Source organism: Arachis hypogaea, chromosome 10 (genome assembly GCF_003086295.3).
Source record: "Arachis hypogaea cultivar Tifrunner chromosome 10, arahy.Tifrunner.gnm2.J5K5, whole genome shotgun sequence".
NCBI classification, from domain to species: Eukaryota; Viridiplantae; Streptophyta; class Magnoliopsida; order Fabales; family Fabaceae; genus Arachis; species Arachis hypogaea.
In genome coordinates, this window is record NC_092045.1 from 107,767,943 (window position 1) to 107,840,031 (window position 72,089).

The 72,089-nt window shown below is 32.5% G+C and overlaps 2 protein-coding genes across 3 annotated transcripts; one reads left to right on the top strand and one right to left on the bottom strand.

Moving 5' to 3' along the window:
• Positions 1 to 21,867: 21,867 nt before the first annotated feature.
• Positions 21,868 to 23,191, bottom strand: LOC112717912 (uncharacterized). Its single transcript, XM_072204299.1, has 2 exons — positions 21,923 to 23,191; positions 21,868 to 21,873 (listed from the first exon to the last, which is right to left on the bottom strand). The coding sequence occupies exons 1-2, from the start codon at positions 23,189 to 23,191 to the stop codon at positions 21,868 to 21,870; spliced, it is 1,275 nt and encodes a 424-aa protein (XP_072060400.1).
• Positions 23,192 to 36,935: 13,744 nt separating this feature from the next.
• On the top strand, positions 36,936 to 44,141 carry LOC112716373 (plant cysteine oxidase 2). 2 transcript variants are annotated; one of them, XM_025768278.3, is made up of 5 exons: positions 36,936 to 37,584; positions 39,149 to 39,267; positions 39,373 to 39,535; positions 42,531 to 42,749; positions 43,634 to 44,141. In XM_025768278.3, the coding sequence occupies exons 1-5, from the start codon at positions 37,356 to 37,358 to the stop codon at positions 43,759 to 43,761; spliced, it is 858 nt and encodes a 285-aa protein (XP_025624063.1). In that variant the 5' UTR covers positions 36,936 to 37,355; the 3' UTR covers positions 43,762 to 44,141. The 2 variants fall into 2 exon arrangements, with proteins under 2 accessions (XP_025624063.1, XP_025624064.1); XM_025768279.3 differs by having other exon boundaries at positions 36,959 to 37,584; positions 43,637 to 44,141.
• Positions 44,142 to 72,089: the final 27,948 nt, after the last annotated feature.

Sequence of the window (72,089 nt, forward strand, 5' to 3'; positions counted from 1 at the left end):
AATTGTATGGGGTAGGGGAGAAAACCTTTTCCAGCCTCATCAGAGACTTGCGAAAGGAGCATAAGGTTAGTTTTTTAATTCTTACTGAAACTCATATAATAAGTGGTTCCCGTGGCAAGTTGGTGTGGGAGAAATTTGAGCTAGATGGCTATTTTATTGAAAAGGCTAGATGACAGTCAGGGGCATTTGGTGTCTCTGGGATACTAGTATCTGGAGAGTGGATGTGATTAGCTATAATTACCAGATGGTTAACATGAAAGTAAATTATGAGAATTCCGAACCGTGGCTACTCTTTGCTATTTATGGTAACCCCCAAAGGGTTAATCGCAGAAACCTTTGGAATAATATTTGTGATCTCAATCATGAAATTAAAATTATCTTCTTTGGTGTCTGATTTGGGATTTTAACGCTACTCTTTATGATCATGAACGAAGAGGTGGCTGTAATAAAAATAGATATGCTTGTGAGGATTTTCAATCCTGCGTCTCTGAGACTGGGCTACTTGATTTGGGTTTCTTTGGTTGGCCTTTTATTTGGAGAAGGGGAGGTTTGTATGAACAGTTAGACCATGGACTTTGTAACCTGGAGTGAAAAATTTGATTTTCAAACGCTTATGTTAAACATCTGCCTAGCTTTAAATCTGATAACCCCATATGTCTTCACTTTTCTCTCCCTAATAATGTTAATGATGGCTGTAGACCATTCAGATTTATGGCCGCTTGGCTATCTCACCCCAATTTTTCTAACATGGTTAGTAGTAATTGAAATCTGGAGGGCTCTTGGTCTGATTGCATCTTAAGCTTTCAAAAAGCAGTTAAGTCCTGGAATTTCAATGTTTTTGGTAATATTCTAAAAAGGAAAAGCAAAATTATTAGGCAATTAAATGGGATTACAACTAGCATGAACTCTTAGAATAATTGTTTTCTTCAAGACTTACAAGCTTCTCTTTTGAGGAAATATGAAGAAATTCTTATTCAAGAACAAGTGATGTAGTTCCAGAAATCTAGATGAAAGTGGATTGAATTTGGAGATCGCAATACTAAGTACTTCCATGGGACTACATTAGCTAGAAGAAGGAAAACTAAGGTGTTCAGTCTTTAAGACATGGATGGTAACTGGGTAAGCGACAAAACTGCTCTGGAGGACATCGCCTCTATGTTCTATTTTAACCTTTATTCGGCTGATACCCTAACTACTGATTTTATCTTGAAGAACTCGTTCCCGACCCTTCCTTAAGAGGACCTGGATGCCATGGGTAGTATGTTTTCTCTCTCTGAAATTAAAGAGTTGGTTTTCAATATGGGGAGTCTTAAAAAACCAAGTATTGATGGTATTCAAACAGTCTTCTACCAAAATCAATAGGATACAATTGGTATGAACCTAGTCAAGCTTATTGAGGAAATCTTTATTACTCCTGAGAAAGTAGGGAAAATTAACGAAACTCTTATAACGCTTATTCCAAAAGTGGAACCAGTTATCAATCTAAAGTAAATGCATCTGATCAGTTTATGCAATATTTTCTATAAGGTGATCACCAAAACTCTGGCCAATAGGTTAAGAAGAATTATGGATAAGGTTGTCAGTCCTACACAATGTAGCTTTGTACCGGAGAAACAGAGATCGGATAATATCATCATTACTCAAGAGATCATTCACTCTATGAGAAACAAAAAGGGTCCCAAAGATTGGATGGCTATCAAAATTAATCTAGAGAAAGCTTACGACAGGTTGAAGTGGAGCTTTGTTTAGGAAACCGTCTTGGATGTTGAACTTCCTCCCAATATCATTGAGCTTATTTGTACATTCATTTCCACTACTAGAATGAGAGTTCTATGGAATGTGGATGCCTTAAATGAGTTCTGCGCTTCTAGAGGTATCCGCCAAGGTGATCCGATATCTATCTACATCTTTGTTCTCTGCATGGAAAGACTGTCTCATCTTATTAACACTGCGGTTAGTATGGGGTTTTGGAAGGCTATCCAGCTAAATCGAGAGGCTCCCGAGCTTTTCCATCTTTGTTTTGCAAATGACCTGATATTTTTTGCAGAAGCAAATATGGAGCAGGCAGACATTATTAAGAAAATTTTAGAAGAGTTTGCACGAGCTCCAATTAGAAAATCAGCAGTGAAAAAACTAGAATTTTTTTCTCTAAGAATGTGGGGCACTAAGTGAGACATGATATTAGCAGTTGCTTAAACTTCTCTAGAACTGATTACCTGGGTAAATACTTGGGTGTTCCAATCATTCACTCTAGAATGACAAAGGACATGTACAAGGAAATCAAAGCTAAGATCAAGAGAAGAATTAACAACTGAAAAGCCTCCTCCCTCTCCCTAGCAGGGAGAACTTCTTTGGTAAGATCTGTCCTCTCTGCTATGCCTTTTTATACTATGCAAATTGCTCTATTACCTACCACTACTTGTGACTTTATTGATCATAATTGCAGAAGCTTTATTTGGGGAGAAGCAGAGCAATCCAAAAAAGTTCATCTCTTAAACTGGCGGATAGTTACTAAACCAAAGCCGGCGGTGGTCTTGGCGTTAGAACTGCCAAAGATCTAAAGTGAGCCTTCATGATGAAAGTAGGCTGGGGTCTGATCGAGAAAAGAGACTCCCTCTAGTCGAAAGTCATAAGGACAAAATACAGATGCAGCAATGATACTATTCCTCTCATCAGGAGGAGGAAAAATGAATCCAATTTGTGGAAGGGTATATGCTCTTCTTGGAAGGATGTCCAAGCCAATTTAATTTGGCGTATAGGCGATGAATCTCAAATAAGATTTTGGAAACACAACTAGGTACCAAATATGGGAAGCCTAAATAAGCTCCACCCTCAGGTAAGTGAAGTCTCTGATTCAGGAATTTTACTTACAGATTTTCTCACCGTTTCAAGGGACTAGGACATGGACAAACTGAAGAGCTTGCTTCCGGGTAGGGCGGTTCAAAAGATAGTGGCCCTGTTTCTGCCTTCGGCTTGGAAGGAAGGTGACCAAATTGCGTGGGCTAACTCCTCTGATGGAATTTTTTCCTTGAAATATGTTTATAACTCGTTACAAGAGAACCTGAGAGTCTATAATCATATCTTCAAGCGCATCTAGAGATGGAAATGCCCGAAAAGAATCCGCTATTTTCTATGGTTAGTGGCCCATGATGCTATTCTCACTAATGATGAAAGGTACAGAAGACATTTATCCCATGATGTTGCCTACCCTCGGTGCCCTCATAGTAATGAAACAGCTTTGCATGTGCTTAGGGACTGCCGTTTTGCTACAGATACTTAGCGTTTACTTCAGCTCCAAATTTCCATAAGAGATTTTTTTAACTTTAACCAAATGGAATGGCTTAGTTGGAACCTGTTGACTCCTGGTGATTGGCCTGTTCGGTTTGGAGTGACTTTATCATCTTTGTGATATTCTAGAAACAAACATGTGTTCGAAGGAAAGAGTTTTTATCCTAATGGGGTGGTTGTGTCTATTATCAGCAGGTGCTATGATTTTGCTCTAGTGATAAAGACCAGCATTACTCCAAAGAAGACCAACACCAATTGGAAGCTAGTTTGGTGGTGCCTCGAATGATCCACTCTTAAAAATTAACGTGATTGTTCTTTCTTCAATCAAATAGGTAATGCAAGCTGTGGAGGTATTGTCTATAATCACTTGGGTAAGTTTGTCACGAATTTTTCTTGTAATTTAGGGAGATATTCGATCATGTAAGCTGAATTATGGGGGATAATTAAAGGACTACAGATTGTTATTGCTAATGAGTTCTATCATGTGATTATTGAGTTGGATTTTGCTATGGTCATTAATTTCGTTAAGCATGGGTGCCTTACTCAGTATCGTGTACAACTTTTTTTGAAGACATTGTCATTTTCGTGAAAAAAAATTTTAAGTGCGTTGAAATTATATACTTTAAAAAATAAATTTGGTGGCTAATATTTTAGCTAAGACAAAATCTTTTTTATGGGTTCTATAATTTTTATGCTCTCCTCCAAATACTATTTATGCACTCTGCTCTGACACTATGGATATTCTTATGTTGAGAAGTTACAAGTAATACTTTTTTAGTGTTTTGTTTTAGCTTGTATTCTTTTTTTCTGGTGCTGTTGGGGTATATGACCCTTCTCTACCCAAAAAAAAAGTTACTTGATTTATATAAAATAGTTTGAAAACAAAAATTAAATCAGGACAATCTAATAATATTAATTGACATGCACCAAAAAAGGTAATAAATTATAGATTTATTTAATAGTAACTTCAATGGGAATGGTGGTGGATAGATAGTGAAAACTAATAAGATTCTACTAGGGAGATAATAGACTATTTATACAATGTATACAATGGGTTATTGAATTATAAAATGAACATTTTCATACTATCTAAAATAATCATTCGGGTACTAGAAATAATAAACATCTTCCCGAAAAATTAAACTGATTTTGGAGTTCACCAAACATCGAACTCTTAACCTTTTGGATCTAGTGGTTTAATACCATATCATGATATCACTCATCCCAAAGCTTTAGCTAATGAAAAAAAAATACTAATGATTATATCTCTAATACTCCATAAATCTCTATTATACACATTGTATAAATATTTTATTGGCTCCTCATACTTTCCCTAACTAATAAGCTAAGTTATTCTAGATTCTAGAAGGTTATACGGGCCTCACCTCTCACGTCATGCATAACTCAAAAACCATAACTACTGTTCATTTAACTTTTCTCAACGATTTAATATATACCAGTATATTAATAAGTGATAATATATGTCTATTAATTTAGATGAATACTATGGTGTCTATCACTTTATATCTAAATTATTATAAAAAGTAAATAAATAATATTTAATAAATTTTACATAATTTATTTTTTATTTTAAATATTTTATTTTTTATTTTAAAAAAAAGTTAAACAATTTAAGTACCATAACAAAAATTCTATAGAACTCGCTATAATTTATCTTTTATAAATTATATATGTATCATATTAATAATAAAAATATATATTTTAACAAATTGTATATAATATATATATATATATATATATATATATATATATATATATATATATATATATATATATATATATATATATATATTCCAACAATGGTACATGACCTGGCAACAATAATTATAATCCTTAACGCAGAGTCGCGAAGACCATGAGGATATGAAATAAAAATAAATAATAAATGTTAGAAGATTAATATTTTTTAGTAATATTAATTGATATTTTAAATTAATATTTTATTTTTATATTATTATAATTTCGAATTTAGAATAAAAAAATGAACTACTATTGATAAAAAAAAAAAAATAGACGCTGTAATTAACTCTATTTATAGTAGAATGGATCGTTATAAAATACGCTAACTTATAATTAACATTCACCATAAGGTTATAAAGAGCATAAAATATATGTGTCGTATGTGTGTAAAACTAAAAAATTATTATTACAAATTAGCTAGAGAGAGATCCTTAATAGAAGACGCAATGGTAATTATTGTGTGTTAGTACGTAGGTTACTCTATTCTTCTTTTTGGTTATATACCATTATTAAAACAAACAGTGAGCTTAATGATTTTTTTAGAAAACTAACCTTTTTTGTACTAACAATCAACTAATAAAATAGTAAGTGAATTGAATATAAGTTAAGAATTTGTGTTATTATTGTAAAAATAGAGAGGAAGAACAATTTAAAGGAAAAAAATTAAGGGGAAAAAATTTGGTTCCAATCCTTTTTCTAAATCTTATCAAACATGTATAAATTTACAAATCAATCAGTAGGTATCTAATAATTAAAATCAACCTTTTTTCATTTTTTTTACAAAAATTCAAAAAATATAATTGCAACAAACACATACATAAATTATCTTTCTAATATTTATATACAAATGCAAATTAAAAATCTTAAAATTCACTTTGATTTGTTTAAAATTAAATTTCAACTAATTTCAAATTACAAAAATAACATCAGAATTAAATTTAAAATTTTTTTCTAAAATTTGAAGTCCTAAATATTAAATCTTAAATCTTAAATCCTAAAATTCTAATCCTAAACTCTAAAACCTTAAAATCTTAAAATTTAGAGTAAAGTATCGTTTTTGTCCCCAACGTTAACGTTTGAGGTAAATTCTATTTCTGTCCCTAATGTTTAAATCGTCCTATTTGTATTCCTAACGTTTGTAAAAGTGATTCAATGTTATCCTGCCTTCAATTACACATCATGAACGCTTTAGTTTGAGTTTTAAAAATCTCTTCTTGAAGTTAGAATACAAATATCTAAGATAGAATCGATGATCCACCCGAAAAATAGCTCATTAAAAGTTGAAACTAATTCCTACAACATTTACATAATTCACTTTTCTAGGGACATAATTGAATCTAAACACAAATAGTATAATATTAAAATCGAACACATCCATGTGAGACCTAATTGAGAATGAATACATCCAAGTGAGAATAATTGAAAAATATAATCTAATTTGTTAGTATAATTGATAGTAGGATAACATTGAATCACTTTTATAAACGTTAGGGATACAAATAGGACGATTTAAACGTTAGAGACACAAATAAAATTTACCCCAAACGTTGAAGACAAAAACGATACTTTACTCTAAAATTTAAACTCTAAACCCTAAAACCTAATATAATCTCTTAACTAAAAAAAAAATAACAAAGGAGTATCATATTGCCAGGAATATGAGAACAATAATAATGAGCAGCAAAATGACGACACAAACAAAGTAGTTCAATTGAAAATGACAATAGCACACAAATAAAGTATCCAGTGAGAAAAAAAATGTAACAAACTGAGAAAGTACGAAGAAAGTCATAAAAGTTATAATTTTGTTTATTAAATTTAAATTAGATTTAACTAGATATAGTTTTCTTAAAAATAAGAAGATATGTGATTAAAAAATTATTAAAATCAAATTAAAAGATACAAAGGCTGAACCATTAAGACACCAAAAAAAAAGAGGTCGAATTATTAAAGGATAAATAATATTTTTGATAATAAAAAAAAAGACAACATATTTTATATTAATTAGAATATTTTTTTCCATGGTTGAGATCTCCACTAATACTATTTTTCAATACAATAATGCTCCATATCTATATAAAAAACTTATCCAAATCATCCAAATACTTTTTCTTTAACGCGCCTCCCTCCTCCAAAGTTACGTGAACTATATGTGCGCCTCCCTCTCCCTCCTATCAATGTAATAGATTTACATAAACCTCTTTTTCAACGTAAACATTCTTCTTCTTCTCTTCTTCAACATTAACAATTTGCATTGTAATTTTCGGATCTGCAATCTCTGTTGCTCGTCCTTCTTCTTCCTATTCTTCTTTTTCTTCTTCGATTTTGTAGATTTATCTTCTTCGTTTTCAGATTTCAATATTTTATCAAAACAATGAATGATTTAACTTCAAATCAGTTGAATGAGAGCGTTTTAGATTATTCTTCTGAAACGAATCAAGTGGACGAGGTTTGGATTTTTTTTATCGAATTGAATGGAATGCAATTGTTAATTGAATTGAATTGAATGTATACATGTTCTGAATTGAATTGAATTGATAATCTCTCAATTGTAAATATAGGTGTTTTAAATTTATATAATGGATAATGTTTCGTTCATTTAGTATTATACAATTATTTCACCATAATATATAACGTGTTTGGTTCATTCTGCAAAAAGCTGTTTGAATTTGATTTTATATAATGGATAATGTTCCGTTCATTTAGTACTATACAATTGTTTCACCTTAATAACGTGTTCGATTCATTATGCAGAAAGCTGTTTGAATTTGATTTTATATAATGGATAATGTTCCATTCATTTAGTACTATACAATTGTTTCACCATAATGACGTGTTCGGTTCATTATGCAGAAAGCTGTTTGAATTTGATTTTATATAATCGATAATGTTCCATTATTTAGTACTATACAATTGTTTCACCATAATGACGTGTTCGGTTCATTATGCAGAAAGCTATTTGAATTTGATTTTATATAATCGATAATGTTCCATTCATTTAGTACTATACAATTGTTTCACCATAATGACATGTTTGGTTCATTATGCAGAAAACTGTTTGAATTTGAATTTATATAATGGATATATTCCATTCATTTTGTACTATACAATTGTTTCACCATAATAACATGTTCGGTTCATTCTGCAGACCAGGTGTGTTGTGGATGAACAGTTTGTCCTAAAGGTCGGGATAATTTTCAAGACACTAGAAGAAGACGAAAAGTTCTACAAAAATTATTCCAAAAAGTTCAAGAGTTTCTGAAACTGAATACTGATAGCAACATTTTTTTAAAATTATCTCTCTGCTATATTGATATATGCACTTTTTTGGTCTACCCTGTGTATTAATTTCGATTCATTTGTTTTTTTGGGCCTCTTAATGTCTGATAAATATCCTGATTCCATTCACTGTCAACCTGGAACAAAACAGCAGCTAGACAGTTCCAACAGATATATATATTAACATCTCAGACCAACAAGACAAGGACTAATCCATCTTGAATTAGATATATACATTAACATTAAATTTTCAATAACATTTATATTAATATTCACATAGATACATTGTTTGGTTTTTTAAACAAATTAAATAAAATAGTTTTAATTACAACCAGTCAAACAACCGAGATGTGAATTTACAACAAGGGTTGGAGAGGACAGCTGATGGCTTTGGGAGTCTTATTTCTTTAGATGCCTGAATCACTTAGTCTCTGATTTTGTTCAATTTGTGCAATAGAATATTTGGACCATATTCGAGCCCGAAGCAAAAAAAAATTGGTTAATACTTCACTCAATATACCGACAAGCACAATCATGTATATTTTAATCAAGTGAATAAAAATGGCCAATCTAACTGAACCAAACACCATTCATGTGCTGAATAAAACGTGATAAACGACATTCAATCATCAAGAAAAAACTTTATTGCATGCAAAAAAACTCAACTGAACACATACTAATAAGGTGAATCAAATGACAAATACCAGTGAACCGAACACCAATCATGTGCTTAATAAAACATGATAAACATTCAATCATCAAGTAAATCATTTCTTCATGCAAAAGGACTCAACTAAATACACTAATAATCAAATGAATTAAAATAACCAACTCCACTTAACTGAATTTCATTGATGTTCTGAATAAAACTTGATAAATATTCAATCAGCAAGAAAAATATTTATGCATACAAAAGAACTCATCAACCGAACGCACTAATAATCAAATGAATCAAATGACAAACACCTGTGAACCGAACACCAGTCATGTGCTAAATATAACGTGATAAACATTCAATCATCAAGTAAATCATTTCTACATGTAAAAGAACTCAACTGAACGCACTAACAATCAAGTGAATCAAATGACAAACACCAGTGAACCGAACACCAATCATGTGATGAATAAAACATGATAAACATTCAATCATCAAGTAAATCATTTCTGCATGCAAAAGGACTCAAATAAACACACTAACAATCAAATGAATGAAAATGAGCAACTCCACTGAACAGAAAGAAAATAAGAACACATTTCCATTTCTATGCCCTAGTTACGCCAAAATGGAATCAGATTAAGTCAATCTACTAAACCAAGTAACTCAATTCAGTAAACCTAAAATGCAACTAAGAGAAATGCGAGATTGCAAGATTTTAAATGAATAGTAGTTTTTTATTATACCTTTCGCAGTCTCTATTCTTGTTTTCGTTCGTGTTTTCTTTTTCCTTTCGAAACCTTCTAGCGATTCTTCTCCAGTAACGGTTTTCGCAGAGAGAACGAGTGAAGTTTGAGAGATTCTAAGAGAGATTTGAACTTTTCCAGTAGCAATTTCAATGTTGAAGAAGGAACGTCGTTTCATATTCAAGGTACGAATGAATATGTTAACGTTTTGTACGTTTGGGCGCGTGGAGTCACGTTTCATTTAATAAGATTGGGTTTTTTTGGTATTGAACTAGCTTGGATAAATTTAGATGAAAAATTATATGAATGTGTAACATGACTGTTTTCAATAAATAGTTAAAGAGTATACATACTATAGATATAAAGTAATTAATTAACGAGTTTAAAAATCACAGTAGTAGTAAATTTTATATGAAAACAAACCTAATAAAGACACTTATTATATATGAAAAGGCCGGAGGAGAGAGTAATAATTAAGAGGAATAATTTTTAAAGACGATCTAATTAATTTGAACAAGTCGTTGTGAGATATTGCTTATCTAGGAGGTAATCTAAATTATTGATAAATTTAACGACAATCATGTCTAAACTAGACTAGATCCATATATAGATAGATTTGCAGGTTATTCAAAAGCAAGCATATTAATAACTACATAAATTAACATACACAAGGGCTAGCAAATAATTATAATTTTATCTTTTCCTCATTTATTTCTTTTGGTGTGTTCGTAAAATGACAATACCTAGACCATGGATTTGAACCAAATCTGTGTGTTCATAATATTCCCATTCGTATGTTAAGTTGGTTTTCTCTCATTTATTTAAGGGTTTTTATTTTTTAATTAATAATCTAAAGACACTTGTTAATAGTATAAAAGTAAAAAGTTTGTATTGAAAAAAAAATTGGAACTTCCAATCATAATAAATGTATACAAGTTTTAATTTTGTTTTATCTATATAAAAAATCTTTTTTTTATATATTATTAACTAATATCCTTAAAATACTTGATAATAAAACCCTTTAGTTAATAATAGTATATAATACAATGCAACAAAACTACTACTACTATGAGACAACTGTATTATTTTAGGCTTCGTTTTAGCATCATTTACTGATAACAATAATAAAAGTTAATCATGCCAACCCTAGCAACCCCTTTTCTCCAACTTTAATATAGTTAACAAGTTGGCAAAGATTATTTTTATGCACTTCAATTCATAGAGGCAGCTAGGTATATAGTAGTGGTCCAAACGAAAGAAAATATATAAAAATGGTCAATATGCTTATAGCTTGATCATATTAATTATTTACTCAAAGAAATACAAGTGGTATCTTATAGGGAACTTCAGAATCTTTGACAATTAATTTGTCTGGCGAATAATGATAATTAAAGTGACGTTTTTACTGTTTTTTAATTTAACCAAGTTACACATGGGTCAAAATTATAATCTATATAATATTTATAAATGTGAAATAATAACTTTTATTTCTGCTACAAAATTACTTATCATTATAAAAAGTTTAAATTGATAAAAAAAAGTCATACGAACACTACAACAATTTTGACAGATAGCGGCGGACCGTAAAACGGCAACCTGCGATACATATAGCGGCGATCATTGGTTGGGGCTGCAATCAGGATTACATTTAGCGGCGGTTTTTCTTGAACCGTCGCTATATTTCAATTAGGCTTGCATTTAGCGGCGTCTTTTTGAAAACCGCCGCAAAATGCGTATTACCACATATTGTAATGTTTTCTTTAGTAATAACTATCTGGGTATAATCTAGTTAAGTAAACACTACTATCTTAAGCTACATATGTTTAAATCATTGTTACTTAAACTCGTAACACTTTTTCTACATTCGTTTTACGTAAAAAAAATTCACAAGTTAAATAAGCTATATATATTAACTCATGTGAACAAATTTACCAATAAGATTTTCTTGTTTATTTTATTGGCATTTAAATTTGCATTCAAACATGGAAGTAAAAGAAGAAAATAAAATCATATTCTTAACTAATTAAAAATCAAAATTTTCTAAAAATAATAATTATAAATATTTTCTATAAAATATTAAAAATAATAATTAAAAATATTTTATACAAGTCATTAAAAATTCAAAACTTTATAATTTTATCAAAATTATAATTTTAAATTATAATTTTTTTATTTTAATGATTTGTTGAGCATTTATTAAAAAAATTTTAAATTTTTTTTTTAAATAACAATCTTAACTTGTATTCTTAGATATAAGAATTCATAATAACTAAATTCAAAATTAATTAATGTTTTATCAAAATTAAATGCTAAATAGAATAAAAATATTTTTATATGAAAACCAATCAATCATCTGCATATTATCGTGGTTAATAGATTCAATAATGCTAATTAACCAACAAAATATAATGTTTTTGGAAAATATTTCACTAATTTTAAATATTAAAAACTAAATTCTAAATCTTAATAAATATTTTTAGAAAATATTTTATTTTTAATAATTTATAAAAAATATTTATAATTATTTTTTTATTTATGATTGAATGTACTCTTTATTGAATTCATTATGGATATTATTAAATGTACTCTTTATTGTACTCTTTACATACGCTTGGATCATATATAAATAGATGTAAATTAATTCAATCTACTATGGTCAAAAATTAATTCGAAGTTGACCCATTCGAATTACTAGGGACGTCTTGGCGTGCATAATTCGAATCACCCTGATTCGAACTACCCTAAGACTACATGCAAGCATAATTCAAATTGGACAAATTCGAATTACAAGCATTACTACTAATTCGAATGAGACTGATTCAAATTACATAAGAATATGCTTTTGGGAGATCTTGGTAATGTTTTTCAATTTGGTAGAATTGTGTAATTTGGTCCTCCATTTGATTTAATTGTGCATTTTACCCAATATATAAGGTGCCTATAATAATTATGATTAGATATAAAGTATACAACAAAAAATTGTTTGGCAATCAAATGTGTTCATATGATATATATAATTATTAGCGCTATATACATCGAAGAGACATTTGACTTGGTAGTAACATGACATTGTTAAAGCTTTTTCTTCTTCTAGGTTACGTTGTGGGTCTATTGGTGGAAGCGCGGGTTTAACGATTGAGTCGGTTGGACCACCGGATGGTTCGGTCCGATTCTAATAACTATGAACGGAAATAATAAAATTTGGCGGCGGTTTAAAACCGCCGCAAAACAAATGCTGTTTTCGTTTATTTGCTATTTAGCGGCAGTTTACGATAGACGTTTAGCGACGGTTATTCCAGCGGTTAGCTAAAACCGCCGCTAACCGTTTACCCGTGGCTTATCTTCAAGCGTTTGGTTTAACTGCCGCAATATGTTTAGCAGTGGTTAAAAACCGCCGCTTTATAGCCCTCATAACCGCTGCTATCTGTCGGAATTGTTATAGTGGAATGTGATTATATATTTAACATTTTTTTCATGTAAGAATTTCTAAAATATGATAGTATTAAAGCTTATCTGATTTAATAATATTGTTGAAACATCCACAAAAAACATATCATCTATCATTCATGACATATATATATATATAGTGAGAATGAATTATTTATATGAGAATGTGAGAATGTAATTATTATCATTAGATTAAATTTTTAATTGCTAAGATTAAACTTGCTTTAAAAGCTAAAAACTAAATTACTACTCTTTTTTTTTCACTTCTCATATATATATTAGTTTAGTTCTCTTAGTGATGACTTATGAGAGAATTATGCATAGTGAGAATGAATATTTTTAAATCGACTTTGGAATATTGTAAGAATGGTGGCTCTAAAAATTTTGTAAAAATGAACATGTTCCTATTGTTAACGATTTTATCAACAGTTCTTTGTGATCGATAAATTATGAAAAAACACACAACCAAGTCATCTGCGATGCTTGGCGTTAATAATTATGATGACAATTGATCGTCTTTAGAACTACAGACGACAAGAGAATCACTCGACCATGTCTCGTTTTAGTGACACTCAAACGACGCTAGAGAACCACTCGACTACAAGTGGTCCATACTTGCAGGAGCAAATCATTTTGCTTAACAGAGTAATTCACCCAAACAAATGAAGTAGCAGAATGAGGTATGTAGATTGTAGAGTTAGAAGCCGGCTGCTATTAGGAACGAAATAAGTTGAAGTAGATGAACTAGAGGTAGTAGGTGGAGATCACCTATCTCTAGCAAGCTTTGAGACCTAGAATGCTAAGGTTACTAAGGTTAGTCATCTATACACCTTCATGCAATTCAATCCATGCAAGACAACTCTTCATTCTAACAGTGCGTAGCTTCTTCTATTAGGAAATTATTAATTTTCTAATCTATTAATGGGTAATACATATATCAATTATAATCACAAATTAAGTTATTTCACATTAAATGACTTATATAATGGTGATCTCATTTATTGTCATAAATACTGAATTGAATAAGTCATTATTACTTTTGATTTGGAATTAAATGAGAATAAAATTAGAGATACTATTTTATTTGGGTTTTAAAGTTTAATGGGCATCACACTCAAATATAAATAGTGACTTCAGGGTTTTGGTCCTCAACATATCAAGGCCGCCTTTGTAGCTCTTTTTCCATTAGAGGAGTTGCGATTTAGCCCTATCAAGAATACAAAAGGTTTTGGTTGAGGAAGATCAAAAAATAAAAAATTTTCAATTATACTCATGAATTCATGTACGCTTCCACACTTTTATCTCTCTTTCTTAATAATTTAACATGGATGGTCTTAGCTTGGAATTAAGAACCAAAATTTTTCAACATCTCCTCCACCTTACTTCATATTGACCACTGATAATGGTAGCATATATAGACCTCGAGCCGATGACCCAATCGACCCTCTTCAAAGACGATGATGCTACAGCCTCAAACACAATACTAATGATAATAATGAAGAGTTTCTTGAGGAGAACTATGTATGATGTATTTGTATTTGTTAACAACTGAACTTGATGCAAGAACAAATTGCATGAAGATTATTTCATGCATTGATGCAGAAACTATGCCTAGAGAAAAAAACAGAACAGAACTTCATTCATTGAGTTAGAGTATTATTCACATTATTGGATTGAAATACAACACTATTTATATAGAGAGGATATAAGTACTATCGGTGCAATAAGTACCAATTCAAGAAAATAGAAAAAGAAAAATAACAGAATTAAGGGAATTGAGGGTTAGTTTGATTCTATAACTAACTTTCCATTTTATACTCACTCATAATATTTTTTTTTTCCAAAGATAGATGTATTTTATTCATTGATTGAAGCAAAGTACAATGGAGTCCATGTTAGGACACATAGCAAAAGAAAGAGAAATTTTCCAAAGTTCACTAAAGCATGATTATAGCAACAAAACATGAATGAGAGAGAAAATAGATTAGAAAAAGGAAAGTGAATGCAGAACTAGGGATTGGAAGACAACTCATTCACAAGCTTCAAGCATGACTCCACTATTGCTTCTGGAGGGATCAATTCTTGTTCAAAGTTCATGATGTTCCTGGATTTTCAAATTTCCTTACACAACATTGCTAACAACACCAACTACGATGACCAACCATGTCGAACTCTGAAGTGTTCAGATCTCTCTGACCAAACCGACCAAAAGGAAAGTGAGTTGTTGTTGACAAAATTTATGGTGATGGGGCTTTTATTCCATGCCTCTTTTGCTTTCTCGCATAAGAATAGACAATGATTGATCAATTCTGCATCTTGTTGGTAACGGCGACATAATGGGGAAATGGAAGGGAGGCGCTGGTTGAGCAGATTAAGGACAGGGAGCTTCTCGTGTATGCTTCTCCATAGGAAAATTTTCAATTTTGGAGGAAGAGAGCGCCTCCAAATATGACACCAGAATTCTTTACGTTGGAGAATTTCTAGACAAAACCTTATTGGAGAGTCCTTGAAATGATATGCCACTTAGTAGCGAGAGGTTGCCTCATATTTCCTACTTCGAGCTGCATTCCAATGAAGTCTGTCTTCACTTTCTGAGATTGTGATTGATAGAATTTGCTGACTAATTTCAGGTAAGAAGAGTTGATTAATTAGATTCTGATTCTAGTTTTTATTGGATAGCATTAAATCTTTTACCCACAATATTATGTCTCTGAATTTCTTTGACAACTGAAAGAAGGATTAGGAATGGATGATTGGGAGGAAGCCAAGGGTCAGTGAGAATTTGGATGTTGTTGCCATTGCCAACCCGCCAAGTAAGCTACTTTTTTAGAACTGAACGACCTTCTGGAACACTCCGCCATCCCCAAGAAGGTAAGTTATCCGTCTCTGCTTTTATGATAGAACTGTGCTTATAGTATTTTTCTTTATAGACCCTGGCTTTAAGAGAATCTAGTTGGGTAGCTAGTTTCCAGCATTGTTTAGCAAGCAATGCCAGATTTTGGGCTCGTAGATCTTTAAATTCGTGATCGTCTTTTTTTTAGGCCTTGACATAAGATCCCAACTCACCTAAGTCATTTTTCTTTCTGAACCTTTTTTATCCCACTAAAATTGAGATAAAATACCATGAATTTCTCTGATTAGAGAGTCAAAGTGTTTAAAGCAAGATAAAGACAAAATAAGAATTGTTTTTCCCACTACTTTTATTAAAACGTGTCTGCCAGCTGGTGAAAGGAGTCTCTTTTTTATCCATGAACTCTCTTCTTTACTTTCTCTTTATTAGAACCTTGGATAATCAAGGACAAAGACAGTCTTAAGTATTTATCTTGGGCTCCTTACTTTCTCTGAATTACTCACTCATAATATTTATTAGTGAGTGATTATATGCATTATATATCATTTTATTATATATGTTTGTATTAACTTTATTTGTTATATTATATTTTGTTAGTGATAAATAAATATAATTTTATTCATGCTTATATTTTTAAAATATTGATTAAGTAGAAAAATAAATTGAATATTACTGGCAGCTAGACCATCTATAATCTTAAAATAATATATATCTTCAATAGTTAAAAACGATAGGCATTTGCAGATGAAAATAAAAAATGAGCATTTATTAATATTACTTACGCCAAGGCCATCAATACATAATTATCCTAGCCGTAATTAATATTAATTGATATTGTTGACAACCACAGAGTGTTGGTAAAATTAGTAGAAATTTACCAATAAATAATCGATAAACTTTTATTCACAGTCAAATTGTTTGTAGAATTAGTTACTGACATATGAACTGTCTTTAATATGTAGTTAATATTCTAGTTTTGTTTTAATTATTAGTATTCTAACCCGAATATATTATTTAGTAATAACAAACGTGTCAGGTAAAGTGAAAACAAAAGTGCTTTAATTTCATTGTATAGCCACACAAACAACTAACAAATGTGCCATGAAATTTTATATAATTAATCCGTATGATCAAATATCCTAATTTAAAAATCTTACTTTATATAAAAATATTCAGTGATATAAATATAATAACCCTTATACATAGAGCAAGTAAATCTCAACCCTTTTTATATATATATATATATATATATATATATATATATATATATGAGATAAATGCCGTTTAATTCGATATTCGAAAAATTTTAGCATTAATAAAATAATACCTGAATAATATTATGAACAAAATAGTCTTCAAAAATTTTAAAAACTAGTAAGTGTGTTGTTAGTCTTGTTGGAGTACATCTCTAATGAGAACAATGTTGAAGTAACCATTGTATTTTAATGATATGACATATTATTAAACTAAATATTAGGTTGGATTTTATAATTAATTTAACAATGATACAGAAAGAAAAATCCCCAAATTAGTTGCCTTAATTTTTATTAAGCTACTCTTATTATTATTTACTGTGACTAATTTTTTCATTTTTTTTACTTAAAGTTAAATTCAAAGGTCACATATAAAGTAAGAGATGTTAGTGACGAAGAAGCTCCTGCCACTAAGGATAATGAATCGATCAGAAAGCCATTATGGATCTTCGTAAAGCTTCAAGTGGCAGGGCTTGCAAGGTTCATCTTTGCGACTCCATTGACGACTATGGAGCCCTCGCGCATAGGTAGATATCTTTTCATCTAATAGTTTGATGATTCTTGTTTGAATGAGCAATGATCATTCCCCTATTTTCTTTTGTTTAGTTCTTCCTATTTATTGTTTATTTACTACGCTGATGAACATGTTGTAAGCATTCACTAATTAAAAACATTTTTTGCTACTATCAAATGCTTAGGGCGACTTCTTATTTATTCATAGGTAAATGTGGAGACTTATAACCTATTTTTTTTGTTGAAAGCTTAGTTCTAGAGTTGGGGTGCACTGGGTATAGAATTATATTGGTTGTAACCTGACTAGATTTAGCCAAGGGATTATGATTACTTAAAGAGGGATGTTGATGTTATGAGGATGTGTGAGAGTGCTTTTTGAAAAAAGACAAAATGATGCATTTGTATTTTGAACATCCAATTGATATTAACCCTAACAGTATTAAGAAAGAGATGGTCTCTGATGATAGTAGTGAGTGTGTATGGAATCAATAACCTAACTGATGAAGTGAATGAAGTAGATGCCAATAATAAGGTTGTTAGCGAGACCAATGAGCAATGGGTAAATGAAGATGTGATGGAGGCTACTGATAGATTAAATAGGTCTAATGAGAACTTCAATGAGACCACCAACAATTTGACTGAAGGAGTGATTAATGAGGTGACTGATAGGATAAATGTTGGTGTCAATGCTAGCAAACAAATGGATTAAAAAGGTTAGAAAGAAACATCTTAGACCACCAACAAATGGTATAGACCAACAAATAAGGGATGGTGAGGCCGAAGCAAATTCATCTTCTTGTCCATCACTTTGGAACGATGCATGGTGCAATTTAACAATTTAAGATTATTAGGACAACTGATTTGTGAATTTTTCACCTTGTATATATCATTGTTAAATTAATTATAAAATTCAATTCAATATTTAGCTTAATAAACTTATCATATCATCATACGGTAGTCATCTCAACATTATTATTTTATATTGGAGATGGACTCCGATAAGACTAAGATACACTTGTCAATTTTTTAAATTTTATGAGGATTATTTTATAGATAACATTATTTAGGTACTATTATGTGTAGTATCAAAATTTTTCGAATACCAAATTATTATTTACTCTCTCTATATATGCTCGTTAATTTTATATTTTTTATATTATTGACACACATCTAACATTCCTTTTTTTCTGTGTTTCTAATTTTCTATCCATGTGTAAATTAAGATTAAGCATGTCAGAAGGCGTCCATTAGACTTTGTTAGTAGAAATCTAAACTGATGATATATTCTTCTAAATTATGAGAGGTCCTATTTTAGCTTCTAAAGTTGAAGCATGTATTAAAAAATGTCTGCTTTTTTAAAATATAAATGGTTATATTATGTTTGGCAAATAAAAATTTTCATATATAATTAAACTTATTTTATTACTTATTAAATAAATTTTATTATATTTTATTAAATATAACTATTATAAAAATTTTTAAGTAATAATTGAAAAATAAAAAAAACAAACAATTTTTGTAATGGAAGAATAATACCAATCCCACACTTTCTACTATATAGTATAGGAAAATTTTTAAATATACCGTTGATCTTAATTATATATTATATATATTTTTTATAATTAAGATCAACGGTTAAAAATTACCAAAATATCGATATACTAGTACATTTAAAAATTTTCCTATAATATATACACTCATTAATTCATATTCTCAATGGTTGTACAAAATGATGATAAAATCCGACTGTACTTTTGGTGATTTTTAATAGTTGATTTTAATTATAAAAAATATATAATATATATATATATATATATATATATATATAATTAAGATCAACGATTAAAAATTGCTGAAATATTAATGTACTCATATACTAAAAAATTATTCTATGATATATATCATCTATAATAATTTTAATATTTTAATTTAATAAATTATATTAATACCTAAACAAATAAAATGCAAAGTACATATATATTGGGACACGAACTAGTAGATTGTACTAATACCAATACTAATTATATATATATACAGGAGAAGTAAGAATAAATAAAAGAAAAGTTTAGATTAAATAATATTAATTATTATATGTTTATGTATTTTATTGTTTAACATGAATTTTATATAAATGATTAATTAGTAATAATTTTTTGTATACATGATATGATAGTAGATTTTTAGTACGCACTTAATAATTCATCTATATTTTTTTATTTTTATGTGTTACTTTGGATTCTTTTTTAAAAAAATTATTATTTTTACTCTATTATTCGGTGTTTACAAGACTGAATAAATAAAGTTTAAACTTAATGTTATGAATATTTAAAAAAATATGAAATTTTATATTAATAAAAAATATACTTTGGCATAAGTTAAAAAAGTTTGTAGGCATAAAAATGCACGCATGTCCAACTGCTAGTATATACAAATCAATTATCCATTTCAGTGCACCACATATTTTCATCCTCTTCGCAACCCCTTGTTTTTTGCTTAATTATGTTTAGGGTTTAGGGTTTAGGGTAAATCACTAAATATGAGATGTAAGAATAAATCACTAAATATTATCTTTTTGCATGTCCTTTTTGTCTTATCACCATGGATATCAAAAACAAAATATAAATACATTAATTAGTTATTATTTGTTGTAGGCTATATATTATCAAATAAGATGAAAAAGAAGTAAATTGTTTGTTTTGTTAAGAGTCAATATCTTCGTGACCATGCATTTGTGCTTTTTTTAAGACATTATTACTAAATAAGAATTTAATGAATTAATTTCACTATTTGAGTTAAATTATCTGAATCAAACTTGTTTATTATTTAGAATAACAGCAACAAAATCTATCCTATTAAACAAAATTATATAAATAAAAAATATTATTATACATTTTTAATGTATCATGTTTAATGTGAGATCTTAATTATCTCATATATGATCTTTAGCTTTTTTGTCTGCCTTTTGTTTATCTTTTATCAATCCTGTTAGATAATTAATAGGGGTTTAACCAACGATAAACCAACAAGTGTTTTTGAATTGCACTCTATACTAATTAATTATTATTAATTAGTGATTATTTAAATTTTATTTTAAAAATACAAAATTAATTATTATTAATTACAGTTGTTCAAAGTTGGATGATTAAAAATGGTTTAACCGAATATTCTATAGATCTTCTTTCCATAGGCCTAAATAACGTTATTTGAGATTTTACCTTCATTTCGATCAATAATAAATAGTATTCAAACATTCTTTCTTATATCTTCGTTTTTTATTTTATATATACATATTTGGTTGCTTATCAATATAAATATTTTTATTTCTATCATACTAAATTTATATATGTTCATGTTATTTGTTATCGTTTAACATTCTGTTTCATATAACATAGGTAGTCTAAAAATAACAGGATAAAATTTACTTTTAAAATTTATTAGACTACTCCACTACTTTGACTAGCCTCTTTAAATCCTATTTTTCCATTTCTCTCGATTTTTCTATCCTATATAATACAAATAAGATACTTCAATGTCTAAAGTTGTTTATGCTTTGATTATACTAAATATTTTACTCATACAGTTCCATTATTATCGGTTAATCTTTTCGCACATTCTTTTTATTCGTTTTACTTTTTGACTTTTTGTATATACCTCGTTAAACATATTTAGCCGTATTCTTGTGTAATAATTATTAGCAAATATTTTTTTGTGATTTTTGGATTGTTACCGTACATAAAACATGATAAAATGCTTATATTGTTGGTAGGGACGGATCTAGAAATATTATCATAGAGGACCAATAACATATATAAAATAAAAAAATATATGCAAATAAATTATAATGTAAGATACATTACAAAAATATACTGATAAAGAATATATATTTAAAGTACAAAAAAATATGTGTACTTTTTAGCTAATGAAGTGGTACACGTCGATTCTTCATATCATAGAATTCATCGATAATAGAATCTGTGTCAAATTTTTCAGCAATCTTCTTTTCAATGTAAATCAAAAGACAATTAGCAAGAAATTCATCTTCCATTTTGTTTCTAAGTCTATTTTTCACAATATTCATAGCTGAAAAAAATCTCCCAGTTGTAGCAGTTGAAACAGGGAGAGTTAATACCAAGCGAATCAAACGATCAATCAAATGATATGTTAAAGACTTTCCTGTCTTCGTTAGTCCTTGACATAACTCCGAAATTGTGCACAAATTAGTTAACTCAATATGATTAGGAACATCAGGTTCATAATGTTGAGCTTGCATTCTAATGTAAAATTTCTCTTGGTCACTAAAGTCACTTGGATAAAACCGTTCTACTAATTCAAATACTTTGTTGACACTGAATAACTTATAATTATCTCTGGGATCTAAAGTTGAACTTAAAGTAAGTAATTCTACCATATTATCATTGAATCTTCTATTAAACTCTTGCAATTGTGTATCAATTACAGCCAGAAATAAATTAACACGGTAATTATGCTCCACTGAAATCTGGTCAACAATTTTGCGAGTTTGACCTCTTCTAGGAATATGCAATGCATTCATATTAGGAACTTCAACTTTATGTTTCTCACAAAATAATATAACTTCTTTTATGAAAGCCTCCCAACTTGATTCTCTCATTCTTTGAATTAAAGTCTTGGTAGTAGAAATCAGAGTTAAAGCATTCAATATGTCTTGATTTTTTCGTTGCAAAGCTTGACAAAGATCATGACTAACTTCCAAAATATTTCTCATCAAAGGCAAAACAAAGGCAAATTCAAAGGATGTGATAGCATCATAAGTAGCACTAGCATCACCACGAGTGGAGAAATTACCTTCTTCGGTGCTTTTTTCAAGAACTTCACAAGTAGCATCAAACATGCATAGCAATCTACACACAAAAGTCAAATGAGACCCCCATCTAGTATCTCCAGCTTTTTGCAAAGTACCAATTTGATTAAGTCCACTACCTATCACAATTTGATCATTGGCAATTAAGTTTGCAACATTATTTGCTTGAGCAACCCTTAACTGATCATGATGTTTAGGAGAAACAGTCACAATATTCACAACTAGTGTAAGTTTTGAAAAGAATTGATGAACATAGCAAACTTCTTTAGCTGCAGAAACAAGTGCTAATTGTAATCGATGAGTAAGACAATGAATGTAATAAGCAAAAGGGCAATCTTTCAAAAATAGAGCTTGCAATCCATTCCATTCACCACGTATATTACTAGCTCCATCATACCCTTGTCCCCTACGATTTTGAACATCAAGATTATGACGAGAAAGAACGGAAGAAATTTCTGTTTTCAATGTCAAAGAACACGTATCAGAAACATGTATAAGATCAAAAAATCTTTCTTGAACACAACCGTGCTTGTCTACAAATCTCAAAACCACAGACATTTGTTCTCGCTTTGACTCATCTCTTGTTTAATCAATAATTATACATTAGAATCACCAATTTCTTCTCGAATTGTTGCACGCACTTTTCTAGAAAATATATGCAATATATCTTTTTGAACATCGGGAGGTATATATTGAGTATTTCCAGGGGCATTTTCAAGGACAACATTATTAACATTCTGATTACAGGAAGCTAAAAGCTTAATTAACTCAATAAAATTTTTCCTATTCAAAGATCCAGGACTTTCATCATCGCCTATAATTGCACATGCTTGAAATGCAAGCCATCGAATAGCATCAATAGATGTCTTCAACCTTAAGCGGTTATTTGCAATAGTTTTATCACTATGCCTATCAAGAACTTTGTCTATATGCTTAGATTAAGCCATTAAATCATCACAAGATTTCACACATAAATTATGGAGAGAATTAGGAATAGAACCCTCGTGACATACAAATGCACAATTCACTCCGTTGTTTACTTTCTTCCAATTACTAAATCCTAACTCTGAAAATGTATTTTTTCCATCATTGCGAGCACCATAATGTTTACCAAACAAGTAGCAAGGCAAACAATAAGCAGCATCTTTTTCTGGTGAATATTCTAACCAACTTGAAAATTTCTTAAACCAAGAAGATTGAAAATATCGACAGTTATTGTTATTACCAGAAGCTGGATAGCTAATATTTGTTGGTTGGTATGCCTAGCTAATATGTATGCTCTACGAATCTTATCACGTTCATTGACATTATACTGCCAAATTGGACGTCGCTTTCCTGGATCCCTTTCTAGTAAAGAGATATCAACATCTCTTTCTAATCTTGGAACTTTGGCTTTATGTTGATGTATATTTTGAGTAAGATTAGAGAGTTTACTTACTTGAACTTCTTGTGAAACAAGATTAGAGGGTTGACTTGTTTGAACTCCAACATCATCAGTAACTTTTCTCTTAAAAATTGCATCAATTTTACTTTGCTTTCTCATCATAAAATATTCTAGTTTCTTTTTACCTGAAAAAAATTTAAATAATTATATACTCACATGAATAAACAAAGTCTAAATATTTTTTATTAATTAAACATTAATAACAATATTTTTTTACTAAGTCACTATCAATTTCACTAAAAATAAAAAATAAAAAAAGACAGAGAATAAATCTTAAAAATGAATAAGCTATTTATCTACAATCTATGTGAATACAACAAAGATAAAATTATATTATTTTATAGTCAAAAAATATGATTTGTTAATTAAATTTTTTTTACAATTATATAAAAAATAAAATAAAAAGTAGAATGAGTAGAGTAGTGAATACCTTTGCAGCTTTGCTATGATTGAAGAATGAAGACTTTGACAATTGACAGGGAAGTGAGGCTGTGAGGGCGTGCTCCAAGAGAAGACCGAATTGGCTATGGTTGATGGCTCCAAGCCTCCAAGAGACCAAGAGAAGACTGAAATGGCTATGGGCTATGGCTGATGGCTCCAAGCCTCGAAGAGAAGGCTGAACGTTTCAATGTCAAAAGGAACACAAACATAAAAGAAAGAGAATGTATACATGTAGTGTTTATTATTTAGGAATTAAAAAAAATTTAAAAACCATTATATTTTATTTGAGTTGGGCTTTTTAGTTTATACTACTATTTTTTTAAAAGCTGGGGGGCCAGGCGTCTACTTAGGGATGGCAACGGGTCCCCATGGGGGCGGGGACATGCCCCCTGCCCCCCGCCCCCGCCTCCATTATCCGTCCCCATCCCCGCCCCGTCCCCGCGACGGGTAACGGGGGCCCCGTATCCGCCGGGGATCCGGGTCTCCGTGGATATCCGCGGATTTTTATAAAAAATAATAAAAATTGAAAAAAAATTAGAAAAAAATTAAAAAAATAGTGTATTGTATATAATTTAGTATTTTACTTACATCAATATCTACTTTAATATTATGAATTACATGTATAGCACTCAAATACTTAACCAAAAATTCAAAATCAAAGTAAAATAATAAAAATTTCAAAATAATTATAACAAATGCTTAACCAAATCATAATAATTATAACAGAAAAAGCAAACAAAGATAATGAAGATGATAACAAATGCTTAATTATAATCATATAAATTATACTTAACAAAATCACAATACACACAAATGGGGTATTCTAGTCTTTTTACATAAACGGGGTTTAAACGGGTCTCCACGGGGCGGGGACCTCTATCCCCGCCCCCGCCCCGTTTAATATACGGGGCCCCGTCCCCCATCCCCGCGGGTACAAAATCGTCCCCATATCCGCCCCGTGACGGGTAAATCCCCGCGGATACCCGCCCCGCTGGGGATTTTTGCCATCCCTACGTCTACTTGCCCCTCCCCCCATGTATCCGTCCCTGATTTTTGGATATGTATTGCTGGAAAGTTAGAAACCAGAGGACTTAGCAAATAGTTGTGTAAGAATAAAAAAGACTATTCATAAAACCAGAGGCAGAGTCTTGGAGAAGGGGCAATAGCCGACTTTTTTATATAAATAAAATAAAATGATTATTTCTTTAAATACGCATAAAAAAATTTGTTACCAAAATGCGCAGGACTATTTTACTATTGGTGCCTGAAAAAATGAAATTGCATATCATATTAAACGTGGCACTTGCGAATTGGAGAGTGGAATTGGCTTTTGGGACCTGCCCACTGATGTCCGCAAAATGGAGTGCTTGGAAAATGGAGCCGGCGGCCATTTTTTGGCTGTCGCATGCGAAATGCCCCACACCTATTGCAGCGCCTGCGAATTAGACCATATCTGTGGTGGCACCTGCGAAATGCCATTCCCAGTCTAGGTGAAATGGCGATGCAAAATTTGAAGCAGCACTTTATGTATATATACGGGGTGGAGGAGACTATATCAACGCAGAAAGAAAGAAGGGATATTAAAAAATTTCTAGTGACATATCTACAATTGCTAAAACAGTAATCCAATGGCCATGTAAATTCAATGTCAATGTGTATATGATAGATTGGGCGAAAAGAAAACATGTTTGCATTTGGAAAGCCCCGCATAGTAAGAAATTTTGAGGACAATTTATGTATTTAAATAAACTCTCATTACAAAAAAAAACATTGAGTACCGATGGATTTATGAATAGTTTTCATGTGAAATTCATCAGGTTAAATAGTTATCAGCAAATTTTCGATTCTGACGGTAAATTCGTCGAGAATAATTAGAGAAAAAACGGAAAAAATAAGCGCGAAATGTATCGTGGGATTTACCAATGGAAAAATCTTCCGGTAAATCCATTTTAGTGGAACGTTGTGTTTTGGTGGCCGCAATGTATTACCGTCGGATTTATTTGTCGGTAAATCCGACGATAACAAGCCCTAAAATTGAAAGCGTGAACCCTCTTCCTCTTCATTTTGCAATCTCCTTTCTCTAGCCTATATTCTACCTTTCTCTCTAACTCTTCTCTCCTTGCTGCACCGTCAGTCCTGCCGCCACTGGCCCTTCCTGTCGCCTCCTCCTCTCCCCCTACCGAAACCATCTCATTCCTTCCTCCTCTCCCCTCCGTCAGCCGCATTTCTCTCTCTCTCTCTCTCTCTGTCTCTCTCTCTCTGTTCGTGTGCGCCACCGTCCAGTACCGCCACTGCATCTCCCTTCCCTGTGTTCTTCTTCCTCTGTTCACTCCTCAAGTTTCATGGTCACTTTTTTTCTTTATTTAAGTTAATTTAGAATTTTGTTATATATTAATTTAGGATTTAAGATTTGATTATTATATGCTAATTTAGTATTTAGGGTTAAGTTAATTGTCAATTTAGGATTTAGTTATATATTAATTTAGGATTTAATTATTTTATGCTAATTTAAGATTCAGGGTTATGCTAATTTAGGATTTAGGTTTAAGTTAATTGTTAATTTAAGATTTAATTATCTGTTAATTTAGGATTTAGAATTTGATTATTATATGCTAATTTAGGATTTAGAGTTAAGTTAATTGTTAATATAAGATTTAGTTATATGTTAATTTGGAATTTGGTTATCATATGCTATTTTAGTATTTTGGGTTAAGTTAATTGTTAATTTAGGATTTAGTTATATGTTAACTTAGGATTTAAGATTTGGTTATCATATACTACTTTAGGATTTAGGAGTAAGTTAAGCTTGATATCAATAATTAGGATGCACTTTCAAGTAAAGTTACATGAGCATTAATCGAACTTCAAATTTAGCACTATGGTTCCAAATAGAGATAGTACATGTATATGCTAAGTAAAAGTGTGTGCTATACTATATACTCTTATTTATATGTAATAACTTCTATGAATTAATGAGAATGTTGCCTTTTCAATGTATAAACAAGTTAATATATTCTGATGGATATGTTGTGAATTTAATTGAGTTTTGTTGAGTGATGTTGTGGATTGAGGTTGGTTGGATTTGTGGGAACCGTAAAGGTGGATACATCTCTAATTTTAGGGGAGATTATGTCAAATTTTTTTCTGAAATAATGTAAATGTTGAAGGATTTGTGTAGTATATATGCTAAATAGTGTTAATAATATATTCTCTTTAGAAACATGACGACAACTAGAAGAAGTAGATTGAGCGAGTCTCGTGGTTGTGGTAGAGGGATGGTTTCCACCGAATCTCCAAGGATTGCTCAGTCATCGCCCTCTACCCCGACTACCCCATCGACCCCTGTAATGTCACAGATGAGTCCAGCGGATTAGCAATTTATCATGGTCCTAAACTACATGCCTCCTTCTATTATACCCTCTGCAGATCCAATGATAGAACCGGCGGTGGGTGATTCGTCTAATGCATCCCAGCAGGATGTCCCTCTACCACCGTCCGTTATACGGATTCAAATTTGGCCTGATGGCATGAAGGCGTGTGTTATTAATATTTTAATGTCTTTTATGCAGATAAGGTTTATGTATTTTTATGTGTTTGTTAATCTTAAATTTTTTCCTTGATAGATTTGTACCGAACAACAATGCATGTACGCAGGAAATCTCTGAGATAATTAAGTCAATGTATGACCACCTGTAGCCGAGCTGCACAAAGATCCCTGTTGAGACCAGAGAGCGATGGTTTCAAAAGTGGGCGGTAAGAACCCAGTGTTGTTGAATTAACTATATTTGAACTGTATTTTATTTCGACTAACTAATGCTGTTGAATCATTTTGTGCAGTTAAAACGGGATACGGAACATAATCTCATATTCAAGAAGATCTACGACAATCAGACAGCTAAATGACTTTAGCAGATGATGAGCGATGTTCGTCAGGGGCGCGACCACCTAACGACCTGGATCTGTCCATCTATCAAGAAGGAATTAGAGGTCCATTTTAGAATTGATGAAGGGTTCAAGCGTCAACGTCTGACGAACATCGCTAAGAAGGCTTCACCGATATCATCGAAGTATATGGGTGGGTCGGCCACCTTCATGAAGACGAAGTGCAGGTTGATAAGTAATTCACTATGTTTTTTAATTATTACTTGAATTGGTTGTTTCTTGATTTATTTAATTGGTTGATTTCAATATGTGTCGTCTATGTTGATGGATCGTGAGGTGACACTGGCAGAGACCTTCACGTATATCGATACTTTGAAGGTCAACAAGGATAGATTTGCTAGTGAGCGGTCTGCAGATCATTATGTGAGTTTCAATTAATTCTAAGTTTAAAATTTATTCAGTTTAAAGTCAATTAACTTTTATCCTAATCACAACGTGTGTTACACAGGAGGACTACACGCAGAGATTGGAGGCCGCGACCCATCAATCTCAGCTGCCTAGTGGGAACGACAACCCCATCTTTGATATCTCAGTGGTAGATCCTGAGAGGGTTTGGCGTGAGACCGCCTCTGAGCCCCACAAGAGTCGCATCTTCGGGTGGGGTCATTTTTTGCCAGTGGCCTTCGCACCTCCGCATTGGTGGCTTCATCTGCGTCTGCCTCTGCCACCAGCCTTGCTGATCCCGCGAAAATTGTCGACTTGAGGGAGAAGGTGCAGAAGCTCACATAGGAGCTTCATCAACAAGCTCAATAGTTTGAGCAGAGGTACAACGAGTTTCTTGCACGTATGGGAGGCACCGCAGCCATCAACTCAGCAGATGACAGAGAAGCTGGAGCGGTTAGAGCATTTGCGGGAGCAAATGAAGGTATACAATGAATAGATACGCACTGAGGCAGCGACGCTACTGGTAGGGCACGACATCAGCACCTACTCCACTGCCTCAGCAGGGGGAAGATGTCGACAACGACGATTACCGAGATCTGTAGAGTTTAGACATTTAATTTATTTTATGTCTATTTTATTGTATTCTACTTTTTTGACATTTTATTATATTCAGACAATTGATATTTAATAAAATCATTAGTTGATTTCTAGTAATTTTGAATTTCTGTCCTAATTATGTTAACAAGAATTTTAATTTGACTACTAATTGTGGTTTAATTGTGGAAAAAAATTATCGTCGAATTTACCGACAATAATTGGACACCAAGAACACATAATATGGTTCCAAAGTTATCGTCGGAATAATCTGACAGTAATCAGCAGCTTAGTCTCGACAAATTCATTACTAAATTGATGAAAAATTTGTCAGTAATTAGTGTTGGACGAAATAATTCGCCGGCAGACAATTTTCGGCGCTATTTATACCACCAAATTCAGTTCGACGATATAAATTATACATATACAACAATTGACATTCCTTTATGGGTACTTTTTTAACTATGTAAACGGTTATAAGTTTTAGGGGATTGCAATAAGAAAAAAAAACGAAGAGAAAATCGCTACAATGTATATTAAGGGGTGAAACCGCTTTGGTTTAAAAAGGAAAAAATAATAATTTATTTATACGAGATAATAATGTCATTCTTATTTTGATACTGTTATCTTTTTTTTATAAATTCATACAAAATATAATGCGAAAAATTATGTAAAGAATGACATTATCAAAAATACAAATTTAATTGATTATTGATTTTCTTTACCTATAATTTTAAATGAGTAGTAGATAGATAGTGAGCATGCTAATTACAATGATCAATTAAAAATAATAAATCATAGTCACGTTATTTAATTGCTCAATTAAAAATAATAGATGGTGAACATGCTATTTAATTAATCATTGTAGTTATCATTTTTACTTTTTTTATAAAATCTTAGAAGAAAATAATATAAATATAAATATAAATATAAATAAATTCTATATACTTAATCTAAAACTTAATATATCAAATTGTATAAAATTTGTATTTTCGGATTCAATATGTTCCTTCTTTATCCATCCTAACCCTATAGTGGAAGTTATTTTTGTTTTTTTTTCCGAAAGAATAAAAAAGTGCGGGAAAAAAATTAGCATTGCATGACAAAGGAAATAAGTACTTCAGAAAAATCGTTGATTATTGTCGGAAGTCAAACCGAAAATGACATTTTGCATACGTCACCACAGATATGATCCAATTTGTAGGGGCTGCAACAGATGTGGCGCATGCGTGCAACAGCAGAAAAATGACCGCCGGCTCTATTTTTCAAGCGTCCCATTTTTCTGGTGTCAGTGGCCAAGTCCAAAAAACTGATTCTACTTTTCAATTCGCGGGCGCCATGACTGAAGTGATATGCAATTTTATTTCTCAAGTACCAATAGTTGCATTTTGGTGACAAATTTTTATGCAAATTTAGAAAAATAATCATTTTATTTTATTATTTATATAAAAAGGCGACATTTTTTATTTTTTACATATAAATTATATATAAATTTTATTTTAATTTTATTTATTGTAAAAATATTTTTTATTTCTTCTAATATTTCATCTAGCTTCTCCCCGACTAAAATCAACTTGATGAACTCGTTTGTTTAAATAGAATTTTGTATCGGTAGCAATTTATTAATTAGTAAACTTTTAAATAAATCAAATCTACGACATATTAGTCTTTTGATGATCTGTCGAGTTGACTTTATATACCAAAAATATACATAAAAACCTAAATTTTTATTATAATTGACCTAAATTGTAAAATATGAATATATTTAATAAAATTAAATGAAATAAATATATTAACACTTTTGTTTTATGTATTAGAACCGTTGGAAGTTTGAGAAAAGTTTATATATTTTACAAGTATTTTACCAACCTAGTTTATATAATTATATCTTGGTTGTCTTATTGGTGATAATGGCCATGGTTTTTCACTTTTTCTTCCCTCCAATTTTAGTTTTTTCTACGTAAAAATAATTGACGTTCTCAGTACAATACATTACATAGGGTTGATTTTGATGCAATAAAAATATAAAATATTTTATATAATTATTTAATTATATTTATTTTTTATGATTATTTATATTAATTTATATAAAAAATAATTATTTTTAACTATATAATATTATATAATTAAATATACCTATAAAAATTTACTGTATATCAAAATTAAATTTTACGTTACGTATATAAATGGACCTAATAAACTTCCATACACATGTTTTTTGACTAAGCATAATATATAATTAGAACGGAAAGCAAAAATAGTTAGCTAATTGCAAGTTGCAGCTACTAATTTAATAATGTTTGAGGTGTCCCACTTCTTAAAGAGGATTTTTGAACAATCTCATATTTTCTGGGACAATCTCTCTATGGTACGTGAAAAAAAGTCAAAAAACATATGGCATGAATCAGCAAGGGAAGGGAAAAAAAAAACAGCATTACGTATGTTGTATTTTATATTAATTATTTTTGATACATTATCTTTAATTCTGTTTTATATTCATGCATTCTCTATATAAATCTTTTAAATAATAATTTAATATATCTAAGTATCCAAGAATATATAAATCATATAATTAGACTAATTATATAATAATATCTAATTATATATATTATAAAATGAACCAGAATTAAAATTAAATAGAATAAAATAAATAAATAAAACCTATAAGAACACCACAAAATCAAATTTTCTTGTATAGAATAAGTCGGAAATTAATTAAAATATGGGCTCTATATCAGTGAATCACAGGAAAATGGCATTACAAGAGTAAAATATCATGATGTGAATTTGGTACAATTTGGTATCCTTAAATTATGTTTTTCAAATTTTAAAATAGATTTATTTGTAATTCGGCTTCTTTCAATAATATATTTTAAATTAAAAAAATATTTATAATTTATTTTTGTCGTATTGTATATTTGTAGATTGCCCTACATTTATATAAAATATTAAATTTTTTAATAATTTTGTATTTCACACTTATAACTAAAAGAGATTTGATGTACATTTTTCTGAAATTATTAAAAATAATTTTTGTTTTTTGGGTTAAAAATCAACTAGTTGTTCTATCTTGATTAAAAATAAATTCGTTTCTGTTTTTCTATACTACATTGCAGATTGTGACAAAAAAAAGATGGGCCACGAGGTTTCACTTTGTGTTCGAGTACTCAGACACATTTTTATACAATTAGATTAGGAGGTTTTGATTGAAAAAATGTGGTTGTAAAGTGCTGTCGACACTACTATTCCAAGCGCTACGGATAAAGGGACAATCGCAAAGCACATGGAGCAGTGTCTCTTCCTAACCAGGACAATTGTCATTTTTTTATAGAATTTGTTAGTAGAGTCTTGTACATGATAAACAAAGTAAAAATTTTTAACCTGCAATAACTTCAACTTTCATATATCGTTTAAATAGTTTTCTAGTAGCTCATCATTGACAAAGAATTTCTCATACGTTGATTTTATGAAAAAGTCTCCGTTAGATTCAGGTAGCCAGGCTAGTGTCAGAACCGAGGTCTTTGTAAGGGGCCTTCATTGTTTTGATAATATCCATAATGTCTTGCGGAATAGCCTGATTTAGAATCTACTAAATCCAGTTTCCATTCTAATATGCAAATTCGCTAACTTTATCTATTGAAATGTTTTCTTCAAGGCTTCTTGTAGTGAACGGTTTTAGAATTTTAATGCCCAGGATACAATGATCATCCCAAAATTTGATGGATTTACCATTTTCTATTCTCGAAATGATGTTTGTTTTGAATTGGCTCCAAATTTTAACTGTCTTTCTAGACATTTGAACACTTAGACTTCAGATGAACTTTAGAGATAGCACCTTTCCCGCAACTATACTTTGATTCATAATCTTGACCCAAAGAGTATCCTCCTTTGTAACCAGACCTCAAGTAAACTTCATGAGATATATAGTATTTGATTCTTATGCTTTTCCCAAACCCAATCCGCTTTTTTTTTTTTGGTTTGCACACAGCGTCCCAATTTAGGAGGTGGATTTTGTTTCTTTCTGCATTAGAACAAAAAAAAAAATTCCTATAAATCTTGTCAACCTAGTTGCAAATGCTTTAGAGATTTTCATGGTCTGCATCACATAACTTGGGATAGAGTCTTCATATTTCATGGGTTGAGCTTGTTGTGTATTTTGTCTAGAATAATCTGAAAATGCTGCTTCATACATCTTTCATGAATGAGCGGCACACCTAGATATTTTTTCAAATTATTTATGAGGTTAATACCCAAGTGAGAGATGAGATCCTGCTTGACCGAGAAGTTGACATTATTCGAGAAGAAAACACACGATTTCTGAAAATTTACTCTTTGACCTGAGCTTCCATAGAAGATCCTCAAGGATTTCTTGATAATTTGTGCTTGCTTTCTACTAGTTTGGCCAAATAAACCAGATTATTTACAAAACAAAGATGAGCTAACTGAAGTCCTTCTCTAGATAGAGTACTAAGCTTTCATTTTTTACTATTAACAAGGAAAAAATGAGATGTGATAGTGTTTTCAATACATAAAACAAAAAGGTAAGGGAAAAGAAGATCTCCTATCTAATTCCTCTCATGGGATTGAACTCCTCTAATGGCGAGCCATTCCAGAGAAGATTCATCACAGGGATCGTCACGTAGTACGAAATGATCTTGATTACATTATCTGAAATGTTGCAATCCTTGAGGGTGTCTATTACAAAGTCCCAATTCAATCTGTCATATGCCTTCCTAAATCTATCTTGATAGTCGTGAGGCATATTTCAATTCACTTATTTCTCATCGTATAAATAACCTCTTGGGCAATAAGAATATTGTCAGGACTCACTCTACCTGGATCAAAGCTAGTTTGATTGTTGACAATAATAGTAGGCATATGATGCTTTAATCTTTCAGCAATAACCATTGTAATAATTTTATAACAAACATTACAAAGGCTAATAGGTATAAAATTAGCAAAATTTTTAGGAGCTTGAAATTTAGAAATTATAGAGATTAAAGTTTGATTAACGTCCTTAATGTGTTGAGGATCCTTAAAAATTTTCTAAACCTAAACGAAAAGAGATTTTTTAATGGTATCGCAAAAAAATTGAAAGAACTTAGCTGGTAGACCATCTTTTTCCAGAACTTTCTACCCTCCTATATTAAAGACCGCATTTCTGACTTTCTCGATTGTAGGTCTTATTCTAATTCTATTTTTATCATGCTCTGAAAATTTTGAGAAAGAATCTGTAATTGAAAAAGGAGAATAATTATCATCAAAAGTATATAACTTTTTAAAGAAAGATACACCCATTTTTTTAGAATGGTAGAGTTATCAATCCAATTGTCATCATTATCTTTAAGAGCCATAGCTTTATTTCTTCCTCTCCATCCATTAGTGTTTTGGTGAAAGTATCTATTCATACTTCTTTCAAAAATTCTTTTGTAGTTTCTCTAAAAATGGGCTAAAACAAAAAGTGATCTCGCGATTTATTCCTTTCACATGAATTATTATGTGATTCTTTTTCCTTAAAATGTGACAAAAAATCTCCTTATTCTAAATTTTTGCTTTCTCAATGAAAGAAGCAGTGTTGAGAAGATCTCCTTCTTTAAATCAATTGTTCTTTATGAGGTTACCATAATTCTTGTGCAACAGGCAAAGAGCAAGGAGCTTGAAAGGTCTTTTTTCTTTGGCTGAATTTGTCAATTGAAGATCGAAAATGATAGAAAGATTATCTAACTTCAATTTAGGTAGGTGTTTAACTCCAACATTAGAAAAACAGTTTGTGAAATCCATATTACATAAGTAGCAATCAAGTCTTTGCTTAGTATTCCCTCTTTGCCAAGTAAATATTAGGACCATAAAACCCAAATCGTTAATTCTGCACATGTTAATGCACGAATTAAACTTATCATGGTCTTAAGAGAGTTGGAAACTTCCACCCGTATCATCAAGAGAGAGAATTGATAAACTACTATTTTATGATAAATTTTGGATTGAAATGAGTGGATTTTATCAACTTATCTTGCATTTATTCACAGAAATAACATCGTTTTGTGAATTTTTCCTAATTTTACTTAATGATGAGAAACCTGCTTTTTATGCTTAAAAATTATCAAATTTAATTCACTTCAATTCTATTCGATACCTTGATGTGTTTGTTGAGTGATTTTAGACTTAGAAGGCAAAAATGGCTTGAAAAAGTGGAGAAAAAGCATGCAAAAGTTGAGAATTCATGAAAAAATAGAGATTGGAGTTCCTCATGGCCATGCATACGCATGCCTTATGCATACACATAAATCCCAAGTTGCGCGTACGCATGGTAGATGCGTACGCATGATTGGTGGCACGTGATTTACTTAAGTGAACACGTGGGTCGCGATTTTAAGGCTTTCTTGGACCAAATCCAACTCATTTCTGAAATATTTGAAGCTATTCTCAAAAAGGATCATGGGAAAGCCATTAATATAATTTTAGGCTATGTTTTAGGATAAAATTCTTTTCTCTCTAAAATTTAGGGTTTCAAGTTTAGTTTTTCTCCTAGTTTAGGTTTCCATTATTGTTTTAGGATAGATTTGCTTATATTTCCTTGTTTTTATTGTCTCAAATTTTTTAGTATTGCTTGTTAGTTTCTCTAATTTTGATTAATTTTAATTTATGAACTCTCTTGTTAATGTTATTTCTTTTTAATGCAATTTGATTTTTTTTATATTTTTTTGCTTGTTTGAGTTATTGTTATTATTTTCTCGCATTTGGTAATTTTAAATTTTATTATTATTACAATTTATTATACTTTTCTTTTATACACACCAAGTGTTTGACAAAAACTTGGTGTAGTTTTAGAGTAAAATGTTAGCACTCTTAGCTTGAAACTGAAGATTTAGGTGACATTGAGTTGTTAATGTCCAAATTGGTTGATAATTTAGAGATTTTAATTAATCTTGTTTTCATTAACGATAAGACCTATGAATTAAGACTGACTATGCCTATTTGACTTTCTCCCAATGTGATAAAATAGGATTAACTCTAGGTAGTCGCCATGATTGTGATAAATGACTTGAATAGAAAGCCTTCGACTCTCGTCACACAAAATTTTAGCATTTATAGGATAATTTTTTTTAGGTCTCTTATTTATGATTTTAGGGTTTTACTATGTTTTAAAAATATATTTTAAAAATACCCAAAAAAGATTTTAATTAAAAATTATTAAAAAGTTATTTTTTATATTTTTAATATATTAAATATATTAAAATTTTGAAATCTTTTATTATTATATTTTTACTATATATTCTAGGACACAAATTAACTAAATTTATATTTTTAATACTTTAGTAGCTATTACAATGTTAAATAATATCAAATCTCGTGTTAATGACTATTTTACATATTAGTAGCAAACAGTATAAAAAACTAATTAAATAAAATATTAAAAATCGTAATAATTAATAATAAAATAATAAACAATAGTAGACTACTAAATGAATTAATTAATGTGAAACCAAGATTAAAATAAAAACCCGCTGTTGAAACAGCCCACTGGAATAGCTAGCATGGCCCCTGGTTTTCTCTTCTCACACCAAAAAACCAACTCTCTCTCTCTCTATCTCTCTCTCTCAGCTACTACTCCCACTGCTCCCTCTTTTATATCAAAACACCAACACCAATCTGCACCCCAAAAAAGCAGAAAAAAATATAAGAAAAAAAGAAAAACCCTCACCAACCAGGATACTAATCTCCTCTTCTTCTTCTTCATCGCGTACACCACCGTCACATCTCAAATTTCCACATCATCCATCAGCCTCGCCGAAAATATCTGAAACTGCAAAGACGAAAATATCTTCTTGTTATTATTATTATAACCGTCTGTTTTCTCTGCTAATTGAGGGTTTCGGTTTCCTGATGCATGATTGGTGTTGCATTTTGGTGAATTGAATGGGGATAGAGAGAACCTTGGCGGATAGAAAGGGAAGAGACTTCTGTGAATTGCCGAAGGAAACCATTACCAACAGCAGCAAGTCGAAGAAGAACCGGCGGCGCCATAAGAAGGCGCCGGTGCCGCCGGTTCAGACTCTCTTCGAAACTTGCAAAGATGTCTTTGTCTCCGCCGCACCCGCCGTTGTTCCTCCGCCACAAGATATTCAGAATCTCCAATCTGTTCTTGGTACAATTTTTTTTATTTGTTATTTTCGATAATTATTGAAATGACTTCAACTCAGAATGTTACAATTAAGTTCAAATTGAGTGTAAGTTATGAATTATTTTAGGTTCGTGATTCCGATGACTAATCCGTTGCTAGGTTGTAAATACCTCGATGATCTGATAAGAGAATTGAATTTATTTGTTGTGAATATTTTAATTCCTAAGGTTTGATATATGGTTTTATTATTATATTATATCATATATCATATAATATAATATTATATTATATATTCTTGAAATTAGTTTGGGGTGTTTAATTATGCTGTCATCCCCAAAAGTGCATAAATAATTTTTTGCAAGTCTGGTGAGATACGTGTGAATTGGGTTCGGCCTATTCCATTTTCATTGGAATTATCAATCCAACACCAGATGCTTTCTATTTTTATTTTTTATTTTTAGAAAAATTGAACTTAAGTCTCGGTGTAATTAAATAATATGTTTTTTAATTATTATAAATTATTGGTGTTGGCTGTTGAGTTCCGAATTTCGCACAAAAAAAAAAACTCCATCAATTATCCTCATTTATATGCTAAATTTGTTGTTGTTGTGTGTTAGCATGCATGTATATTATATTATGTCTAAATATATGTGTATGTTCCAAGGTTTTTGGCTTTCTAATTTAAAAAAATGCATTTTTATCATGTGCTTGTTGTTCCCCACGAGAGAGAGAGAGACATTGAAGTTTTCGGTTCATACAATGTGATGTGTCAAGCCCATGTTATATTATTGTGAATGAGACATCCATCATCTTTTACATATAGCGTAGTAGTATAGTGTGCCATGCTTAATCAAATATTGTCTTGAAAGTAAAATTGACACCCTTACCCTTGCTTTGCTTCTCTCTTCTCTTCTTGTATGAATAATAATCTTTGTATGCAAATTAGTAATATTTGAAAATCTAAAATTGGACCTAGGGTAAAAATTAAGAGTTTGTGAGTGTTGGAGTGGGAGCCGCATCAGAATTTGAAGGTAGCAGAGTGCATGTTGGCATGGAGTATGATGTGATGTTTAGACGTTCATTAATTTGAGGCTCTTTGAAATCCGTACAATTTCTGTGGGAAATCTTCAATCTGTGGGCTTTGAATTGATAGATATAGCGAGATGCTTTTGTTAAAAATATTTTTTTTATGGTGATGACTTCAATGATTAGGGGGGTAAAAGATATTGGCAAGTTGCTGAAGACTTTAATACAAAAGACTTATGAATTGTTTAGTTGAGAGTTGTTAATTAAGCACAAGGGTATATAGCTTTTTTGCTAGTTTTGTATGTGTCCCATGGTTTGAATTTGGAGATAGTATTATGACCAACAATGTTATTTGTCTACTATATAATGATATTTGTGCTTTGTTTCTTTTGGAATGCACACTCCTATTGGTGGACCAAAGTAATGCCATGAATTATTTTAATCGATGGTTGTTTACAGTTGTCATTAGCTTAATTGTTTTCTTACCTTAGTTTTTTTGGTGAGTGTGCCATGCAAAACACATTCTCATGCAACTGTTGCATCTCTTTGTGTGTTCTTGCAGACAAAATAAAACCAGAAGATGTGGGCTTGAAACCCGACATGCCGTATTTCCATACAAACGGATCTCAAAGAAGGCCAAGGATCACATACCTTCACATCTATGAATGCGAAAAATTCTCGGTACTTGTGCACTTTGTATTTATCCCTTTGCTGCTTTGATTTCATCATGCATATGTATAACTGTTTTGTTGATAGTGGTAACATTGTTATGTTTGTTTGTTACAGATTGGAATATTTTGTTTGCCACCATCTGGGGTTATTCCTCTGCATAACCACCCCGGAATGACGGTTCTGAGCAAGATTCTGTTCGGAACTATGCACATTAAATCATATGATTGGGTTGTTGACTTTCCTCCTGAAACCCCCACCACCTTCAAACCTCCAGAAAGTGAGTATATTCCTCTTCTACAATCTTATTCTTTTCTAATGTATTGCTCCCTCTGTTTGAACATGGTCGATTATCGTGACAATAACATAAAGAAATCAGAGGAAAGTATTTACTTTTTCTTATTCATGTTTGTCCATTTCATGCGTTCTGGATAGAGGAGCAAAATAGTTTAAATTTAGAATAGTCATGAGATAGAAAAGATATGGGTAAAGTACCAACCTGACCCCCTATCCTTTTCTTCGAATGACAACGTGATCCCTAACCAAAACACCGATCCACTTTGGTTCTTGTCCTTGATCTCCATGAGGCAACACTGCCCTTCTATCGATATCATAGTCCTTTGTTGGTATCATAGTCCTTTGTTAACGGAAGTCACTGACATGTCACGTTAACATACTAAGTTGGACATTAAGTTTCAACATGGAATGGATAGGGACCCATTTGTCCATAAATCCAAATTGGCCAGGGACTTATTTGTCTATATCCATTCAAACAAAACGACGTCGTTTTGACATAAAATTGATCAGGGGTCTATTTGTTAGGAACTTATTTGTCCTAGAAAAATTGATACGATATTTTTTTTCCGAAATTCATTTTTTATTGTTATAGTATTCATTATATTAATATTTTTTTCAATAAATTCTTGAATATATGGTATAACAAATATAAGCTAATTAATAAATTATTTAAATTTAAAAATGTTATTTATTATGGCACTAAGTAAATAATTCAGTGTAATTTTTTAAACACAAAAAAAATTGAAATACAATTAATAAATTAGTAATATAATTTCTAATAAATAATAATCCTGTGATATATTATTAGTATTATGATCTAGATATAATTTATGTAATAAAGTAGAAACTAGTGAACCCATTATTTGACATATGTGACATATATAACTAATAATTAAGAAGCCATGATTTATGATGAACTTCAAGACTTATTTCTATGTATAACTATATATAATTATTTAGATTAAAATATATGTAAATTTATATACATAAACATTATAATATTGTTAATAATTGACCAACTTTTTTACAACATGTACTAGTCAATGTTGTTGACTTGATGTTACTCTTAATGGCTCCTTATCTTGTAATTTTGGCAGTTCTTTTGAGTAGGTTTGAATGTTTTCACATAAAAAATAGAAAAAGAATTAAGGTTTAACTATTTTGTACTCTAAGAGAACATGTTAAGATTACAAATTAAGAAAGTCTTTATTGAAAATATAAAAAGTTTAAATTTTCAGTACAGTTGTTTTATATTTATTACAAGAAAATATTTAAAAACTTCCAATTACTAGTAATCTTATCATGTGCCCTTATGTTAGCTAAACCCAAAAAAATTATTGTGTTTTGAACATTAACAATGCACTTGTTTAATGTCTAATAATGTATTAATTATTTATTCAAAAATACTATCTGTGTAGTTTAACTTATTTTAATGTGTAATTTGTATTTTTGTATATTATACTTGATTATTATTATGTAACTATTACAAAAGAGTACAAGAGACTCTAAATTCTAAATATATTTTGATAATAATAGTAATATATTACAAGGCTATTTTTTAAATTATATTACTAATTTATTAATTGTATAACAATAAAATTTTAATTTTAAAAAATATTGTATATTTTTTTAGGACAAGTAGGTCTTTGACAAATAATCTCTGACCAATTTGATGTCAAAACAACGTCGTTTTGTTTGAATGAGTATGGACAAATAAGTCCCTGACCAGTTTGGGTTTAAGAACAAATAAGTCCCTGTCCGTTCTATGTTGGCACTTAACGTCCAATTCAACATGTTAACATAACATGTCAGCAACTTCCGTTAACAGATGACGGTGGCTTGGACAAAAGGGTTGTGTTGTCTCATGGAGATCAATGACAGGAGCTGCGTTGTCATTCGAAAAAAGGACCTGGATCGGGTTGGTACTTTACTCAAGATATTATTGAAAGGTTAAGCTGGCTAACATGTTTATGCTTTAGGTGCTATAATGGGGGGAACATAACAATGAATGCCATTAAAACTTGCATATTAATTGTTGGACAAAGACAGTTTTCCATAGTTTCAAAAATCCCCCATTATGAAGTTTGTGTTAAGTCATATAATAATATAAACATTTTCCTGAGTATCAGTTTTTACTTCTCCGTTTCAAATTGATGCTCACTTTGATTGATGTGTCTGGATAAGTGGATATATTAATTTTTCCAGTGTGCTTAAAAAGATTAAAATCAAGAATAAAAAGGATAATTAATTTGGAATAGAGAAGGATGAACAAAAATACTCCATAAATACAAAAATTCAGCCATTACATATTTGTGTACTTGTTGTTTTGTACATTTTTTCAATAAAAAAATTAACTATTAAAATAATAAAATATTTTATAGCAGAACAATCAAATTCTTTTGGCCTAAATAAGTTTTTGGTTCTTATAAAACCTGTTTTTTGGTTTTGGTTCTTGAAAATTTTTTCTTTTCATTTTGGTTAAGTAAAATTTGTAAAGTTTGGTTTTACTTATTGTTAGTTTGTTCCGATAAATACTAATATGAAATGTTAAATGATGGATGTAGTAAGATATATAACACATCAGCATTTAATTTACATCAGCATTTAATTTGCTACGTCAGTACAACAAACAAACGACTGGAATTCAAATTATTATTTTTTTAAAACTTTACTAGACTAAAACCAAAAGCCGAAGTTGTTATAGGGATCAAAAACTTGTTTAAGCAATCTTTTCTACTGCAACATAATTAAACTTTTTTTTATCTAAATTAAATATGTACTTTTATCAAAAACTTGTCTTGTTAAATGTGGAAAAATGTGTAAAGAAAGAAAAACAAGGTACATCATTGAGAAGAACAAGGGCTAAGATGTTGGTCAATTTTCCAGGAATCTTTTTTTTCACATGTTCCCTTATCCACAAAGAAAAAATAAGCGATTTAGGTATACGTGTAAGAGTACTAATTAAGTAATTTAAGCAGATGGAGGTAGCGAGATGCGGTTGGCTAAAGTGAAGGTAGACGCCGATTTCATAGCACCATGCAACCCTTCCATTCTGTACCCAGCAGATGGAGGAAACATGCATTGCTTCACAGCAGTGACAGCTTGCGCAGTTCTAGATGTGCTTGGTCCTCCTTATTCTGATCCTGATGGCAGGCACTGCACTTACTACCATAATTATCCTTTTTCCATTTTTGAAGGTATATCTATCTTACTTGCAACTTGCAATTTTTAAATTTGGGAAAAAAAAAAGAATAAAGAAACAAAGAATCCAAACTCTTAGGTAGTGTTTGTTTCTACTTTCTAGAGACTGGAAAATTGGGACTTAGTATTGTGTTTTTTTGGGGGGGGGGGGGTAGAGTTGACTGAAATTTCTGGCACTGGAGACTGAAACTTTAACATTTCATTTTAAAAATACTCTCAGGTAATTTTTTAAATTCCAAATTTACTCTTCAATTTCATATTTATCTCAAACCAAATATGATACTTAGACGTAATCCAATCCAATACATTTTTTATCAAAAACAATACAGAGGCTTAATTTAGTTGTCTCCCAATTTCTGTCTCTCGGTCAAAGTCTTCTTTCCAAACGCAGCCTTATTTACTCAACTTTATTTAGACTTGAAACAATTCATGATGCCCTTAATTTGTACCACAATTAATGAAAATACTATCAACTTTTGATTGGATTTTGCTCCAAACCATACAACCTTAAGTTTTGCTAGAACAGCTAATCTCAGAATTCTGTATGTTTTCTTTTGTAGTCTGAATTTTGAGACAGAAAGAGTGAAAATAGAAAACAAGGGTCTAATTGGTTTTTGTTTAAATGTTTTCTATTCTGATAATTGTATAAAAGGAATAAAAAAATTAAATAAAATTATATACAAGAATCATGGTTAGAATATGATTGATTTTTTTTTTGGAAACTTATAATATTCTCCGAATAAAAAATACTAGAGATGACAACAGAAATTAAAAATTAGAAAGTGAAGAGGTCCTCCAAAGAGAAATACAAAAGGTCTATTTGACAAGTATTGATAATTTCTTTATTGAACCATTTTTGGATTTGTTTTTCTGTTTTCAGTAGAAGGATTATCCATTCCTGAAGAGGAAAGATGTGCTTATGAATGGCTACAAGAGAGGGATGACAAACTTGAAGACTTAGAAGTAGTTGGCAAAATGTATAATGGCCCAAAGATTGTGGAAGGGTAATATCTCATTCTGTCCCCCCAAATGCAACCACCCAACAACCTCTTCCAATATTCCTGACTTCCTGTGATGATCAAAAAGAAAAAAAAAATGCTGCAGATGCTTCAAATATGGACACACACGAGAAAAAAGCAACTTTATTTCTATATACCAACCTTGGAGGATTTGTGTCCACCAATAGAGAAAAAACTTGATCACCTTCTATGTTGTTTTTCACTTTTTTAGTTTTCTTTTTCCTTCATAATTATTATGGAACAATATGAGCACTTGTTGATTAGGGGCTGCATTTGTCAGTCATATATAATAGTTTTTTTCTAGTGTACATACCATGGAACAGAAAAGGATAAAGGGGAAGGTGCAATGCAATTTGAGTTAGTCTGAAATTTTAGCCTCTTTTGTAGGTTTTCGTGGTTATTTCATTCATCACAATTTAGTTACTTTCGAGAGCTACAAATACAGTGAGTTGATATATTTCATTTAGTAAAATTAGCTTCTCTTATGATGGTATAATTGACATATATATATTGTCTCAGATGCTGGTAGTAATAAATATCTCTCTCTCTTTCTCTCTCTGATTTTTCTGTTGGCAGAATGGCAAAGTTGAATTTTGCTCTTGTTACGTATATACATAATTAATTGGTGGTTATTTCTATGAATATGTCCTCGAACGATAGTTGTTTTAATACGTGAAGTTAATAGTTAAAAGTTATTAAATAATAATTTAATTAAATAATAATATTATTTTTATATAATGATATTTTTATAAAATTGCCTACTTAATAATATTAGAAAAATTTTAAATGTCTTTAGAGTATCAATTTTCTGTGATTTTAACTATTAATTTTAATATATATATGTTTATGGTTACAATGAATGACTAAAATCACTAAATATCAATATTTTTAGAATATCTAAATTTTTTTAATAGTATAAATATTAAAATAACATTAACCAGGTTTTTATGGTAAAAACATTAACCAGGTTTTTAAGTTACCAAAATAGGGTGGATAAGGGTGTTACAGTGAATTGTATAAGAATGTTACGTGGTATAAAGAATTAACTATCAAATTAATTATTGTATATTGAAAAAGTCTAAGAAATTAATTATACTATAAGGCAATTAAGTTAATTATTTTATTTTAAAATTTAAAAAATTAGGATAATAAGAATATTTTTTATTTTGTTTTGTAATAGACTTGTTTTTTAACTAGTTAATTAGAGTTGGTTTTATTCTAGTTGATTCGTTAGCGGACTGTCATGTATTTTATATATATTACGGTAAAAACTCATATAATTGTCTTCACGTAAAGTTAAAAATCGTTTATCGATTCTTAAGTATCAACGTATGAGGATGTATGTGAATTTTTAATATATATATATATATATATATATATATATATATATATATATATATATATATATATTACTTAACCTGTTTTTAAATAAATAATTTGTATTTCAATATAAATAATTAATTTAGTGATTTTTTTTAATTAAGGTAACACAATTGATTGTATATATGTGCAGGAATTTCAAATTATTAATGTTTTGTTGCATAAATACAATGTGCCAGGCAAAATGCATTTTAATGTTATTTTTAAAAAAATAGGTCAAATTATTTTTATGTTATTTTGTTTTTATTTATTATTTTGTAATTTGTAAAAATAGAGAGAGAGAAAATTGTATTGTGTTAGAGGAATATAAAAGTTATTTGAGTATCATAATAGTGGTTTAGAAAAGTTAAAATTCAAAGAAATGAAGTTATGTTCATTTAATTATTATATATAAAGTAAATTATTCACATAAAAATATTTTATATAAAAATAATAATTAAAAATTATTAAATAATCTAATATATTTAATTAAACTATTTAATATAATATATATTAACATTTTTATTATTATCTTTACATAAAAATATTTTTAGTTTTTCACATAAATAATCACTTAACTAAAAAATAAACTTTTTAATACCTAAAAGATTAATTAAGTAAAAGATTGATAAAAAAATAGAATAAATAATAAAAAGTTGAACACCAAACTCAATCATCCTACTTATCTATATATGTTGTCATAGGTACTCTGAAAATAGGTCATGTCATCGCAAGTTAAAGAAAAAAAAAAGTTAGAAGAATTTGAAGTATATCGAAAAAATGGATATTCCAATAATTTTAATCGTTGATCTGAATTATAATATATATATATATATATATATTAAAATTAATAATTAAAATAATTAAAATACGAATCTTCTCGCTAAACTTAAAATATTTCCAAAAAAAAGTGTAGTGTATATTATTATTGCACCTTTGGAACACACCTGGAGCACACAACACGAGATCAGCTTCTCATACATAGTTCTAGAAGATAGGATCCATATCTTTTTAATCTGATTCTGATCCAACTTCGCAGTCTTCTCTCACCACCTTTTTGAGCCACGCGTGTATGTTATTGTTACCAAATTATTATCCCAATCAATGAATGAGTATATGCTACAAGCTTATAAGTTATCGGGAAAAAAAAATACCCAAGCTATTCAAATAATATAAATATTTTTATATTAATATAATTAAAATATTGATATCATTTTAGTTAAATATATTAAATTACTTAACAAAATTTAATTATTATTCTCATATGAGTTGTTATCAACAAATAAATATGTTAACCCAAAAAAAATATATGTATCATCTATGCTATATATAGAACGTTTTTTAAGTGGTATTGGAGAGGGAGAACGTTAGTGCAACGAAGAAATAAGCATATAAAGAATAGATTTTATTTGTATATAATAATATATACTGCTGCATGCATGGTGCATTCTATAAAGTGAGCCAGTGACAGTGACGGTTCATTTTGATCACTCAATTCAATAATTAGCAATTCAAGAATAGTATAGATATATATTAGATATAGGCATATAGCAGATTCACCAAATAAAATTACTACAAAATTGAATGTGTTGTGGTCTAGAAAATAGTGTTGTGTAAAATTCAAGTTTATGGTCGAAAAAATATATATAAATAAATAATTTTTTAATTACATATGTTATTGGGACGAAAGTATATGTCATAATGTCAAACATCTCGTGTTGTGATATGATTAATCACGTGGTGAAAATTCATGTATACTATTCTATCCTATATGGATATAAGTTTAATAGAATTCAAGTACATTTATAAATAATGAAGTTTGTTGAGGCCCAAAAAGCAAATGAAGTGGCCTCATGCCCTTGTTGTCCCAATGACGGCGCACATTGAAAGCAGCTCATATTGTGGTGTTGTGAAAAGCTAAGTTAGTATTAAACCAACTAAATGCAGTGTTAGAGGCAGAAGTCAATTGGGTTTGGGTTATTGGTTAATAAATCTTTTTATTTAAATAAAATAAAATAAAAATAAAAATATAATTATACAATTTTTATAAATTAAATTTAATTATATTTATGTCTAATTTTTCTTATATAAATTGTGGTATTAAATTTTAGTAATCATTATTAAGAAAATATTTAAATAACAATAGTATGAATAATAATTTTAAATTATTAATATTATTCAATGTTAAGATAATATTTACTAAAAACATAAAAATAAAATAAAATAATACAGACAATGCATAGTAAGATACATTACAAAAAAAGAGAGCTATTTTAATACTTTATTTTTTAACACCATAATTAAATATCAAAATTAATATATATTTTTGACAAATACCACAAATATCAAATTCTCTATGTTTGCTTGATGAATAATTTGACCGTAAAAAATTACTTCTCAATTTTGACACTCATTTTTTTTCAATTTACTCTACTATTTTTCTTCTTCTCTGGGCTCTGTCAATTTTGACATCACACTGCTCTCAGTTTGAGATCATACTATTCATTATTTATCTTCAAAATCTCAATTTATTCTTCAGTTTTAAGATCTCATCTCATTCTTTGTTAAAAATTTTTGTTGAGAATATTTTATGGTCAATAAGTGTCAAAATAAATAGTATTTTTTACGATTAACAAGTATCACAGAAAATATATTCTTAAATTTTTCTAAGAAATTATTTTTGACAGCCAATATTTATTAAAATAAGATTTAAACTTTTTTTTACAATTACTTATATGTTAAAGATACTATTTTTGACAACTTTTATTAACATATTTTCATAGTTAAAATAGTGTCAAAATTTGTTTTTTTGACAAATTTTAATTCTTTTTTAACACATATAACCCTAAAAAATAATTTATATTGTTATAGTGATAAAATAAATATTGTGAAGTGAAAAAATATTTTATTTAAATAAAAAAATATTCGTTTATATAAATTTATTTTTGGTTCAAAATTTAAAATTAAAATAATGTAAAATATTAGTTGAATAAATTATAACGATGTTTCAAGAAATATTTTTATAAAATTAGGTACACAAATATACAAAAATATAAATTATATAGTTTAATTATAAAGTTGAATTAAGAATGGAGTTAGTAGGATAAATAAAGTTTAAACTTAAGCAAAATTATCCTGCACATATCTTTTTTGCAAAATTTACTTTTTATTTAGAATAATATACATAAATAAATTACAACAACAACAACAAAGGCTTGTCTCACTAAATAGGGTCGGCTACATGAATCAAACAATGCCATTGTGTTCTGTCATGTATCATGTCTACAGATACACCGTTTACACGTAGATCTCGTTTGACCAATGATTAGCGGATAATTTATACGCTTTTTGGCATTATTTTTATATAGTTTTTAGTAGGATCTAGCTACTTTTTAGTATATTTTTATTAGTTTTAAGCAAAATTCACATTTCTGAACTTTACTATGAGTTTGCGTGTTTTTTTTGTGGTTTTAGGTATTTTCTGGCTGAAATTGAGGGACCTGAGCAAAAATCTGATTCAGAGGCTGAAAAAGGATTGCTGATGCTGTTGAATTCTGACCTCTCTGCACTCAAAATGGAATTTTTAGAGCTACAGAAACCCAAATGGGGCGCTCTCAATTGCGTTGGAAAGTAGATATCTAGGGCTTTCCAGCAATATATAATAGTCTATACTTTGCTCGAGTTTAGACGATGCAAACTGGTGTTCAACGCCAGCTTTCTGCCCTATTCTGGCGTTAAACGCCAGAAACAAGTTGCAAGCCAGAGTCAAACGCCAGAAACAAGTTACAAATTGGTGTTTAACTTCAAGAGAAGTCTCTACACGTGAAAGCTTCAATGCTCAGCCCAAGCACACACTAAGTGGGCCCGGAAGTAGATTTCTGTATCATTTACTTATTTCTGTAAACCCTAGTAACTAGTTTAGTATAAATAGAACTTTTTACTATTGTACTAGGGAGCTTTTGGAACATCTTTGGACCATTGTTCATGTTTTGGGAGGCTGGCCATTCGGCCATGCCTTCCCTACTTTCACTTATGTATTTTCAACGGTGGAGTTTCTACATATCATAGATTAAGGTGTGGAGCTCTGCTGTTCCTCGAGTATTAATGCAAAGTACTATTGTTCTTCTATTCAATTCATACTTATTCTTATTCTAAGATATTCATTCGCACACAAGAACATGATGAATGTGATGATTATGTGACACTCATCACCATTCTCACTTATGAACGCGTGATTGACAACAACTTCCGTTCTACATGAAGACAAGCTTGAATGTATATCTCTTTGGTTTCTAATCAACGATTCACATCGACCCCCCTCTGACAATGGGGCTTCTGTATCCGAGATTAGAATCTTTGTGGTATAAGCTAGAGTCAATTGGCAGCATTCTTGAGATCCGGAAAGTCTAAACCTTGTTTGTGGTATTCCGAGTAGGATCTGGGATGGGTGACTGTGACGAGCTTCAAACTCGCGACTGTAGGGCGTAGTGACAGATGCAAAAGGATAGTAAATCCTATTCCTACACGATTGAGAACCAACAACTGATTAGCCATACGATATCTGTACATGGTATTTTTCATCCAAGACGAGAAATCTGACAGTTGATTAGCCGTACAGAAACCGTAGAGGACCATTTTCACTGAGAGGACGGGAAGTAGCCATTGACAACGGTGACACCCAACATACAGCTTGCCATAGAAAGGAGTATGAAGGATTGGATGAAGGCAGTAGGAAAGCAGAGATGCAGAAGGAACAACGCATCTCCATACGCTTATCTGAAATTCCCACCAATGAATTACATAAATATCTCTATCTTTATTCTATGTTTACTTATCTTTTAATGATCAAAATTCCATAACCATTTGAATCCGCCTGACTGAGATTTACAAGGTGACCATAGCTTGCTTCAAGACGACAATCTCCGTGGGATCGACCCTTACTCACGTAAGGTTTATTACTTGGACGACCCAGTGCACTTGCTGGTTAGTTGTGCGAAGTTGTGAAAAAGAGTTGAGATTACAATTGTGCGTACCAAGTTGTTGGCGCCATTGAGATCACAATTTCGTGCACCAAGTTTTTGGCGTCGTTGCTGGGGATTGTTTGAGTTTGGACAACTGACGGTTCATCTTATTGCTCAGATTAGGTAATTTTCTTCTTCTTTCAACCTTTATTTCATTTTCAAAAAGTTTTAAAAAATCTTTTAAAAAATTTTCTTCTTTTTCGTTTTTCTAAAAATAATTTTTGAAAAATCCAAAAAAAAATTTATAAAATAAAAAAATAAAAAAATTTGTGTTTCTTATTTGAGTTAGTGTCAATTTTTAAGTTTGGTGTCAATTGCATCTTTTTAGTTTTCTAAAAATTTTCGAAAAATGCATGCATGTGTTTTTCATGATCTTCAAGTTGTTCTTGATAAGTCTTCTTGTTTGATCTTTATATTTTCTTGTTTTGTAACTTTTGTTGTTTTTCATATGCATTTTTGCATTCATAGTGTCTAAACATGAAAAATCTCTAAATTTGGTGTCTTACATGTTTTTCTTTTCTTGAAAATTTTTCGAAAATAAGTTCTTGATGTTTATCATGATCTTCAAAGTATTCTTGGTGTTCATCTTGACATTCATAGTATTCGTGCATGCATCATTTGTTTTAATCCAAAATTTTTATGTGTTGAGTCATTTTGTGGTTTTTCTCTTTCCTCATTAAATTCAAAAAAATAAAAAATATCTTTTCCTTATTTTACTCATAATTTTCGAAATCTTGGGATTGACTTAGTCAAAAAAAAATTTAAAATAAGTTGTTTCTTATTAGTCAAGTCAAGATTTCAATTTCGAAAATTTATCTTTTCAAAATCTTTTTCAAAATCAAATCTTTTTCATTTTTCCCTTGTTTTTCGAAAATTTTAAAAATTATTTTTCAAAATCTTTTTCTTAATTTCATTTCAAATTTTCAAAAAACTTTACTAACAACTAATGTGATTGATTCAAAAATTTGAAGTTTGTTACTTTCTTGTTAAGAAAGGTTCAATCTTTAAATTCTAGAATCATATCTTTTAGTTTCTTGTTAGTCAAGTAATCAATTTTAATTTTAAAAATCAAATCTTTCTCAATTTCTTTTTCAAATCTTTTTTAAAATAAATTTCAATCATATCTTTTCAATCATATCTTTTTAATCATATCTTTTTCAAATCATATCTTTTTCAAACTTTAATTTCAAAATATCTTTTCTAACTTCTTATCTTTTCAAAATTGGTTTTCAAATCTTTTTCAATTAACTAATTGACTTTTTGTTTGTTTTACTATTTCTTATCTTCTTCAAAACCACCTAACTACTTTTCTCTCTCTAATTTTCGAAAATTACCTTCCTCTTTTTCAAAAATCTTTCTAATTAACTAATTGTTTCAAATTTTAATTTTAATTTTATTCCTTCTCTTAATTTTTGAATTCTAACAAAATTAAAAAAAATATTTTTCTTTTCCTTTTAATTATTTTCAAAACCCTTCTCTCTCATCTTCTTTTATTTATTTATTTAATCACTAACACTCTTCTTTTCTTCTTATAATTCGAACCCTCTCTTCCTCTCTGTGTTTGAATTCTTCTCTTCTCCTTCTCCTTTTCTTATCTTATTCTACTCACATGAAGGAATCTCTATACTGTGACATAGAGGATTCCTCTTCTTTTCTGTTCTCTTCTTTTTCACATGAGCAGGAGCAAGGATAAGAACATTATTGTTGAAGCTGATCCGGAACCTGAAAGGACTCTGAAAAGGAAGCTAAGAGAAGCTAAAACACAACACTCTGAAGAGGATTTTACTGAAATTTTCGAAAAAAAATAGAGATGGCCGAACCCAATAACAATGGTGGAGGTGCAAGGAAGATGCTAGGTGACTTTACTACACCAAATTCTAACTTCCATGGAAGAAGCATCTCAATTTCTGCCATTGGAGCAAACAACTTTGAGCTAAAGCCTCAATTAGTTTCTCTGATGCAACAGAATTGCAAGTTTCATGGACTTCCATCAGAAGATCCTTTTCAGTTCTTAACCAAATTCTTGCAGATCTGTGATACTGTTAAGACTAATGGAGTTGATCCTGAGGTCTACACGCTTATACTTTTCCCTTTTGTTGTAAGAGACAGAGCTAGAATATGGTTAGACTCTCAACCTAAAGATAGCATGAACTCTTGGGATAAGTTGGTCACGACTTTCTTAGCCAAGTTCTTTCCTCCTCAAAAACTGAGCAAGCTTAGAGTGAATGTTCAAACCTTCAGGCAGAAAGAAGGTGAATCCCTCAATGAAGCTTGGGGAAGATATAAGCAACTGACCAAAAAGTGTCCTTTTGACATGCTCTCAGAATGGACCATCCTGGATATATTCTATGATGCTGTCTGAATTGTCTAAGATGTCATTGGACCATTCTGCAGGTGGATCTATTCACCTAAAGAAAACGCCTGCAGAAGCTCAGGAACTCATTGAAATGGTTGCAAATAACCAGTTCATGTACACTTCTGAAAGGAATCCTGTGAGTAATGGGACGCCTCAGAGGAATGGAGTTTTTGAAATTGATGCTCTAAATGCCATATTGGTTTAGAACAAAAATGTTGACTCAGCAAGTCAACATGATTTCTCAGAGTCTGAATGGATTGCAAAATGCATCCAACAGTACTAAAGAGGCATCTTCTGAAGAAGAAGCCTATGATCCTGAGAACCCTACAATGGCAGAGGTGAATTACATGGGTGAAGTCTATGGAAACACCTATAATCTCTCAAGGAGAAATCATCCAAAATTTCTCATGGAAGGATCAACAAAAGCCTCAACAAGGCTTTAATAATGGTGGAAGAAACAAGTTTAACAATAGCAAGCCTTTTCCATCATCCTCTCAGCAACAGATAGAGAATTCTGAGCAGAGCCCCTCTAGCTTAGCAAACATAGTCTCTGATCTATCTAAGGCCACTCTAAGTTTCATGAATGAAACACGGTCCTCCATTAGAAATTTGGAGGCACAAGTGGGCCAGCTGAGTAAAAGAGTCACTGAAACTCCTCCTAGTACTCTCCCAAGCAATACAAAAAAGAATCCAAAAGAGAGTGCAAGGCCATAACCTTACTTGGTGTGGCCGAACCTAGAGAGGAGGAGGAGGACGTGAATCCCAATGAAGAACAACCTCATGGACGTCCTCTTGACAAAAAGGAGTTCCCATTTGAGGAACCTAAGGAATCTGAGGCTCATCTAGAGACCATAGAGATTCCATTGAACCTACTTCTGCCATTCATGAGCTCTGATGACTATTTCTCCTCTAAAGAGGATGAAGATATTACTGAAGAGCAAGTTGCTAAGTACCTTGGAGCAATCATGAAGCTGAATGCCAAGTTATTTGGTAATGAGACTTGGGTGGATGAACCCCCCTTGCTTACCAATGAACTGAATGACTTGGTTAGGCAGACATTACCTCAAAAGAAACAGGATCCTGGTAAATTCTTAATTCCCTGTACTATAGGCACCATGATCTTTGAGAAGGCTCTGTGTGACCTGGGGTCAGGCATAAACTTAATGCCACTCTCTGTAATGGAAAAACTGGGAATCTTTGAGGTACAGGCTGCCAAATTCTCATTAGAGATGGCAGACAAATCCATGAAAAAGGCTTATGGACAGGTAGATGACGTGCTAGTAAAGGTCAAAGGCCTTTACATCCCTGCTGATTTTATAATCCTAGACACTGGAAAGGATGAGGATGAATCCATCATCCTTGGAAGACCCTTCCTAGCCACAGCAAAAGCTGTGATTGATGTGGACAGAGGAGAGTTGATCCTTCAATTGAATGAGGACTACCTTGTGTTTAAAACTCAAGGATCTCCCTCTGTAACCATGAAGAGCGAGCAAGAAAAGCTTCTCTCAATACAGAGTCAAACAAAGTCCCCCACAGTCAAACTCTAAGTTTGGTGTTGGGAGGTTCCAATAATGCTCTGAACATCTGTGAAGCTCCATGAGAGCTCACTGTTAAGCTATTGACATTAAAGAAGCGCTTATTGGGAGGCAACCCAATTTTATTTATCTATGTTATTTTCTTTTTTTTAGGTTGATGATCATGTGGAGTCACAAAAATTACTGCAAAAATTAAAGAAAAATAAAAAATAGTATTAAAAACAACACACCCTGGAGGGGAAATTTACTGGCATTTAAACGCCAGTAAGGGTAGTGGTGAACTAAATCGCAATCACACTTTTGCAATTCCGCACAACTAACCAGCAAGTGCACTAGGTCGTCCAAGTAATACCTTACGTGAGTAAGGGTCGATCCCACGGAGATTGTCGGCTTGAAGCAAGCTATGGTTATCTTGTAACTCTTAGTCAGAATATCAATAACTCTCAGGTTTAATTGTGAAAAGTAAAAGAACATGAAATAGATACTTGTTTTGCAGTAATGGAGAACAGGTTGAGGTTTTGGAGATGCTCTATCTTCTGAATCTCTGCTTTCCTACTGTCTTCTTCTTCATGCACGCAAGGCTCCTTCCATGGCAAGCTGTATGTAGGGTTTCACCGTTGTCAATGGCTACCTCCCATCCTCTCAGTGAAAATGTTCAACGCGCTCTGTCACAGCACGACTAATCATCTGTCGGTTCTCAATCAGGTTGGAATAGAATCCAGTGATTCTTTTGCGTCTGTCACTAATGCCCAGCCCTCAGGAGTTTGAAGCTCGTCACAGTCATTCAATCCTTGAATCCTACTCAGAATGCCACAGACAAGGTTTAGACCTTCCAGATTCTCTTGAATGCCGCCATCAATCCTAGCTTATACCACGAAGATTCTGATTAAGGAATCCAAGAGATATTCACTCAATCTAAAGTAGAACGGAGGTGGTTGTCAGGCACACGTTCATAGGTGAGAATGATGATGAGTGTCACGGATCATCACATTCATCAAGTTGAGGAACAAGTGATATCTTAGAATAGAAGCAAGCGTGATTGAATGAAAAACAGTAGTAATTGCATTAATCCATTAAGACACAGCAGTGATCCTCACCCCCAACCATGGGGTTTAGAGACTCATGCCGTAGAAGATACAATAAGAAACGTGTAAAGTGTCATGAGGTAAAGATACAATGTCAAAAGGTCCTACTTATAGTGAACTAGTAACCTAGGATATACAGAAATGAGTAAATAACGTAAAAATCCACTTCTGGGGTCCATTTGGTGTGTGCTTGGGCTGAGCATTAAAGCTTTCATGTGTAGAGACTTTTCCTGGAGTTAAACGCCAGCTTTTGTGCCAGTTTGGGTGTTTAACTCCAATTTTCGTGCCAGTTCCGGCGTTAAACGCCGAGAATTCTGAAGCTGATTTGTAACGCCGGTTTGGGCCATCAAATCTCGGGCAAAGTATGGACTATTATACATTTCTGGAAAGTGTCTACTTTTCAACGCAATTAAGAGCGCGCCAATTGGGCTTTTTTAGCTCCAGAAAATCCACTTCGAGTACAGGGAGGTCAGAATCCAACAGCATCTGCAGTCCTTTTTCAGCCTCTGAATCAGATTTTTGCTCAGGTCCCTCAATTTCAGCCAGAAATTACCTGAAATCACAGAAAAATACACAAACTCATAGTAAAGCCCAGAAAAGTGATTTTCAAACAAAAACTAATAAAAACATACTAAAAACTAACTAAAATGTACTAAAAACTTACTAAAAACAGTGCCAAAAAGCGTATAAATTATCCGCTCATCACAACACCAAACTTATATTGTTGCTTGTCCCCAAGCAACTAAAAATCAAATAAGATAAAAAGAAGAGAACATACTATAGACTCCAAAATATCAATGAAACTTAGCTCCAATTAGATGAGCGGGACTAGTAGCTTTTTGCCTCTGAACAGTTTTGGCATCTCACTTTATCCTTTGAAGTTTAGAATGATTGGCATCTATAGGAACTCAGAATCCAGATAGTGTTATTGATTCTCCTAGTTAAGTATGATGATTCTTGAACACAGCTACTTTATGAGTCTTGGCTGTGGCCCAAAGCACTCTGTCTTCCAGTATTACCACCGGATACATACATGCCACAGACACATAACTGGGTAAACCTTTTCAGATTGTGACTCAGCTTTGCTAGAGTCCCCAATTAGAGGTGTCCAGGGTTCTTAAGCACACTCTTTTTGCCTTGGATCACTTTTTATTTTTTTCCCTTGCCTTTTTGTTTAAAGAGCTATTGGCTTTTTCTGCTTACTCTCTTTCTTCTTCTTTTTTTTTGGAAGCACTGCTTTTTCTTGCTTCAAGAATCAATTTGATGATTTTTCAGATCCTCAATAACATTTCTCCTTTTCCATCATTCTTTCAAGAGCCAACAAGTTTAACATTCTTTAATCAACAAATTCAAAAGACATATGCACTGTTCAAGCATTCATTCAGAAAACAAAAAGTATTGTCACTACATCAAACTAATTCAACTAGTTTCAGGGATAAATTCGAAATCCTGTACTTCTTGTTCTTTTGTGATTAAAGCATTTTTCATTTAAGAGAGGTGAAGGATTCATAGGACATTCATAGCTTTAAGGCATGAACCTTAAATTTTATTAATCATGAATTAAGAATCAAGACTCAAAAATAAATATAGGATAAGACTAATAGTAATAGAAAACACAAAAATATATGACTCTAAAATAGACTCCTAATGATAGAGGTTATCACAGAGTTAGGACTCAACAACCTTGATTTTGAGAAGTGGATGCTCCCTCAACTTGTGGGGTATTTAACCCTTCAAGGGAGAGCTTCTGGCGCTTTAGCTCCTGTAGCTCACGCCCCTGCTTCTCTTGTTCCTTCAATAATTTGCAGAGCATGCAGTTTTGATTTTGTTGTTCTTCCTTAATTTGTTCCATAATTTCTTGCAGCTTGGCAACAGATGCTTCTAGGCTGGCCCAGTAGTCAATTTCAGGAAGTTCAGGGAGGAACTCCTGCGCCCTCCTTTTGATAGAGTTATCTTGCATTTGTCCTTCCATTGACTTCTTGGTGATTGGATGTTCAATTGGGATGAATTCATCTACTCCCATCCTCACCCCAGCATCTTTACATAGCAAAGAGATTAAGCTTGGGTAAGCCAGTTTGGCTTCAGTGGAATTCTTGTTTGCAATTGTGTAAATCTCACAAGAAATCAGATGATGAACCTCCACTTCTTTTCCCAGCATAATGCAATAAATCATCACTGCTCTCTTGATGGTGACCTCAGAACGTTTGCTAGTGGGCAATATAGAACGCCCAATGAAGTCTAGCCAACCTCTTGCAATTGGTTTGAGATATCCCCTCTTGAGTTGGTTTGGGACACCTTTTGAATTGGTTGTCCACTTAGTTCCAGGGAGGCATATGTCTTTTAGAACTTGATCCAACCCCTTATCTGCTCTTACCATTCTCCTATTAAAGGATTCAGGATCATCTTGTAGTTGAGGCAATTTGAAGACCTCTCTTATTTTGTCCAGATGGAAGTAAATAATTCTCCCTCTGACCATGGTTCTGTAGGTATGAAAAGCAGTTTCAATCATTCTCTGCTTATCTGCCAGCCACAGATTTGAGTAGAATTCCTGAACCATGTTTCTTCCAACCTTTGTCTTAGGGTTGGTTAGAATCTCCCATCCTCTGTTTCGAATTTGCTCTTGGATCTCCGGATATTCGTCTTCTTTCAGATCAAATTTAACTTCCGGGATCACTGACCTCAGACCCATTATTTTGTGGTAATGGTCTGCATGTTCTTTGGTTAAGAACTTCTCTTGATTCCAAAGATTCTTCGGAGTATTTTCTTTCTTGCCTCTTGAGTTGGTTTGTTTTCCCTTAGGAGCCATGATCTTGATAAATCTTGGCTTAGTGATCACGGAAAAGCACACCAAACTTAGAGGTTTGCTTGCCCTCAAGCAAAAGAAAGGAAAGAGGAGAGAGGAGGAGAGCAAATTCGAATGGTGGGGAGAGGGGGGATGACCGAGTGTTATTTATAAGGGAGGGGGAGAGATTTCGAAAATTTTGAAGGAGATTTGAGAAGATATGGGAAGAATTTGAGAAGATATTTGAGTTTTTGAAGAAGATTTGGAAAGGATTTGAAAGAGATTTGAAGAATGATTTAGAAAGTTGTTTAATTTTTGAAACTTGAAGGTGAATGATGAAAGTTTGTAATTTGTTTATGTAGAAAATTATGGATCAAAATAAGAAAGTTTGAAAAAATTTGAAGTGGAATACAAAATCTCTGTCCCCTACCTTTCTGGCGTTAAACGCCCAGAATGGTATCCATTCTGGCGTTTAACGCCCACTTGGTGGCCATCATGGGCGTTTAACGCCCAGCCAGGTGCCCTGGCTAGCGTTAAATGCCAGAAACCCCTTTATCACTGGGCGTTTTGATGAACGCCCAGGATGCTACAATTCTGGCGTTAAACGCCCAGAATGGTACCCATTCTGGCGTTTAACGCCCAAAATGGTACCTTTACTGGCGTTAAACGCCCAGAATGGTATCCATTCTAGCGTTTAACGCCTAGAGTACCCCTTACTGGCGTTTTCTTGCCAGCAAACTCCTTTTCTCTGCTTTTTGCGCTGAATCCTTCTGTAACTCTGTGAATTCCTTCAATTTCAATGATCAACCTTGAAGAATGTATATCAAACTTTTATAGAACAAATAACCTACTAATGACTGGGTTGCCTCCCAGCAAGCGCTTCTTTATTGTCTTTAGCTGGACCTTTACTGAGACTCATTCAAGCCTCAGTTTTGAGCATTCCTGCTCAAAATTACTTTCAAGGTAATGTTTGATCCTCTGTCCATTAACAATGAACTTTTTATCAGAATCAATATCTTGAAGCTCAACATATCCATATGGTGACACTCCTGTAATCACATACGGACCCCTCCAGCGGGATTTAAGTTTTCCTGGGAATAGTCTGAGCCTAGAGTTGAAGAGCAGAACTTTTTGTCCTGGTTCAAAGACTCTGGATGACAACTTTTTGTCATGCCACTTCTTTGCCTTTTCCTTATAAATTTTTGCATTTTCAATGGCATTGAGTCTGAACTCCTCTAGCTCATTTAGCTGGAGCAATCTTTTTTCACCAGCTAACTTAGCATCCATGTTTAGGAATATGGTTGCCCAGTAGGCTTTATGTTCCAGTTCCACGGGCAGATGACAGGCCTTCCCATACACAAGTTGGTATGGAGAGGTTTCTATAGGAGTCTTGAATGTTGTTCTGTATGCCCACAGAGCATCATCCAAGCTCTTTGCCCAATCCTTTCTACGGGCAATAACAGTCCATTCCAGGATTCTTTTTAGCTCTCTATTAGAGACTTCAGCTTGCCCATTTGTCTGTGGATGATACGGAGTTGCTACCTTGTGGCTAATTCTATATCAGACCATAGCAGAGTACAGCTGTTTATTGCAGAAATGAGTGGCCCCTTAACTGATTAGTATTCTGGGAACACCAAACCTACTGAAGATGTGTTTCTGGAGGAATTTCAGCACGGTCTTGGTATCATTATTGGGTGTGGCAATTGCTTCTACCCATTTAGATACATAGTCTACTGCCACCAGAATATAAGTGTTTGAGTATGATGGTGGGAAGGGACCCATGAAGTCAATATCCCATACATCAAACAATTCAATCTCTAAGATCCCTTGTTGAGGCATGGCGTAACCATGAGGCAAGTTACCAGCTCTTTGGCAACTGTCACAGTTACGCACAAACTCTCGGGCATCCCTATAGAGAGTAGGCCAGTAGAATCCACATTGGAGGACCTTAGTGGCTGTTCACTCACCTCCGAAATGTCCCTCATACTGTGATCCATGGCAATGCCATAGAATCCTTTGTGCTTCCTCTCTAGGTACACATCTGCAGATTATTCCGTCTGCACATCTCTTAAAGAGATATGGCTCATCCCATAGGTAGTACTTGGCATCTGAAATTAATTTTTTCTTTGCACCCTGCTGTACTCCTGTGGTATGAACCTCACAGCTTTATAATTTGCAATGTCTGCAAACCATGGAGCTTCCTGAATGGCAAAGAGTTGCTCATCTGGAAAGGTCTCAGAGATCTCAGTAGAAGGGAGGGACGCCCCTGCTACTGGTTCTATTCGGGACAGATGATCAGCTACCTGGTTCTCTGTCTCTTTTCTGTCTCTTATTTCTATATCAAACTCTTGCAGAAGCAACACCCACCTTATGAGCCTGGGTTTTGAATCCTGCTTTGTGAGTAAGTATTTAAGAGCAGCATGGTCAGTGTACACAATCACTTTTGACCCTACTAAATAGGATCTAAAAGAATGAATAAAAAAGATAATATATATATATATATATATATATATATATATATATATATATATATATATATATATATATATATATGAAGAAATTCGTCCACCCCCAATATATTTTATGGCCTCTCCCATAAAAAAACTTAAGATACCAATTCCATTTGGAATTGCATCAATTACTTGTCTATCAATATAATGATTTATTTTAGCGAATTTTCTTACATTTGTAATGAAAAAACTTCCATAAAAAGCATCCAGATAACCACGATTAGATGACCAATCATATATGACATTGATTATTTTTTCTAGAATTTTTGTTTTACGAACATTTTTTTCAAATATATTTTTTAAGTTCAAATTTTGTAAAACCGAATAAACGGGCTTATAGATAAAAGACGCTATAAATATTCCGAAAAAAAGACAGACTCACCGAAAAAGTTGCATTTGTTAAAAATTCAAACCAATCGAAAGAATTTTATTTAGGAATCAATCTATTAGGTATAGGATTACACAGTTATGGTTCATTTACATCTAATTGAATTGAATTTAATTAAGGAAAAAACCTCTGGCAAATACAAATAAAGAAAGCATAAGTATATATACATCATAAGAGATAAGTATATATACATATCTAATATACTAATATATAAAATATATAAGAAATTTTAGTATATATTCGATATTCTATTTATATATAATATATTTGATATGAATATAGAAAGAATAAAGAAAAAATGGAATTGTCGAGAACCCTTTAAATCAAGTAGTAATGTAATGATTCAAGGGGTTCTCACAAACAACAAACATATTTACATATAATTAATTCCAATTTTGTTATGTGGTTTATTTCTCTTTTTTTAGGGGGTTGTATTAATTTTCATTAAAAAAATTTAGAAAAAATTTGATAGAATGGCTTCAACCTTGTCAACCGAGAATGAGAAAATAAAATCTGGATAAATACCAATACCTATTACGGGTATAAGGATAGAAATCGAAATAAATAATTCTCGCGGACCAGAATAAAAAAAATACGAGTTTGGTGTATTAAAAAGCTTGTATCCATAGAACATCTGCCGTAACATGGATAATGAATAAATAGGAGTTAATATAATTCCAATTGTGTTTAAAAAAATTATTAGTATTTTTGTCATTAAAAGATATTTTTGACTGGTTAGTATTCCAAAAAAAATCATCAATTCTGCAACAAAACCGCTCATGCCTGGCAATGCAAGAGAAGCCATTGATAAGATACTGAAAACTGTGAATATTTTGGGCATTAGGATAGCCATTCCACCCATTTGGTCAAGATAAAGAAGACGTAGTCTATCATAACCTGTTCCCGCCAAGAAAAAAAGCGCAGCACCAATAAATCCATGAGAGATAATTTGTAAAATGGCCCCGTTGAGCCCCGTATCACTTATAGAACCAATTCCAATAATTATGAAACCCATATGAGATACCGAGGAATAAGCTATTCTTTTCTTTAAATTACGTTGACCAAGAGATGTTGAAGCTGCATAGATTATTTGAATTGAACCTAATAACATTAACCAGGGGAAAAATATGGAATGAGCGTGAGGTAATAATTCCATATTAATTCGAACCAATCCATATGCGCCCATTTTTAATAAGATTCCGGCTAAAAGCATACAAGTGCTGTAATGTGCCTCTCCGTGGGTGTCTGGTAACCATGTATGTAAGGGTATAATCGGCAATTTTACAGCAAAAGTAAAAAGAAATCCCATATAAAATATTATTTCGAGCACCCCAGGATACGATTGATTAGTTAATGTTTCAAAATTTAATGTCGGTTCATTAGAACTATATAAACCGATACCTAGAATTTCCATTAATAAAAAAATAGAGCTTCCCGCAGTGTATAAAATAAAAACAAGATATACTAATTTCCAATTGATCAATCAATCCTATGAAATATTAAAATAAAAAAACCTCGTGATTCAATTATTCATTAAACATATGTATATACGGTATATTTTTTTATTGGTATTGGTTAAATCCATTTTTGTAATTGTTTTATTCGCGAGGAGCCGTATGAGGTGAAAATCTCATGTACGGTTCTGTTCTGGAATAGCGATGGGATTTCTAAACAACCATCAACTATAACCCCAAAAGAACCAGATTCCGTAAGCAACATAGAGGAAGAATGAAAGGAATATCCTATCGGGGTAATCATATTTGCTTCGGAAGATATGCTCTTCAGGCACTTGAACCCGCTTGGATCACATCTAGACAAATAGAAGCAGGTCGGCGGGCAATGTCACGAAATGTCCGCCGAGGTGGACAAATATGGGTACGGATATTTCCAGACAAAAAAGAACAAGAGGAAAAAAGACGTATAGCAGTAGGAGAGGCCTGGGATAGTTTTATAGTTGCTCAAGTAATAAGAGGCTCGTTATTAATAACCCAATCGATTCTTAGAAAATATATTGTATTGCCTTCATTGATAATAATTAAAAATATTGTTCGTATGCTTTTATTTCAATTTCCCGAATGGTCAGAAGATTTTAGGGATTGGAATAGAGAAATGTATATTAAATGCACCTATAATGGTGTTCAATTATCCGAAACAGAATTTCCAAAAAATTGGCTACTAGACGGTATTCAGATACAAATAAGATTTCCTTTTCATACGGCTAGCATAATAAATGACGTGTAGAAGCTTGTTATGCCTCTGTCCCAACACTGCACCAATGGCATGGTCACTGGCATCACACATTAGTTCGAATGGTAATGTCCAATCTGGTGTAGAGATGACTGGTGTTGTGACCAGCTTGGCTTTCAGGGTCTCAAACGCCTGCAGACACTGCGTGTCAAACACAAATGGTGTGTCAGCAGCTAGCAGGTTTCTTAGAGGTTTTGTAATTTTTGAAAAATCATTTATAAACCTTCTGTAGAATCCTGCATGTCCCAGAAAGGTTCTGATTGCCTTAACATTGGTAGGTGGTGGTAATTTTTCAATTACCTCTACCTTTGCTTGATCCACCTCTATTCCCTTGCTTGAAATTTTATGCCCAAGGACAATTCCTTCAGTCACCATAAAGTGACATTTCTCCCAGTTTAAGACCAGGTTAGTCTCTTGGCATCTTTTCAGGACAAGTGCTAGATGATCAAGACAGGAGTTGAATGAGTCTCCAAATACTGAGAAGTCATCCATGAAGACTTCCAGGAACTTCTCTACCATATCAGAGAAGATGGAGAGCATGCACCTCTGAAAGGTTGCAGGTGCATTGCATAGACCAAAAGGCATTCTTCTGTAAGCAAACACGCTAGAAGGACAGGTGAATGCTGTTTTCTCTTGATCTTGAGGGTCCACTGCAATTTGATTATAGCCTGAATAGCCATCCAAAAAGCAGTAATAATCATGACCTGCTAGTCTCTCTAGCATCTGGTCTATGAATGGTAAAGGAAAATGATCCTTCCTAGTGGCTGTATTGAGCCTTCTGTAGTCAATACACATACGCCACCCTGTAACTGTTCTTGTAGGAACCAGTTCATTCTTTTCATTATGAACCACTGTCATGCCTCCCTTCTTGGGGACAACTTGGACAGGGCTCACCCAGGGGCTATCAGAAATAGGATAAATAATCCCAGCCTCTAGTAATTTAGTGACCTCTTTCTGCACCACCTCCTTCATGGCTGGATTTAGCCGCCTCTGTGGTTGAACCACTGGCTTGGCATTATCTTCCAATAGGATCTTGTGCATGCATCTTGCTGGGCTAATGCCCTTAAGATCACTTATGGACCACCCAAGAGTTGTCTTGTGTGTCCTTAGCACTTGAATTAGTGCTTCCTCTTCTTGTGAATTTAAAGCAGAGCTTATGATCACTGGAAAAGTGTCACCTTCTCCCAAAAATGCATACTTCAGGGATGGTGGTAGTGGCTTGAGCTCGGATTTAGGAGGCTTATCCTCTTCCTGAGGAATTTTTAGAGGTTCTTGTATTTCCTCTGGTTCCTTCAGGTTAGGCTGAACATCTTTAAAGATATCCTCAAGCTCAGATTCGAGACTCTCAGTCATATTGATCTCTTCCACTAAAGAGTCAATAATGTCAGCGCTCATGCAGTCATTTGATGTGTTTGGATGCTGCATAGCTTTGACAGCATTCAACTTGAACTCATCCTCATTGACTCTCAGGGTCACTTCCCTTTTTTGTACATCAATGAGAGTTCGTCCAGTTGCTAGGAAGGGTCTTCCTAGGATGAGAGTTGCACTCTTGTGCTCCTCCATTTCCAGCACTACAAAGTCAGTTGGAAAGGCGAATGGCCCAACCTTGACAATCATGTCCTCAATTATGCCTGATGGATATTTAATGGAGCCATCAGCAAGTTGGAGACATATCTGGGTTGGTTTGACTTCTTCAGTCAACCCAAGCTTTCTGATAGTGGATGCAGGTATTAGGTTGATACTTGCTCCAAGGTCACATAGGGCTGTCTTGGTACAAGCACCTTCTAATGTGCATGGTATCATAAAGCTTCCTGGATCTTGAAGCTTCTCTGATAAGCTTCTCAGAATGACTGCACTGCATTCTTCAGTGAGAAACACCTTTTCAGTTTCTCTCCAATCCTTCTTATGACTTAAGATCTCTTTCATGAACTTAGCATAAGAAGGTATTTGCTCAAGTGCCTCTGCAAACGGAATCTTTATTTCAAGAGTCCTTAGATAGTCTGCAAAGTGGACAAATTGTTTATCCTGTTCCGCTTGGCGGAGTTTCTGAGGATAAGGCATCTTGGCTTTATATTCTTCAACCTTAGTTGCTGCAGGTTTATTCCCTACAGAGGTGGTTGGAGAAGCCTTTTTAGAGGGGTTACTATCAGCACTCTCAGGTGTCTGATTCCTCATTGGCGTTTGAACGCCAAGACTGGGTGAGGAATGGGCGTTTAACGCCAACTTTTCCCCCTTTTCTGGTGTTTGAACGCCAGAACTGGGCAAGGAATGGGTGTTTAACGCCAACTTTTCCCTCCTTTCTGGCGTTTGAACGCCAGGAGTATTCCTTTCTGGGCTCTTACTGTCCTCAGAGGGATTTTGGGCAGTGGTTTGGTTATCCTCTGTCAGTTGTTCCTTTTTTAGCTTTTTGCTACTTTGAGCAGTGTTATTCAATGTCTTCCCACTCCTCAGTTGAACTGCTTGGCATTTTTCTGTTATCTGTTTAGATAACTGCTGTTTTGTTTGATTCAACTGTGATTCTATATTCTTGTTAGCAATTTTGGTTTCTTGGAGCATCTCTTTAAATTCTGCTAACTGTTTTGTCATTAGGAGTAATTGCTGATTAAGCTCAACAATCTGTTCTTGAGGATTAGGATCAGTAGTTACTGCCATAACTTCTTCTTTTGTATAGGACTCACTGCTTGAGTATAGATGTTGATTTCTAGCAACAGTGTCTATGAGCTCTTGAGCTTCTTCAATCGTATTCCTCATATGTATAGATCCACCAGCTGAGTGGTCTAGAGACATCTGAGCTTTTTCTGTAAGCCCATAGTAGAAGATGTCTAACTGTACCCACTCTGAAAACATTTCAGAGGGGCATTTTCTTTGCATACCTCTGTACCTCTCCCAGGCATTATAAAGAGATTCATTATCCTCTTGTTTAAAGCCTTGGATGTCCAGCCTTAGCTGTGTCATCCTTTTTGGAGGGTAAAATTGATTCAGGAATTTGTCTGATAACTGTCTCCATGTTTTTATGCTTGCTGTGGGTTGGTTATTCAACCACCTTTTAGCTTGATCTTTTACAGCAAATGGAAACAGTAGTAATCTGTAGACATCCTGATCCACCTCTTTATCACGTACTGTGTCAGCAATTTGTAAGAACTGTGCCAGAAACTCAGTAGGTTCTTCCTGTGGAAGACCGGAATACTGGCAATTTTGCTGCACCATGATAATGAGTTAAGGATTTAGCTCAAAGCTGCTTGCTTTAATGGGAGGTATACAGATGCTACTCCCATATGCAGCTGTAATAGGGTTAGCATATGACCCCAGAGTCCTTCTGGACTGCTCAATTCCACTTAGGTCCATGATGGAGAAAGGAAAATGATATGGATTCACAAGTAAAGTATAAAATACTTTTTTTTATTAGGAATGACCGAAAATAATAAAATAAAATAAAATAAATAAAATAAAATTTTGAAAACTAAAAGAAAATAAAATCAAAGCAAATTGAAAACTAGATTAAAAGGATTTTGGAATTAGCAATTAAAAATATATGGTTGAAAATTATTTTGAAAAAGATATGATTGAAAATTGTTTTGAAAAAGATATGATTTTGAAAATTAATGCAAAATTTTGAAGATTTAGAGGAGAATACAAAGAAGACACCAAACTTAGAAATTTTTAGAAAATAACACACAAATTTTTGAAAACCTAAAGGAAAACACAAAGAAGACACCAAACTTAGAATTTTTAAAGATCAAGAAGGGATTAAGAACATGCAAATTTGAAAAAAAATTAAAAGAAAACAAAAGCATGCAATTGACACCAAACTTAAAATGTGAAACTAAACTCAAATAAAAGACTCTAAACCAACAAAAATAAAACAGTCCTAATCTAAGCAACAAGATAAACTGTCAGTTGTCCAAACTCGAACAATCCCTGGCAACGGCGCCAAAAACTTGGTGCACAAAATCGCAATCACACTTTGGCAATTCCGCACAACTAACTAGCAAGTGCACTGGGTCGTCCAAGTAATACCTTACGTGAGTAAGGGTCGATCCCACGGAGATTGTCGGCTTGAAGCAAGCTATGGTTATCTTGTAACTCTTAGTCAGGATATCAATAACTCTCAGGTTTAATTGTGAAAAGTAAAAGAACATGAAATAGATACTTGTTTTGCAGTAATGGAGAACAGGTTAAGGTTTTGGAGATGCTCTATCTTCTGAATCTCTGCTTTCCTACTGTCTTCTTCTTCATGCACGCAAGGCTCCTTCCATGGAAAGCTGTATGTAGGGTTTCACCGTTGTCAATGGCTACCTCCCATCCTCTCAGTGAAAATGTTCAACGCGCTCTGTCACAGCACGACTAATCATCTGTCGGTTCTCAATCAGGTTGGAATAGAATCCAGTGATTCTTTTGCGTCTGTCACTAACGCCCAGCCCTCAGGAGTTTGAAGCTCGTCACAGTCATTCAATCCTTGAATCCTACTCAGAATGCCACAGACAAGGTTTAGACCTTCCAGATTCTCTTGAATGCCGCCATCAATCCTAGCTTATACCACGAAGATTCTGATTAAGGAATCCAAGAGATATTCACTCAATCTAAAGTAGAACGGAGGTGGTTGTCAGGCACACGTTCATAGGTGAGAATGATGATGAGTGTCACGGATCATCACATTCATCAAGTTGAGGAACAAGTGATATCTTAGAATAGAAGCAAGCGTGATTGAATGAAAAACAGTAGTAATTGCATTAATCCATCAAGACACAGCAGAGCTCCTCACCCCCAACCATGGGGTTTAGAGACTCATGCCATCGAAGATACAATAAGAAACATGTAATGTGTCATGAGGTAAAGATACAATGTCAAAAGGTCCTACTTATAGTGAACTAGTAACCTAGGATATACAGAAATGAGTAAATGACATAAAAATCCACTTTTGGGGTCCACTTGATGTGTGCTTGGGCTGAGCATCGAAGCTTTCATGTGTAGAGACTTTTCCTAGAGTTAAACGCCAGCTTTTGTGCCAGTTTGGGCGTTTAACTCCAATTTTTGTGCCAGTTCCGGCGTTAAACGCCGGGAATTCTGAAGCTGATTTGCAACGCCAGTTTGGGCCATCAAATCTTGGGCAAAGTATGGACTATTATACATTTCTGGAAAGCCCATGATGTCTACTTTCCAAAGCAATTGAGAGCGCGCCAATTGGGCTTCTGTAGCTCCAGAAAATCCACTTCGAGTACAGGGAGGTCAGAATCCAACAGCATCTGCAGTCCTTTTTCAGCCTCTGAATCAGATTTTTGCTCAGGTCCCTCAATTTCAGCCAGAAATTACCTGAAATCACAGAAAAACACACAAACTCATAATAAATCCCAGAAAAGTAAATTTTAAACAAAAACTAATTAAAACATACTAAAAACTAACTAAAATTTACTAAAAACATACTAAAAACAGTGCCAAAAAGCGTATAAATTATCCGCTCATCAGGTAGCAGAATGGGCATTTAACGCCCAGTTTGACACTATTCCGGGCGTTAAACGCCAGAAAGAAGCACCAGATTGGCGTTAAACGCCAGAAAGAAGCAACAAACTGGCGTTAAACGCTAGAAACAGGTTGCAGCTTGGCGTTTAACGCCAGGAAAGGAATAAAGGCTGGCGTTTAACGCCAAAAACAGGCAGCAATCTGGCGTTAAACGACAAGATTGCACAATAAGGGCGTTTTGCACACCTAAAAGGAGCAGGGATAAGAAATCCCTGACCCCTCAGGATCTGTGGACCCCACAGGATCCCCACCTCTCTCTCCCCCTCACACATCTCTATAACACTCTACCCAAAACACCACTCACCAATCAAATTCTATCATCTTTCCTATATTCTCTTTACCAATCACCTCCATATCTCTTCCCCAAAAATCCCACCTACCTCACTTTCAAATTCAAACACTTTTCCATCCCAAACCCATCCAATTCCATTTGGCAACTCTCCCTCTCTTTTCCTATAAATACCCCTCTCCACATTCTTTCATTTTCACACATTACCAACACTACTTCTACCCCTTGGCCGAACTATATACCACCCTCCATCTCCTCAATTTTTCTCTTCTTCCCATTCTTTCTTTCTTCTTTTGCTCGAGGACGAGCAAACTTTTTAAGTTTAGTGTGTTAAAAGCATTGTTTTTTGTTTTTCCATAACCATTTATGGCACTTAAGGCCGGAGAAACCTCTAGAAAGATGAAAGAGAAGGCAAAAGTTTTCACCTCCGAGTCATGGGAGATGGAGAGATTCATCTCAAAGGTCCATCAAGACCACTTCTAGGAAATTGTGGCCAAGAAGAAAGTGATCCCTATGCAATTCAACTGGAATTGTCATAGAGGAAGACATCCTCATTGAAGAGGACAAGCCCATCACTAAGAAAATGATAGAGCAAACAAGAGAGCCCACTCATGGACCTCAACAAGAGCATGAGAAAATTCTTCAAAAAATCCCTGAGATGCCTCAAGAAATGCATTTTCCTCCACACAACTATTGGGAGCAACTTAGGATAAGAGCACCAAAAGCACTAAGGATGGAGCAACAAAGGCAAAGAAGAGACATTGAGGAGCTTAGGCGTTCCATTGGATCTTCAAGAGGAAGAACTAGCCGCCATCACTAAGGTGGACCCGTTCTTTAATCTCCTTGTTCTTATTTTTCTGTTTTTCAAATTTTATGCTTTATGTGTTATCCATGTTTGTGTCTTCATTACATGATCATTAGTGTCTATTGTATGTGCCTTAAAGCTATGAATAACTCTATGAATCCTTCACCTCTCTTAAATGAAAAATGTGCCTAATTACAAAAGAACAAGAAGTACTTGGATTTCAAATTTTATCTTGAAATTCATTTAATTATTTTGATATGGTGGCAATACTTTTTGTTTTCTGAATGAATGCTTGAACAGTGCATATTTTTTATAGTGAAGTTTATGAATGTTAAAATTGTTGGCTCTTGAAATAATGATGAACAAAGAGAAATGTTATTGATAATCTGAAAAATCATGAAATTGATTCTTGAAGCAAGAAAAAGCAGTGAAAAAAAGCAAAAATTAAAAGAAAAAGAAAGAAAAAGCCAATAGCCCTTAAAACCAAAAGGCAAGGGTAAAAAGGATCCAAGGCTTTGAGCATTAATGGATAGGAGGGCCTAAAGGAATAAAATCCTGGTCTAAGCGGCTAAATCAAGCTGTCCCTAACCATGTACTTGTGTCATGAAGGTCCAAGTGAAAAGCTTGAGACTGAGTGGTTAAAGTCGTGATCCAAAAGCAAAAAGAGTGTGCTTAAGAACTTTGGACACCTCTAATTGGGGACTTTAGCAAAGCTAAGTCACAATCTGAAAAGGTTCACCTAGTTATGTGTCTGTGGCATTTATGTATCCGGTGGAAATACTGGAAAACAAAGTGCTTAGGGCCACGGCCAAGACTTATAAAGTAGTTGTGTTCAAGAATCAACATACTGAACTAGGAGAATCAATAACCCTATCTAAAATTATGAGTTCCTATAGATGCCAATCATTCTGAATTTCAAAGGATAAAGTGAGATACCAAAACTGTTCAGAAGCAAAAAGCTACTAGCCCCGCTCATCTAATTGGGACTAAGTTTAATTGATATTATAAGATTCATTGTATATTCTCTTCTTTTTATCCTATTTTGTTTTCAGTTGCTTGGGAATAAGCAACAATTTAAGTTTGGTGTTGTGATGAGCGGATAATTTATACGCTTTTTGGCATTATTTTTATATAGTTTTTAGTAGAATCTAGCTACTTTTTAGTATATTTTTATTAGTTTTTAAGCAAAATTTACATTTCTAGACTTTACTATGAGTTTGTGTTTTTCTATGATTTCAGGTATTTTCTGGTTGAAATTGAGGGACCTGAGCAAAAATCTGATTCAGAGGCTGAAAAAGGACTACTGATGTTGTTGGATTCTGACCTCCCTGCACTCGAAATGAAATTTTTGGAGCTACAAAAACCCAAATAGCGCACTCCCAATTGCGTTGGAAAGTAGATATCCAGGGCTTTCCAGCAATATATAATAGTCCATACTTTGCCCGAGTTTAGATGACGCAAACTGGCGTTCAACGCCAGCTTTCTGCCCTATTCTGGCGTTAAACGCCAGAAATAAGTTGCAAGCCAAAGTCAAACGCCAGAAACAAGTTACAAATTGGTGTTTAACTCCAAGAGAAGTCTCTACACGTGAAAGCTTTAATGCTCAGCCCAAGCACACACCAAGTGGGCCCGAAAGTAGATTTCTGCATCATTTACTTATTTCTGTAAACCCTAGTAACTAGTTTAGTATAAATAGAACTTTTTACTATTGTACTAGGGAGCTTTTGGAACATCTTTGGACCATTGTTCACGTTTTGGGAGGCTGGCCATTTAGCCATGCCTTCCCTACTTTCACTTATGTATTTTCAACGGTGGAGTTTCTACACATCATAGATTAAGGTGTGGAGCTCTGCTGTTCCTCGAGTATTAATGCAAAGTACTATTGTTCTTCTATTCAATTCATGATTATTCTTATTCTAAGATATTCATTCGCACACAAGAACATGATGAATGTGATGATTATGTGACACTCATCACCATTCTCACTTATGAACGCGTAATTGACAACAACTTCCGTTCTACATGAAGACAAGCTTGAATGTATATCTCTTGGGTTTCTAGTCAACGATTCACATCGACCCCCCTCTGACAATGGGGCTTCTGTATCCGAGATTAGAATCTTCGTGGTATAAGCTAGAGTCAATTGGCAGCATTCTTGAGATCCAGAAAGTCTAAACCTTGTTTGTGGTATTCCGAGTAGGATCTGGGATGGGATGACTGTGACGAGCTTCAAACTCGCGACTGTAGGGCGTAGTGACAGACGCAAAAGGATAGTAAATCCTATTCCTACACGATTGAGAACCAACAACTGATTAGCCATACGATATCTGTGCATGGTATTTTTCATCCGAGACGAGAAATTCGACAGTTGATTAGCCGTATTGAAACCATAGAGGACCATTTTTACTGAGAGGACGAGAAGT

Excerpts from the sequence above, each read along its gene's own strand:
- LOC112717912 (XM_072204299.1), bottom strand. The coding sequence starts at position 23,191 with ATGTCTGTGGTTTTGAGATTTGTAGACAAGCACGGTTGTGTTCAAGAA.
- LOC112716373 (XM_025768278.3), top strand. The coding sequence starts at position 37,356 with ATGGGGATAGAGAGAACCTTGGCGGATAGAAAGGGAAGAGACTTCTGT. Across the intron at positions 37,585-39,148 it reads GAATCTCCAATCTGTTCTTG|ACAAAATAAAACCAGAAGAT; the intron begins GTACAATTTTTT and ends GTGTTCTTGCAG. Across the intron at positions 42,750-43,633 it reads TCCTTTTTCCATTTTTGAAG|TAGAAGGATTATCCATTCCT; the intron begins GTATATCTATCT and ends TTCTGTTTTCAG.